General features: G+C 40.7%; 3 protein-coding genes and 1 long non-coding RNA gene across 5 annotated transcripts; 3 read left to right on the top strand and 1 right to left on the bottom strand.

Annotated features, from left to right (window-relative positions):
• Positions 1–17,753: 17,753 nt before the first annotated feature.
• LOC125279415 (taste receptor type 1 member 1-like) lies at positions 17,754–20,870 on the top strand. The gene is made up of 3 exons (XM_048209079.1): positions 17,754–18,518; positions 18,625–19,371; positions 19,614–20,870. The coding sequence occupies exons 1-3, from the start codon at positions 18,189–18,191 to the stop codon at positions 19,869–19,871; spliced, it is 1,335 nt and encodes a 444-aa protein (XP_048065036.1). The 5' UTR covers positions 17,754–18,188; the 3' UTR covers positions 19,872–20,870.
• Positions 20,865–23,261, top strand: LOC125280130 (taste receptor type 1 member 1-like; the record flags this gene model as incomplete). Its single annotated transcript, XM_048210455.1, has 2 exons — positions 20,865–21,075; positions 21,277–23,261. Coding segments are annotated over 2 exons (1,146 nt in total), but the record flags the coding sequence as incomplete, so codon positions are not given.
• An 8,059-nt stretch (positions 23,262–31,320) lies between these two features.
• Positions 31,321–33,175, bottom strand: LOC125279419. The gene is made up of 3 exons (XR_007187382.1): positions 33,118–33,175; positions 31,652–31,727; positions 31,321–31,509 (listed from the first exon to the last, which is right to left on the bottom strand). It is a non-coding gene; the product is annotated as an uncharacterized LOC125279419 (long non-coding RNA).
• Positions 33,176–43,826: 10,651 nt separating this feature from the next.
• LOC125279416 (cytosolic sulfotransferase 3) lies at positions 43,827–61,848 on the top strand. Of its 2 annotated transcripts, XM_048209081.1 has the most exons (8): positions 43,843–44,034; positions 44,313–44,451; positions 48,014–48,142; positions 60,155–60,255; positions 60,663–60,789; positions 60,986–61,083; positions 61,171–61,345; positions 61,426–61,848. In XM_048209081.1, exons 1-8 carry the CDS (start codon positions 44,011–44,013, stop codon positions 61,536–61,538), a joined length of 906 nt encoding a protein of 301 aa, XP_048065038.1. In that variant the 5' UTR covers positions 43,843–44,010; the 3' UTR covers positions 61,539–61,848. The 2 variants fall into 2 exon arrangements, with proteins under 2 accessions (XP_048065039.1, XP_048065038.1); XM_048209082.1 differs by lacking the exon at positions 48,014–48,142 and having other exon boundaries at positions 43,827–44,034.
• Positions 61,849–72,089: the final 10,241 nt, after the last annotated feature.

Here is a 72,089-nt window from a genome sequence, read left to right as displayed (position 1 = left end):
TCTAAACTTGTTAAATCATCTAAATCAACAACATGTATGTTAGACCTTATACCGACTAAGCTACTGAAAGAGATGCTTCCAGAGGTCATAGATCCTCTTCTTAACATCATTAATTCATCATTGTCATTAGAATACATACCTTTAACATTTAAGCTGGCTATTACTAAACCTCTTGTTAAAAAAACGCAACTTGATCCTACAGAATTAGTCAATTACAGGCCAATCTCGAATCTACCTTTTCTGTCAAAGATACTAGAAAAGGCAGTATCCTCACAACTATGCTTCTTTTTAGAAAGAAATGGTATCTGTGAGGATTTCCAGTCAGGATTTAGACCGTACTATAGTACTGAGGCGGCTCTCATTAGAGTTACAAATGATTTGCTCTTATCATTGGATCGTGGCTGTATTTCTCTATTAGTGTTACTTGATCTTAGTGCTGCATTTGACACTATCGACCACAACATTCTTTTGAATAGACTTAAAAAATTATGTTGGCTTTTGTGGAATTGCATTGGTATGGTTCAATTCATACTTATCTGATTATCTGACCGTTATCAGTTTGTAGTAGTAAACAAAGAGATGTCATATCGATCAGTATAGACTTCAGTATGGAGTACTGCAAATATTCAGTACTAGGACCGTTGTTGTTCACTTTGTACATGCTACCCTTGGGAGCTATCATTAGGAAGCATGACATTAGTTTTCACTGTTATAGGCTGATGATACTCAGCTCCATATTTCTTCGTACTCTGATGAATCTTATCAATTCACAAAATTAATGGAATGCGAAGCTGATTTTATTGATGACTACCAATTTTATAGATGACTAGCCATTTCGGTAGCACTTTATTTTACAGTACGTGTACTTTCCTGGTACATATATAGTAATTATGTTGTACATACAGGTAAAAGAGTGGTAACACAAGGTACTTACCTGACATGTATGTACATGGGAACTAATAAGAAACACTGCTGTACTTTCCAATGGTACATACATGGTAACTACTTTGTACCTATAGACAAGTGTTGGGTAATAACAGGTGCTTACTTATAGTGTCCGTATATGGTAACTAACAGACACATTACTGTACTTACTAATACATACATGGTAAATATTTTGTACTTACAGACAAGTGTGGGTAATAACAGGCACTTATTTATGGTAACTTGTAAGACACATTACTGTACTTACTAATTGTTTAAAATGCTTAAGCTTATTATTGCAAAGGTTAAAGAGCTGGTAATTCCTATGTAATGTTTATGTACAAGGATGCACTTTATTTTACAGTCCTATTTCCATGTACTTATTATGAACATACTAGTGAATATACCAGTTAATTCATGTGTAAGTTACACCTGGTAAGAGCTGGTAATTCCTTTGTAATGTTAATGTACAAGGGTTCACTTTATTTTACAGTCCTATTTCCATGTACTTGTTATGAACGTACTAGTGAATATACCAGTTAGTTAATGTGTAAGTTACACCTGGTAAGAGCTGGTAATTCCTATGTAATGCTTATGTACAAGGGTTCACTTTATTTTACAGTCCTATTTCCATGTACTTACTCTGAACGTACTAGTGACTATACCAGTTAATTACCAGTATACCAGTTAATGTTTAAGTTACACCTGGTAAGAGCATACGTAGCTTTCAAAGACACAAAACGTACATTTTTGTAAATGAAAATGATATAAAAATATAACATCAAAACGATATTTTGAGCTGCTAATCCTACACCTACCTTTAAAGTAACCCATAAACATTTATTAAAACTCCGTACTGTTTTAAATAAAAGGATGACAGACAAACCAGCGTAATCACAACAATTTATTTATTGCGAAAATGTTGTACCAAAAGTAGTTCAAATGATGATGAATTGCAGTCGCAGTCCTCTCTGGCGGTAAATAATAGTTTTTTACACAGCAGAATATGATGAATCCGGCTTCTCTACGTGAAGGCGCGCACTCATTCAAATGTCAATCCACTGAAACACGGCATGTCGCAATCTGTGACGAAGCAGGTGAGAGCCAATGAGCGTTTGATATCAGTGCCGTAAACTATGTCGTAACGCTTCTCGAGGGTGGCGCTACTTTCAAATTTAAATTATAACGAGCGCGAGCTTTGACTGTGACGTCGCTGCTGAGAATGAAGATGAAGATTGATGGATAAAGGGCTGAATTTGGATCTGTTCCTCACAAATATATGGATTCCAAAAATATGGAGTACAGCAAACAAATAAAATGGGTGTGATTTGTGAATATATGTTGTGTTTTTCGATCTTATGGTTGTATTGTCAGTCGCTGCATAGGAGAAAACGCCTTCTGTCTCACAGCAAACAAACTAAATTACGAACAGAAATGCTATTTCATATTAAGTAGATGAGTAAACTGTATTCAAAAAATGTGACTGAAAACATGTATTGATATGACAATTGAATACATACAACAGATTTAAAACATTAATCCCATGATTTTATTACAGGGGAATTCATTTACATTCAAACTTTACGTTACATGATTTATTATTGCTGTTAATACGTAATGTATGTTTTTGTGTGTATGAAAACGTACGTGTGGTTAAACCACATTTTATGTAAAAATACACATGTATTCTCATGAGATCACGGTAATTCCTATGTAAGGTTTATGTACAAGGGCTCACTTTATTTTACAGTCCTATTTCCATGTACTTATTATGAACGTACTAGTGAATATCCCAGTTAGTTAATGCGAAAGTTACACCTGGTAAGAGCTGGTAATTCCTTTGTAATGTTTATGTACAAGGGTTCACTTTATTTTACAGTCCCATTTCCATGTACTTATTATGAACGTACTAGTGAATATACCAGTTAGTTAATGCGTAAATTACACATTACTTAGGGTGAGGTATAAGCATGGTACAAGATACTTCTTGAGTACTGGATGATATACTTTTGCGGTTCAACTTGCCCAATCTTTACAGAACAATAATTCACTTAATAGAGGTATTTTGATGACATACATACAGATCAGTAACACTACTGTACTTGGTATACTCAGTTGTCATGTGTCAAAAGCCTTGCTTAAAAGGACTACTTGATAAGTATTAACACTATGAAGTGCTGTATAGTTACTGCAGTGTATCATTTTGGTAAGCACATTTGTTTCACAGTAGTTAAGTAAGTGTCTGTTATTTGTGTCCACACTTGTCCGTGAGTACAACATAGTTACCATGTATATACCACTAGTAAGTGCCTGTTATTACTGACAATTGTCCATAAGTACAACATAGTTACCATGTATATACCACTAGTAAGTACAGTAATGTGTCTTACTAGTTACCAAACATAAGTGCCTGTTATTACCCACACTTGTCTGTAAGTACAAAATATTCACCATGTACATACCATTAGTAAGTACAGTAATGTGTCTGTTAGTTACCATATACGGACACTATAAGTAAGCACCTGTTATTACCCGACACTTGTCTATAGGTACAAAGTAGTTACCATGTATGTACCATTGGAAAGTACAGCAGTGTTTCTTATTAGTTCCCATGTACATACATGTCAGGTAAGTACCTTGTGTTACCACTCTTTTACCTGTATGTACAACATAATTACTATATATGTACCAGGAAAGTACATGTACTGTAAAATAAAGTGCTACCGCAATTTCCTACTACTTAATTTTGAAAAGAACCAGAGATTCTAATTATTGGACCAAAAACCTCAGCACGTAATAACCTATAATACGGTCTAACTTTTGATGGATGTTCTGCCAAGTCTTCGTTTTTTTGGTTAGGAACCTGGGTGTGCTCTTTGATACCAATCTTTAATTTGAATGCCATGTTTCTAGCATTTGTAAAACCACATTCTTCCATCTTAAAAATATATCTAAATTATGACATATGCTCTCAATGACAAATGCGGAACAGTTAGTTCATGCGCTCATGATTTCAAGGCTAGATTATTGTAATTCTTTGCTGGGTGGTTGCCCTGCATGCCTAATAAACAAACTCCAGCTGGTCTAAAATGCAGAGCTAAACTTCTTACTAGAACCAGGAAGTATGACCATATTAACACTGCATTGGCTCCCTATTAAACATTGTGTACATTTTAAAATTTTGCTAATTACTTACAAAGCACTAAATGGTTTAGCTCCCCAGTTCTTGAGTGAGCTCTTAACACATTATAATCTTTCACGTCTATTGCAATCTCAAAATTCTGGCCGGTTGATAATACCAAGAATATCAACATTAACTGCCGGCAGTAGATCATTGTCCTTTTTTAGAACCTAAACTTTGGAACAGTCTTCCTAGCATTGTTTGGGAAGCAGACACACTTGTTAGTTTAAATCTAGACTAAAAACACATCTCTTTAACCTGGCATACACATAACAGCTGCATAAATTAGGTCAGCCAGAACCAGGAACACTCCCCATAACACCTGATGTACTCACTACATAAGAAGAATGGTGTCTACGCTAATATTAGTCTCTCTCTGTTTATCCCAAGGTTTACTGTAGTCTGCCAGGCCGTATCCATATGAGATGAAGGACCTGTGCCTAGACACGACGACAATGCAGCCCCGAAGTGTCAACTAAACTATCCCCTGTGAAGGCCTCATTCCCTTTCCTTTCCCTATGTATAGATAAAATGTTATCAAATTGATCAATTGATCAAATAATTCCAGTTTGTATTGTAGTGATTTTTACTTTGTCCATCCAAGGACGTGAAATAAAATAGGGATTGGTACTCAAGTCACTGCTGACGTTGTGATTTTTGGATCACATGTCTCTTAAGGCAGTGGTTCTCAAACTTTTTAGCGTGGAGTACCCCCTGAAGGGATTCTCATCCCACTTCGACTGCAGTCACACCTTTACCATTAAGCGACAATATTTGCCCCCTAAATTGATTTTCCAGTGCATTTTTTTACCTTTATGAATAACTTTATAAAATAAAGAATGTTTTAAATTAAAAAAAATGTTCGATAGAGAAATATGCAATGATGGTAAAATGAAGTGATACTTTTAACCCTCTGGAGTCTGAGGCTGATTTGGGGCCTGGAGAAATTTTGACATACCCTGACATTTGTGCTTTTTTCAGTTGTTCATAAACATATTAATGACAAAGGTGTCATTACACTGTATTCAGCACAAACTAGGCTACCATAATATGTGAGGAACATGTATGCACATGTTTGTGTTTTTGAAGGAATAACGTTTATGCGTGGTTATTGAAAAAACAAAAAAATTAAGTCACTGAAATAAGGCCAAAAATATATATTAAATCTGTGTTTACAAGACTTCTGGGTATTGGGGGTTGTAGACTAGAGTTTTTGCTTCAAAATTATGTAAAAATTATAATGCCTACTTGTTCATATAACACAATATATTGATTTAGTTTTTGTAAGACACTTTTTGTCAAGAAACACAGTATGCGTGGAGGCATGAATCATCATGAATAATGGCTCATTTACACCTGAGAAGACAAAAGAATTGCTTAAAGAACCTCTAATGGTGCTGCATATTAATGAGGCCTTTCAGTCAGGTAGGCTGTGAAAAAAACCTCTGTAATCATGTCTCAGCTCAATTTAAAATAATGGTATTCTATTATATTCTTTAATATATAATGTATTTCTGTGATGCAAAGAGTCTGAATATAGGTTTTTAGTTTAAAAGCATTCACATTTGGAGAAATATTGATGGATTCTCATATGTTTATGTCAATTTTTTATACAGAAGAGTTATATTTATTCTATATTCATTGTCATCACTATGAGCACTGGTGTTTTCAATTCATACTTGTAGCCGGAGGGCGCTCTGTACACCTTTAGTCCACAATTTATTCTAAAGAATAAGAGGACATTTCAGGAATGGTGTTTTCAATTAATTCTTGCAGCCGGAGGGCGCTCTCTGTGCACATTTAGTCCACAAATTATTCTAAAGAAGAAGAAGAACCAGGAACTAACGGCATGTCTTCCAGAGGTCACTAACATACAGGCTTTTACATACAGATAAACACTTTTCAAGACAATAAATACACGATTGAGATGATGTATGCCTGTATTGACTCATAATTTGCCTCTGAATAGCGCTGGCTCCGTGGGCGTGGCCGCATTAGCGAATAATGAGCTGAATCACGGATTTTTGATGTGTCTCTTTTCATACAGATTAAATAAACACAGAATTTTTGTTTTCGATATGACTGATATGATTTAAAACCTGACATTTCAACGTGTCTTTAGACCTAAGTCTATTTTTTTGTGATTAGTAGTCACTAAGTTATAGTTCATTTTCTGAGAACTATCAGATTAAACTTTGTTCAGAGGGAGAGTACAGATCATACATCATTTTAGTTTTCTTTATTTTGCAAAAAGCACAACATTTTGTTTTTACTCTGAGTGTATACAAATAAAAGGAGATATTCTATAGTTTCAATTGATGTATTACTTATGTCTCTATGACAAAAAATGACGGAGTATTTTAAGTCTGTTTTGCTGCAATGTGAAAAAAAACCTCAGGCCTCAGGGAGTTAAATATTAAACTAAAACTGCCAGTAGGTGGCAGCAAGTCACTGTTTTTATGAGTGAGTCATCGAGTCATTCATTCATTAACGAAGCAAGTGGCTGTGAATGAATCATTGAATCATTGACTCTCACGATTCTGCTGTGGTTTTCATTAGAAATATTTTTTCGTTGCAAAATAGAGTAAATACTGACAGTACTGTGTTTAAAATGTGAGTTTTGTTTTTTGACCTGTTGTATAATAATGCACGTTTGCAGTCATGTGGATATTTGGGTACAATTGCATTCTTCCTCGTTATCAACATTAAATACAAGAACTCACACAAGGTATGTTTTTGTATCGAAGAAAGTTAGAGTCTTAAATTGATAGAAATCCACTATCTGTGTCTATATTTGTTCTTCATGCAAGTGCTAAATCCCCACTTTTACAAAGGTGCATTGTCGAGAGTGGCAGTAATTTAGCGCGATTTAAGGCAGCAGACTGCAATCTATCATATGCATGCTGCTTGTGTGGATGCAGTCATTTTAGACTGCAAAACATGAGGTAATTTGATTAAATGTAATGGATTTACGGCATTTTGCCAGTTAGAAATACATGCTCGGTTTTAATATTATTTTAAGGTATGGTAGAGTTAAATTAACTACTCCGCATTTTGTTCACGTACCCCCTTTTGTCACCTCACGTACCCCCAGGGGTACGCGTACCCCAGTTTGAGAAACACTGTCTTAAGGTGTGGTTATGAGTACATCAGATGACCACTTCCCCCCCTAGTTCAGGCCACCAGTCAAGGTCTTTTACCTTGGTGGTACGAGAACACTCTCAACAGGCGCTTTACATTCATTTAGAGTTAACGTAAAGTGGTCAGCTGATTTATTTGAAAGATTGGTGATATTGCTAACTTGTAGAACCTCTTCTGTATTATCAGCACAAGGAAGACACAAGTGTAATAAAATTAATTTTATTAACAAAAAGATAAACAAGAATAACTAACACAACTACTAAATGAATACCATGAATGATAAAGGAATAAAGTGCATAAGATACATAGAAAACAAGTGATTAAGTTGGGTGTGGCTATGGAAGAGTTATGTTATCTAATGGAAAGATAAACTGTTTCTCTGAAAATAACAAAGGTGGAGAACCTTATTATGCACCAAACAAATAAATGAGAGATTATTTGTTATTAACTAACATCAGCTATATTACATCTAATGGGAATTAGGAAATTATATGCTGATAATATACAACAATGCCAAGGTCTCTGGAAAGAGGTTTGGTTAAGTGATATTTACGTTCCATGTGGTTGAGTCCGATGACAGTGACGTCTTCCACTGGTTGTGCGGGGTGACAATGCAGTGGGGAGAGGAGCCAGAATCTGTTTCAACAGTCTTGAATGCGAAGCTCTGTGGGATGCTGATCTCCTGGAGCACCAAAGGGTCCTAAAATCTGGAACACACAGATGAGGCCCTGGCGTAGGTGCAGAAGGTCCTTAACAGTCCGGAACACGCAGACAAAGGTACCTTGGAGTGAAGGTTTGCTCTCCTGAGCTTAACCTTGTTGCAGATGTTGTTACTGTCTTGCTGGACGGAAACTCTGAACGTAGTGTTTGTTGATGTCTCTTTCCTCACAAGCTGGAGGCTTAGAACATGGTCATCTCTGTTGCTGCCTCACAAGCTGTAGACTCAGATCATGGGATCTGTTGTTGTCTCTCTGGATGGACCAGAGGCTCAGAACGGTGTTGTGTCTGTTAATGTCTGTCCCCGTGCAGGACAGACTCAGAACCGTGTATCTGTTGTGTCTTTCCCCTTTGACGGGCAGACTCAGAACAAGGAGTGCCTGTTGAAAGGGTACCTTTATCCCTTTCCGATGAGGAGGAGATTAAAATTTGGCGCTTCTCCATTCGAGTGCGGTTATTGGCTGCTGGCATCAGAGGGGACACACAAAGTGTGGCCCACCCTTCTCTCCCCCATGGAACTCATTTGCATAAAGCACAAAGTTGGAAGTCTTTACAGTGTCTTTAAAGTTTACCAATGCACTTCTTACTTTCCAAACCACCACCAGAATACCTTTGGCAATATTCTAAACAAATAGAGACTAAACATGATGGAAAAAGATTGAACTGTCATTCAATTGTACACTGTAAAACCGAACAGTGAAATTAATTAAATTAAATGAGTTTGTTTCACTCAAATAATAATGAAAGTTCATTGTACTTAATAGAAAAAAGTTGCATGAACTCAAAATTTCATTGTAGTAAGCTGAACTTATTATGATTGAGTTGAGCTGCAGCAGATTTCTAATTCCCAGCATGCTTTGCGTCAGACCATATAAATAACTGTTGAAATTACGTGTTATTTTGTGTGTTTTTGCACAAGATTAACATATGGAGATATAAGTTAATGTTTAATGTTGTGTTATGTTGGGATTCAGGGGGGTTCTGTTATGTTAGTTTTGTAGGGTTACCACTGTGGTGAAGAGTAGAGCCTGTGGTTAGGTTGAGGATGAGCTGCAAAACATTTAAGACCACATATGTTGTTTGAGTACATATATCCAAGTAAGTAATGATAGTCTCTCTGATAGTTATAATAGCATGTGTTATTTGCTATGTAACGTTTAACCAAGATCTGAATGTGATGTTTATGTAAATTAACATTATGATGAGTTGGGCAAGGGATGCTGGTGACGGGATTGTTAGTGAGAGACACCTGTGCACCACACTGGCCTTGATCCGCTTCCATGGCTCTCAGCCCCGCCCTACTTGTCACAAAAATTTTAAGTTCTACCAACTTTAAAAAAAAATGAGTTAGTTTACTTAAATGTTTTGAGGTAATAAGTTTCCTCAAATGTTTTGAGTATTCTGAACTTATTGGGTTTTACAGTGTACATTAACAGCTGAATTTGTATCAGATGTTGCACTACAAATAGCTGTCACTGAGAATACTTATTTCTGTGAATAAGTATGAAAATGGATGTGTAGTTTGCATCAGTTCTAAGGTTTTCAAACATAGTTTTGCATGAATTTGGATGGATCTTTGTGATCTCTCTTTGTTTCACCCATTTCTGCTAAGGTCCCAAGGAATGTCTATGGCAGTCTCTGGCCAAACTTAGTGTCACGATCACCTGTGAGAGTGCCCTTCAGCCACTAGAGGGCACTCCTTCCCGGACTCTCTGTTTCACCCATTTCATGGACTACATTTCCCATACACACTCCCCGGACTAATCACTATTCATCATTGCACCCAGCTGTCTTGTGTTTGTTCATTAGTGGTTGTCTATTTAATCTCAGTTGTGTCTGTCCTTGGTGGTGGTTCGTTGTATTTTGTTACGTGCACTTTTGTTTCTCTGGCTTTTGTTTCATGGACTGGATATTCTGGATTTTGACCCCTGCCTGTCTTTGGATATATGTTTCTGGATTCCCCAATAAATACTTATGCTGCAACTGGATCACAACATCTTGTTCTTGTGTGCCCGTGACAGAACGAACCACCACTTTTGATCCAGCAGCATGGAATTCCGGATCCCTTTCCAGACCCGCACTAAGGAACGGATGGCTCAAATTCGGACATTGAGAGCCCTACGGCAAGAAGGATGGGAGGTAGGGTGCTTTGCTAAAGTCTTTTGGGTGATGGCGGTGGGGCTGGATTACAATGACGCGGCTTTGAAAGACTTATTTAATAGTTGCCTTGACGAGCCGTTGTCTCATTGTGAGATGGAAGGGCTACGGAGCTTAGACTTTTGGAAGTTTGCCGCTTATCTCCGCCATCGGATAGAGTGGGCCTCACCTAGACACTCAGCCAGTGAATCCGCTTCAGAGCCCGTTCCAGTCAGTAAGTCCGTTCCAGCTCGTGAGTCCGTTCTTGAGATCACTGAGGAGATGGGCGCTGAATCTTCGCTTCCCACACGGAAGAAAAGGAGGCGGAGGAGGAATGCTCCAGCTAGTGAGTCCACTACAGAGCCCGCTCCAGCCAGTGAGCCCACTACAGAGCCCGCTCCAGCCAGTGAGTCCACTACAGAGCCCGCTCCAGTCGGTGAGTCCACTTCAGAGCCCGCTCCAGTCGGTGAATCCACTCCAGAGACCGCTCCAGTCGGTGAATCCACTCCAGAGCCCGCTCCAGTCGGTGAATCCACTCCAGAGCCCGCTCCAGTCGGTGAATCCACTCCAGAGCCCGCTCCAGTCGGTGAATCCACTCCAGAGCCCGCTCCAGTCGGTGAATCCACTCCAGAGCCCGCTCCAGTCGGTGAATCCACTCCAGAGCCCGCTCCAGTCGGTGAATCCACTCCAGAGCCCGCTCCAGTCAGTGAGTCCGCTCCAGTCAGTGAGTCCGCTCCAGTCAGTGAGTCCGCTCCAGTCAGTGAGTCCACTACAGAGCCCGCTCCAGTCAGTGAGTCCACTCCAGAGCCCGCTCCAGCCAGTGAGTCCACTCCAGAGCCCGCTCCAGCCAGTGAGTCCACTCCAGAGCCCGCTCCAGCCAGTGAGTCCACTCCAGAGCTTGCTCCAGCCAGTGAGTCCGCTCCAGCCAGTGAGTCCGCTCCAGAGCCCGCTCCAGCCAGTGAGTCCGTCTCCAGCCAGTGAGTCCGCTCCAGCCAGTGAGTCCGCTCCAGCCAGTGAGTCCGCTCCAGCCAGTGAGTCCCTTTTGGGTGAGCCACCGCCTCACCCTCATAAGCGGAGGAGAAGGAGGAAAAGGGCTTCCTCCGTCCTACAAGGCCTGGCGACCACTCTAGTGGTTGTTCGTGGGTTCTCCAAGCGCCTTGCCCTGCCGGCGCCACCGAAGCGCCTTGCCCTGCCGGCGCCACCGAAGCGCCTTGCCCTGCCGGCGCCACCGAAGCGCCTTGCCCTGCCGGCGCCACCGAAGCGCCTTGCCCTGCCGGCGCCACCGAAGCGCCTTGCCCTGCCGGCGCCACCGAAGCAGCCCGAGCCTGCTGCCGTCCCAGAGCAGCCCGAGCCCGCTGCCGTCCCAGAGCAGCCCGAGCCCGCTGCCGTCCCAGAGCAGCCCGAGCCCGCTGCCGTCCCAGAGCAGGCCATTCTTCCTGAGATGGTCACGGAGCACCCTTGGTCTGCCCTGTCGCCGCCGCCACCCAGACCTTCTGTCTTGCCGCCACCGCCCAGACCTTCTGTCCTGCCGCCGTCATCCAAGTCTTCTGCCCTGCCGCCACTGCCCAGGCCGTCTGAACCGTTGGAACCGGCCTGGTCAGTTCCTCCGGCACCACCCTGGCAATCAGCCAGGACTCCAGACCCGCTGGAACCGGCCTGGTCAGTTCCTCCGGCACCACCCTGGCAATCAGCCAGGACTCCAGACCCGCTGGAACCGGCCTGGTCAGTTCCTCCGGCACCACCCTGGCAATCAGCCAGGACTCCAGACCCGCTGGAACCAGCCTGGTCAGTTCCTCCGGCGCCACCCTGGCAATCAGCCAGGATTCCAGACCCACTGGTACCAGCCTGGTCGGTTCCTCCAGCGCCGCCCTGGCAATCAGCCAGGACTCCAGTCCTGCCAGTATCCGCCTGGTCAGTTCCTCCAGCACCACCCTGGCGTTCAGTGGAGCACCCGGGATCTGGCCCACCATCCCTCCCCCTGATCCTCCTCCAGTCCACCTCCCTCCTGAGTTGTTTGTGTTTTTGTTTTTTCGGATGGAGCGTCTGGTAGCCGCTCCTTTAAGGGGGGGTAATGTCACGATCACCTGTGAGAGTGCCCTTCAGCCACTAGAGGGCACTCCTTCCCGGACTCTCTGTTTCACCCATTTCATGGACTACATTTCCCATACACACTCCCCGGACTAATCACTATTCATCATTGCACCCAGCTGTTGTTTATTTTGTCATTAGTGTCTGTGTATTTAGTCTGAGTTGTTTCTGTCTGTTCTTGTGGTTCATTGTTGAATGTCACCCTCGAGTCTGATCCCTGGTTTTCATGTTTCCCCGTTTTGGTTTGTAGTTTCTTGTTTCTTGTTTTATGTTTGGACTGTTGTTTTGGATTCTGACCCCTGCCTGTACTCTGGATTACGCCTTATGGATTTGCCCTCAATAAACACCATTGCTGCATTTGGATCTATCTCGTCTTCATGAGTTACGTGACACTTAGGAAGTAGTCTCTAGATGGGTGAAGGGCAGAAACTGCCCTTGGACCAATGAGAAGTCCTGTCCTTCCCAGGCTTGGTACAAGAGGTCCTCTTCTTGCCCTCAAATAGAGGTCTGGATGTTGTCCTTACAACTTTATCTGATGGCGTTGGACAGATTGTTTGTGTTAGTCCACCAAGATCCAATCAAAATGTAGCAAACCTTTGTCCGCTGTTACGGACAGAGAGGGGCCCGGCCATAAACTGGGCCCTGGAATGTGCTGTTCACTACAGTATGGATCCGCGTTGGTGGTAAAACCTGGGTAAAACCTGTTGGCTTCTGCTAGAAATCCTATACTGGGTCTTGTTTAGATCATCAATGAGGACAAAACAACATGGTAAAAAATGGTCACTGAGCACAAAATTAAGGTTCTGCCATGGCCATCCCAATCTCCTGACTTGAACCCTACAGAAAACTGAAAAGGAGAGTTTATCAACATGAACTTGGGAAACTGAAGGATCTGGAAAAATTCTGTAGGAATGGTCCCTGATCTCGTCAGGTGTTTTCCAAACTCATCAGGCATTGACTCAGAGCTGTTATCTTGGCAAAAAAAAAAAGGGTAAGGTAAAAGGTAAGGTTTTTGTGAATTTTTTGAAATTCACAAAAGGATTAACAATGCAGATTTATTTATTTATTATTATTATTATTTTTTTTTAGAGGATATACACATTACAGATAATTTAACAGAAATCAAATCAGAAGTTCCTCCGAATTTTCCATATGCAAAAAACAAACAAAGAAAAACAAAAAAAACAAACAAACAACCAAGTTATAATTTCTTCTGCAGTGAACTATACATATTTGTACATACATATACACACACGTGTACACCAATAATCGCTCCTATACATGCACATATCATCTAAGTAAGTCCATATAACATATGCACATATTCCACCATACAGAAAACTCCTAAAACAAAACTACCCACCCACCCGCCCAACCATTCTACTGCCCACCCACCGCCTCTCCGTCTGCCTGATACACACCACATAGGAAGGAGTACTTATAAAAAAAAATTAAAAAATACAAATAAATAAACAAATAAACCCACGAGTGGAATGGATCTTAGATCCAATTCAAGTTTAATCAGCATCCCTTTCCTCCAGGTCTCCTCCTCTGTCTTCTCCCCTTAAATATCTTATAAAGGGATCCCAAGTTTTAGCAAATTGTTGTCTCTTATTCCTTAGACAGATCCGTATATGCTACAAATGTAATGTATTTGTGAGTTTGTCAAGCCAAAGCTGGAAAGAAGGTGGCAGTTTATTTTTCCAGAATGTTAAAATAAGCTTTTTGGCCGTTAAAAGTCCATAGGAAATAAATCGTTGTTGAGACTTGGACAGACAGAGTTCATGTCTTGAAACACCAAAGACGATTAAAAACTCATCTGGTTCAATATGTTGCCCAGTGATTTCAGAGATGACACCAAAAATCTTGTACCAGAAGCTTCGAAGACTGGGACATAATGCATAACTGTGAAGCAGTCCTGACCTGACGTCCTGCATTTGTCACATTTTGAAGAGACGCCGGGAAATATTCTACATAATTTGGTCTTAGAGTAGTGTAGTCTATGCAAGATTTTGAACTGGACGAGGCAGTGTCTGGAGTTTCATTGGAAATTTCTGACCCTAATTCTTCCTCCCATAATCTTTTGATTGAAGATGTGGCAGGTAATTGGGAGGCCTGGAGAGTATTATAGATGCATGAAATCATTTTCCCTTTACCAAAATAGTCCTTAAGGCAGGTGTCAAGACATGAAGGGCTAATTGTTATGGACCTGTTTAAATAGGATTGTACATAGTTCCTAACTTGCAGGAACCTGAAAAAATTACTTTATGAAGTTTGTATTTTTCCTGAATTTTTTCAAAGGAAATAAAAATACCTTCTTGATACAAATCGCTTACTGTGTGGATTCCTGCATCTCTCCATTGCTGAAAACCTTTATCTAGTGTGGAAGGTATAAAAAAAGGGGTTATCAGCTATGGGAATTAATAAGGGTAATGTCTCCACCCTGAAGTGAGTTCTAATTTGTTTCCAAATACGAATGACACTACTAACGACAGGGCTATTTCTATAGATTTCTTTTTTACAGCTTGTTGGTGAAATAATCACAGCACCAAGATAGTATAGGGTACATTCATCATATTCTAATCTGACCCAGTCTAGTTGACCGCTTTTATTATTTAATATTATTAATATAATTCTGAGGTTAGCTGCCCAGTAATAGCTGCGGAAGTCAGGAAAGGCAAGACCCCCTGCATTTCTAGGTTTGGAGAGATGAAGTTGTTTGATTGTATGATTTTTATAATTCCAAATAAAGGGTAAGATAATTTAATCTAGTTGCTTAAAAAAGGACTTGGGAAGAAATAGAGGGGTGTTTTGAAACCGATATAGTAATTGTGGGAGAAAAAACATCTTGATGGCATTTATTCTACCTATTCTACCTATATCTACCTAGAATTGAATATTTCTTTTCAATTTTTCTAAAAGGGGGGCGTAGTTGGCTTCTCGTAGTGAGCTAAACTTCCTAGTTGCCACAATTCCTAGATAGGTAAACCTATCTTTAGCTATTTTAAACCGAACTGGGAAAATTTGTGAAAGATCTTTAAGCCCAACTGGCATGAGTTCACTTTTATTTAAATTAATGCTATTGCCTGAAAAAGAGCCATATTGTTCTATCACTTTTAAGATTACAGGGATACTGGACGCAGGTTTAGTCACATATAATAAGACGTCGTCCGCATATAAAGACATTTTATTAATAGTTGTTTTAGTACGGAGCCCATGAATGGCTTCTGCTAGAGGCTCAATGGCTAGGGCAAAAAGAAGGGCAGAAAGTGGGCAACCCTGACGTGTGCCCCTAAATAAAGCAAAAGATGGTGATAAAATTCTATTTGTGAGTATAAGTGCCTTAGGATTATTATATAGAATTCTGAGCCAAGTGATGAATTTCTCTCCTACATGGAATTTCTGTAGTAGAGCAAAGAGGTATGGCCACTCTACCTGATCAAATGCCTTTTCGGCATCTAAAGACAAAATCACCAGATTGGACTGATTAGTCTGGGAAGAGTATAAAATATTAACAAACGACTCAGATTATTAAAAGAACTTCGACCTGAAACAAATCCCGTCTGATCAGGATTTACTAGTTTTCCTAAAAGTGTATTAAGTCTGGTGGCCAATGTCTTTGCTAAAAACTTTTGATCCACATTGATGAGAGAAATTGGCCTATACCCCTCAACCTCCTCTGGATCTTTGCCCTTCTTAAGGCCTGTACACACCGGAACGAATATCGCGCACGATTATCGCCGATGTTTAACGCCTCATTACTAAACAATGGGTGCCAATGTGAGTGTGCACACCAACACGAAAAACACGAGGCGTAAAAGCGCCATTTTTTAAAAACCGCATTGGGTTCGTTTTTTTGGTTTGACGTGCCGCGTTAAAAACTGGCAGACCAATGAGAGTGGCGCTTTTGTTCACACAATTAAAACTGGCCCTATAATTAAATTAGTAAGTGATATATCAGGAATCCGGGAAAACACGTTTTGAAAAAAAGTGTGGATCATCAAAATTTGGACCGTAAATATTAACAAGTGTTATGGGCGTTGAAAATATTTCCCCCGCAACTATGATAAATCATCCCTCCTTATCTGCAATTGTAGCCCTATGCTTAAATGGAACTCCTTTTCTTATTAAAACAGCGGCACCCCTAGCCTTGGATGAAAATGAAGAGTGACAGGACTGTCCTATCCACCTGGCTCTCAGCTTGAAATGAGAGTAATTTTTAAAGTGTATTTCTTGTAAAAATATAATATCTGTGTTTATAGATTTTAGATGAGACAACACTTTACTTCGTTTATCAAGATGGTTTAGGCCTTTAACGTTCCAAGAAGAAAATGTCAGTGCTCCCATCCCTCTATCAGGTGTCTTACTCTGAGCAGCCGCCATCACAGTTTTTGCATTGATTACCTCCCCTTACCGCAAAACGCACCCACAGACGGAACCCTATTAAACATCCCCTCCCACAATCCCTTAGCACAACAAAATTAAAATGCGAAAACAGAACATAAACGTACCTGGGAACACAAGCTTACTTGAACATCAAATTAGAATTTATCAAGAAATAGTAAACTTGACTGTAAAAAAAAAAAAAAAAAGTCGCGTTGTCGGAACTGTAAAATACAGTATATTATAATACATTATTGAAAATCCAGTTCTAATATTATGCAGTTCTATTATACTTTCTTAGAAGTCTGTGTCAGTAAGTGACACTGATGGTGTAATGTGACACTTGTTGGATGACAAATCTGGATTATTGTTATATGCAAAAGTATTAAAATTTTTTCTGCAGGAACTGGGTTAAGCAAATTTAATGTAAATGTAAAATATATGCGAATAACCTTTTTGATTTAAGGTCACTGTTTCCCTAATTCAGTAGCAGTGGATTTCCTGAAACAACAGATATTGGTGCTATTTTTACTGTAGCTCATTGGAAATCCATGAATTGAGGCATCAAGCAGGAAAGGCTTTAACTTTCTTTTTTGGTTGCACTTTATTTTACAGTATAGTACTGTACTTGCATGTACTTACAGTGTACTTACCTAAGAAAATAGTGGGCAATATAAAGAAACTACAGGGGTTAAGGTTAGGTTTAGGGGTAGGTTCAGGGTTAGTAGTTATTACCCAGTTATTTTAATTACTGTAATAAGTACATTGTATGTACATGGGGAACAGAACTGTAAAATAAAGTGCTAACCCATTTTTGGTTACACTTTATTTTAAGGTGTCTTTGTTACACTGTAATAATACATTTAAGTATTGAGTAATATTAAGTAACTATATGTACTTACTATATGGTTAGGATTAAGGTTTAGTTTTGTTTAGGGTTAGTAGCATGTAACTATGCATAATTTATAATTTTATAATTACCCCATATATATATATATATATATATATATATATATATATATATATATATATATATATATTTATATATATGTTTTCTCAAAATGTGATGTAACAACACAGTAATCACCTCAACATAATTTAATTTGTAAATTTATGTATGAGGAGACATTTGTGGTGTAATGCTCTACTTAATAACTGATTGACATATGCTTTGTGAGTTTAGATATGGAAATGGGCATTTGTATCAGTGAATATAGTGGTTTAAGCAAATAGAAATGTGTTTTAAGCAAATGAAGTGTAGTATATCAGCCGGATTTCTCTTAAACGGCCAGCCAATACACAGCCCTGTTTCAAGATTAACGGTCCATCTTAAACCATGCTTCACAGTAGCATTTACCTTTTCCTTTTGGGTTTCAGTAATTGTTTCTTTTTCAAAGTTTCTTGGGCAACATCTGAGTTCAGCTTGGAAGGAGATTACTTATTAGGTGGCCTTTTCGCTTTACATGAAATTGACCAGGTAGAACACGTTTTCACCCCCGAGACCACTGAATGTTTCAGGTAAGCAAGGACCTTTTATCCATCTAGAATTATCACTACGCAATAATGTAAGTAATAATGTAAGCATCATTTTACATTTCTAAACTGAATTTTCAATGACATGCTATTAACTTCCTCACTGATGTTTTCAAGGCACAGTTCCTCAAAATCTGGCTATCAGATGTTGCAAGTAATGAGGTTTGCCGTTGAGGAGATTAACAACTCCACCACTCTTCTGCCCAATGTTTCTCTGGGCTATGAGATTTTTGACCATTGTTCTAATACAAAGAATTTCCGTTCAATCTTAAGTTTTATCTCAAATAATGGATCAATAAAACCTAAAGAAAAACTCTACAACTATCAGCCTAAAGTGATTGCTTTAACAGGGCCATATGGAAGCACAAGAACTATTACTATTGCACCACTGATCACAATGGACCTTATACCATTGGTAAATCTTAAACAGTTTACATAAAAAAAACTACTACTTCAGAACTACCAAGTTACAATAATGCTAAATTATTGTTTATAATATAGTGTTTTCTTCACTTTCAAAGGTGAATTATGGAGCTTCTAGCTATGCGTTAAGCAATAAACTTAAGTATCCCTCTTTTGTAAGAACAGTTCCCAGCAACAAAGACCTGATAGAGATGATTATTCACATCATACGGTGGTTTGGATGGAACTGGGTTGCCTTTCTTGGTAGCCAAGACAATTACAGTTCAGACGGACTAAAGCTGTTTAACAAGTACATCAACAATACTGGCATTTGTTTGGCTTATCAAGAGGGTCTAAGCCTAAACGCAAACTACAGTCTAACACTTAAAAAGATTGATATGCTCAAGATCAATGTTATTGTGGTTTTTGCTGTACCACAATATGCAATCAACGTAATCAAAACAGCCATAGTAGAGAACATACGAGACAAAGTATGGATTGCAAGTGAAACTTGGGCTATGAATCAACAACTTCCAAGAGAGCCAGGAATTGGGAAAATTGGTACAGTCATTGGCATTACGGAGAGATTGTTGTCATTACCTGGATTTGATAAATTCATCTATAAAGAGAGGGGAACAACTGATGTTAATTATAAAGCTGAGAGTGAAGTCCAGGGTAAGAGTAAGACATGTAATCAAGTTTGTGATTACTGCACATTGTTGACCGCAGAGGAGATTATAAATGAGAATCCCTCATTCTCCTTTGCTATCTATGCTGCCATATATACTGTAGCTCATGCATTACATAAGATTCTGCAGTGCGACATGAATGAATGCCACAAAAACAGAATGGCTAAGCCATACATGGTAAATGAATTTATTTGAATCCATGAACTACTGTATATTCATTATTCATTTTTTAATAGTAATATTTTAATTAATTAAATAATTAACAATGTTTATATTTTCAGGAAATTGCATATTATATAAATTATATTGTATTATTGTTTTATTGTTTGTTTTATTTAATCATTATACAATAACTTTAATGTTATACTAATATTATTACAAATTATTTTTCTTGTTTATTTGACCACACTTCACAACAGCTTCTGGGAGAAATGAAAAAGTTGGATTTTCCACTCAATGGCCGTCAGGTGAAATACGATGATAATTATGATCCAACCATCAGTTACGCAGTTGTGCTTTGGCACACTGATGTGAATTCTCCACAGTTTGAGATGGTGGGCACATATGATACATATCCAGAAATTACTTTTACCATGGACAACTCTCTTGTGCCCTGGAGTAATAATAATTCTGTAAGCCTTATTTATTGGTTGATGAACCTTATTCTAAACATTTAGCTTTGTAGAAAACATTTTCTCAAGCAGTTATACATATTTCTCCAAACAAAGGTCAATATGCTCAAATCAAATAATACAACCATCTAGCAAATTCACACTATTTTTTTGCAGCTAACATAAAAAGCAAATATTGAAGTCAAAACTACTGAACTGTTCTCTATTTATTACATGTTTATATACAACTATACTATTGAAAATGTGCATTTATTATACAGTTGACACAATGGAGATCTTTTTTCCATGTGTTTATCTTGAGCTATGGATCTAAAGAAAGGATGGTGTGAATTCACTTAAATTCATGCCTGGCATGCATATGCCTCAATATCTCTGCAGGCCTTTTCCTTTGCTTGGAGAAGATTTACTTTGACATAGAGGTTGTGGTTGAACATCCTCTATCTCCAGGAGAAATCCCACAAATGGATTCAGAAATGGAGAATATAGTGGAAGCAGCAGCGTCACAAAATGTAGGTGATTTTCTAACCCACAATGAATGGTGGAAGTGGACATTGCCTAACCCCAAGACAAACACTGACCAATGGCATTCCTTTTTTTTTTTTTACTATAGAATAGAACCATCTATTAGAATGGCTCTCATCTCATCTTGGCCACTCTTGAAAGAGTTTTGGAAATCTCCTTTCCTCTTCAACCATTCTACATTTAGCCTACTCTTCCTCAGCCCACTCTACCTATTAATATGCATTATTATCTACCTATTTTATATGCACTATTATATGCACTTCTTTTCTCTTATTTCCCCCCTCTCATTTATTATTTATTTGCTGTGTTTTCACAGATTGTGAACAATTGCTTACTCATGCAGAAGATATCAAGCCATGCCATTTGAATAAAGAAGATGGCTTTATTTAATTGTCTGTTAACTGTTCAGATCTGATAAATTTGTGCATAGTGTTTAAGGGAATTAATTATGTAATTTGTTTTCTGTAATTTGCAGTCCATTTATGCATAAACATAGTGTTCAGGCTATGTTAATTGTTTGAGAACACTGATCTTAGTTTGGAGAAATGTGTAAAATCGATAGAGAAAAGTTTGCTCTTTAATGACACATTTTCCCATTCTTTAAAGGTTCCTTTCTCAAACTGCTCTGTTGAGTGTAAGGAGGGATTTTCAAGGCAACCTGAAGGTTTTCATAGTTGCTGTTTTACATGTAAAAAATGTCCACGTAACAGCTATGTGGATTATTCTCGTAAGTACTTTATGTGCCGGCCAATAAAACCTTGGTATTTAAGCTTCTTCAGTCCATTCTATCATCACAATAGTTTTGAAATTTGGAAACTTTTTGAAATGTGATTTGAAGAAAAAATATTTTCCTACATCGAGTTACTATTATTATGGCTTTTGGCAAAATGGTATTACTAAACATTCATATTATTTTACTGTTTCTTAGGGGATCCCTATACCTGTTTTCCATGTGCAGAGAGTGAATGGTCTGATGAGGGCAGCACAACATGTAAGACACGTTCTGTTGTCTATCTTCAGGTCACAGAAATCTCCTCCATTGCTGTGATGGTTTCTGCCACATGCCTTATTATTCTCCTTTTTGCCATATTTTTCCTTTTCACCTATAATTACAACACACCAGTGGTTAGGTCTGCTGGTGGTAGCATGTGTCTTCTTATGTTGATATGTTTGATAATGTCTAGCATAAGTGTGTTCTTTTTTTTTGGACAACCTACATCTGTACATTGCCTCCTGAGAAATGCCATATTCGCATTTTTCTTCACTGTCTGTCTTTCTTGTTTGACTGTCCGTTCCTTTCAAATTATTTGTGTTTTTAAAATGGCTGCTCAGTTCCCTAAGGTGCACAGCCTTTGGGTAAAGCACAATGGACAGTGGCTCTTCATTGCATTTTCTTCAGCCATTCATTTAATTTCTTGTGTGATATGGATGACTGCTTCTCCTGACAAACCCATCGCTGACTCATGGACTTTTAAAGATCAAATTTTGCTCATCTGTGAAATGGGGAACACTATAACCTTCACCATAGTTGTGTGTATAAGTTGGTTTCTAGGTTTCCTCTGTCTTCTGTTTTCTTACATGGGAAGAGATCTGCCGAAAAATTACAATGAGGCCAAATCAATAACTTTCAGTCTCATTTTGTACTACCTGAGTTGGATTGTTTACTTCACAGCATACCTCTCTGTCAAAAGCAAGTACATCATGCTTTTGAATGCAATGGCCCAGATATCTAGTATATATGGAATTCTCTTCAGCTATTTTATACCAAAATCTTACATTATGATATTTCAACCTCAAAAGAACACTCCTGCATACTTTCAAACATCTATTCAGAATTACACCCAGACCATTAGTAGGACTTAGACCACAACGATTCAGACATGCAGATAAAGTCATCCACAAGGGAACTGCAGTTGCCCTTAGTTGGAGGATGATTTTGTTTTTAAAACACAGTTGTGGATATTTGACAGATAAATACATTTGGCATTTTAGTAAGCATTCTCTCTCTACATACCTTGTAAACTTTGGCAATAACTTTAGTGTATGTAGGAACATTGCACGTATATGGTTAAATTCATTGCTCAAGGTCACAGACCTCAGAAACTCTCTAATATACAAAACCCTCTACTTGGTTGTGAACCCTCTTAAACTGTAAGCCTTAGATCCTTCAATATTATGTTACCACAATCTTAAATAAACACATAAGAAAAGTAGAGAAGGAAAATACATTCTGGGGTTCATTCTGCACTATATCACATGTGACTTATGGGAAAAAAGAGCAATTTAAATATTTATAAAGATGTTCTTTACATGCTACAATTTACACTTAAGTGTTAATGTAAACACAAATGCTTGCTTTTTACATGTAATAAAGAACATTTTCAAAACTTCCATAACTCATTGTCTAAGTAATCAATATAGATTTGTGAGGTTTGGATTGTCAATCTTGTATCTGTCATGATTGAACACAGGAAGCAATTGCAAGTAACGCCGTTTATTGAACAACAAGCAGATATAAAGTCTCAGTCAATGAAGTGTGCAGGCTTCGTTTAGCGCAGGGACTGGGATGATCGGTTGGTACAGCATGGTGGTGACGTGAAGAATGGCGGTGAGATGATTCCAGGATCCAGACATTAGACGAGACACGAAGACAGTAATCCAGGGACTGACGACGAACAACAGGAACTCCGGTCAGGAACAGACAACCACGAACAGGACACCAAACAACGATCTGACAATGGAGATGAGAATGAGGTGAGTATTTAAAGGGGTGAGGGAATGAGCAGCAGGTGGGGACGGTGATGAGTGGCAGCTGGATCCACTAATGATCCACGTGGCCTGGATACAAACACACTCGCACGCATACATACACAAACACACCCACTGCTGTCACAACACAGAGCACGCGACAAGAAGGAAACAATGCATCTGCGAACCGTGACAGTACCCCTCCTCCTAGGAACGCCTCCTGGCATTCCCCGACTCCCTTACCTGTCGATTGTAATCATCGATAAGGGTGTGATCCAGAATGTCTCTGGCAGGAACCCAACTCCTCTCCTCCGGACCGTAACCTTCCCAGTCCACCAAGTACTGAAATCCGCGTCCCCTCCGCCTAGAGTCCAGAATACGATTTACCGAATAAGATGGTTCCCCATCTACGAGACGCGGCGGTGGGGGAACCGGGGCTGCCGGATTAATCTCAGAACGAAAAACAGGTTTAATTTTGGAAACATGGAAGACGGAATGAACCCTCCTGTACACTGGAGGGAGTTTGAGGTGGACTGCCACCGGACTAATGATCTTGGTGACAGTGAATGGACCAATAAATTTAGGAGCTAGCTTCTTAGAAACGGATCGGAGAGGAATGTCCTTAGTAGAAAGCCACACTTTTTGACCAACAACATAAACCGGAGGCCTTGACCGGTGGCGATCGGCCTTGGCCTTGGTGCATTCCCTCATTTGGAGGAGAGTCTCCCAGGCTCTCGTCCAAGTTCGGTGGCACCTCTGGACAAAGGCGTGGGCAGAGGGGACCGCGACCTCGGATTCCAAACTGGGAAAAATAGGTGGCTGGTAACCTACACTACATTCAAACGGAGATAGGCCCGTGGATGACACTGGTAAAGTATTGTGTGCGTACTCCACCATTGAGAGTTGCTGACTCCAAGAGGAAGGATTCTTAGAGACCATACATCGCAACGTTCGCTCCAAATCCTGGTTGGCCAGTCTGGCCATTACTCTGGGGGTGAAACCCTGAGGACAGACTAACCGTCGCCCCCAGCAATCTACAAAATTCCTGCCAAAATTCGGAAACAATTTGGGGACCCCTGTCAGAGACCACGTCTACCGGGAGGCCATGAATCCGAAAGACATGATCAATGACCGTAACCGCTGTCTCCTTGGCTGAAGGTAATTTGGGCAAGGGGATGAAATGAGCCGCCTTCGAGAATCGGTCCACTACGGTCAAAACAACCGTGTTCCCTTGGGAGGGTGGGAGGGCGGTAACAAAATCTAGCGAGATATGGGACCAGGGTCCCGTTACTTTACCGTAATGTTGTTCAACCCCCGGTAATCAATACAAGGTCGCAGGGAACCATCCTTCTTCCCCACAAAAAAGAACCCCGCCCCCGCTGGAGAAGAGGAATGGCGAATGAACCCGGCTGCTAGTGAATCAGAAATATATTTCTCCATAGCCTCTCTTTCGGGAACCGAAAGTAAATATAACTTGCCTTTAGGCGGAGACTTCCCTGGTAATAAGTCTATGGCACAGCCGTAGGGACGATGCGGAGGAAGAGAAGCAGCCCTAGACTTACTGAACACCTCCTTCAGGTCCTGGTACTCGACAGGCACGTTAGACAGATCCACTGCTTCCTCCTGTAAGACAAGACGAACGACGAACAGGCAGAGACAAGACAAGACTTATGACACTCCTCACTCCAGGCCACAATGGAGTTCTGGACCCAGTCTACCCGGGGGTTGTGTCTGGTGAGCCAAGGATGACCAAGGACAACGGGGGTGTGAGGGGAATCAAAAATAAAAAATGTTGTCAGTTCAGAGTGGTTTCCAGCGGTGATCAGGGTGATATCTTCTGTGATGTGGGATATGGTAGGAAGGCTCTGTCCGTTGAGTGCGTGCACAGCGATTCTGTTGGTGAGTGGTTTGAAAGGAATGTGAAGCTGAGTGGCGAAAGATTGATCCATAAAGTTACCTTCTGCCCCGGAATCCAGAAGTGCACTGCAGTTGTGGAGGTGATGCGACCATCCCAGTCTCACCGGGAGGAGGGTGGATGTGGTTGAGGACTTTCCAGCGGAGATCCCACCCGACAGTAGCCTCAAACTTACTGTCGGGCTTGCCCTTTTAACGGGCAACTGTAAGCGAAATGTCCAGCCTTACCACAATACAGGCAAAATCCTTGGGACCTCCGCCTCTCCCGCTCCTCCCGAGAAAGCCGAGCTCGACCCACCTGCATGGGCTCATGATCTTGAATGGGACTGACCGTGTCCGCGCTGCTGGACCTCATAGTCTCTCCACTCCTATAGACTGGACTCCTCCGCTCGGCCCTGGTCAGCCGAGCATCCACCCGGAGCGCCAGGTCGACGAGACCATTGAACGTAGTAGGGAGGTCCAGCGCGTTGATCACCCTTTGAACACGGTCAGCCAGCCCATGCAGGAACATGTCCCACTGCGCCTCCTCGTTCCAGTGACACTCTGCCGCCAATGTACGAAATTCGTTGGAATAATCAGACACCGAATTCTCTCCTTGGTGTAGTTCCGCCAACTGCCTGGCAGCTTCTCTCCCCGCGACCGACCGGTCGAACACCCTCTTCATCTCTGCGGAGAGTGACTGGAACGAGGCGCAGCATGGGTCTTGGTTCTCCCACACCACCGTCCCCCAGAGCGACGCCTTCCCCGTCAAGAGCGTCAGTATGAAAGCCACTCGGCTTTGTTCAGTGCTGAAAGTGCGGGGCTGTAGAGCAAAATGCATAGTACAACACGTCAGGAAAGCTCTACAAAAACCTGGTTCACCTGAATAGGCTTCGGGCACCGGAAGTCCGGTGGCGCAGTGACTGGGATGATCGGTTGGTGCAGCGTGGTGGTGACGTGAAGAATGGCGGTGAGATGATTCCAGTGCAATGCATCTGTGAACCGTGACAGTATCTTTGATGTCATACTGACCATCTATTCATATTCGTGAATCAGTGTATCGAATCTGCTGTTCGGAGCGCCAAAGTGATGTGATTTCAGCCGTTGGCAGTTTGACACGCGATCTGATGATTCGATACACTGATTCATAACGCTCCGGATCTTCCTGAAGCAGTGTTTTGAAATCGGCCATCACTAAATAAGTCGTTATTTTGTTTTTTGGGGGCACCAAAAATATTCTCGTCGCTTTATAATATTAATATTAAACCACTGTACTCACATGAACTGATTTAAATATGTTTTTAGTACCTTTATGGATCTTGAGAGAGGAAATGTCATTGCTCCCTATGGAGGCCTCACGGAGCCATCGGATTTCAACAAAAATATCTTGATTTGTGTTTCGAAGATAAACAAAGGTCTTACGGGTGTGGAACGGCATGAGGGTAAGTAATAAATGACAGAATTTTCATTTTTGGGTGAACTAACCCTTTAATGCACAACACATTTGATGCTATTGAGGTATGATGTGGGTAAGGTTAGGGACAGGTTTGGTGGTATGGTTTAGGGTTGGTTAAGGATTCAGAAGTGTACAGGGGTCCGTTCAATTACTATAAGGCAACACTGTTTAATCTGTTTATATTACATTGTTTTGATAAAGTATTTTCATGAAAATTTAATTTGTTTTCTCTTGTTAATATATGATTCAAGGAATATCCTGTTTTATGATATACAATAGTATACTAATATAATAAAAACTTGTTTTGCACACAAAATGCAATGTGTGTTATGTCTTTAGCAAGCATTTAGATAGTATTTAGCTAAACTTAACTAACCACTCTTTACAAAAAACGTTGTTACAGCAGCTAAAAGTCTAATGGCCATAAAGATACTAAATAATTAGTAAATGTTTATGAATATTAACAAGTTTCAACTTTAGGTTGGGTATTGCAAAAACATGAACTAATGATCAATAAATGATTTGTAAAGATGTGTGAATAGGGTAAATTCAGGGCATTTGGGACATTTTTTGTCATCGATATGGCTGTTTATAAAGGTACTAATGATTAGTAATTTTATTTTATAAACATTTACAAATGATGACTATAGTTTCCACTTTAGATTGGGTCCTGCAAAAACATGAACAAATAATTAATAAATGATTTGTTAATATGTGTAAATAGTAGTCTACAAAACAAAGACCAAATATGTCACCTTTACAGTCTGTGGTTATGAGTTAATGAATGTTAACATTAATAGATTGTGAAGTGCTTAAAATGACTTAATCTATTTATTTATTTATTCTTGTTTGGTAACACTTCATAATAACTGCACACTATGAAGCATTAGTTAAGTATTAGTTAATAGTTATTTCATCACTTATAAAGCATTAATAGACATTAGTAAGTAGTTTATAAATACAGCTATAATTGCTTTATTCTTGTTTTATAAGCATATCTATAATGTGTTTAATAATTGTATTTTCATACTTTATTAATAATCAATTTATCATTTCTAAATTAAGTATTACATTATTTACAAACCAGTTATTTAGGAGTTGTCAGTAGTTCATTTAGTAAGTGTAAGTAAATGATTAATAAACTATTTAAACATTAATTTATACATCTTATTATTTAGACACATAGTAATAGTTACTTAGTGTGTTAGTAAATGTTTTATTAACACATATTCCTACTGCAATTCATGATTAATTCAGGTAGTTATAAAACATTTAGAAGTAGTCAGTTAACTATTTTTGTGAGCTCATCTAAAGTGAGGACTATTTATGCTTTGTAAAGCTTTTATAAATGAGATTTAAAGGTTCAGTGATCTTCTGCACTGCTGTTCTCTAATTTTTTAAAGTTAGTACCGAGGTAGTTTTGACACTAGGAATATGTTAATAAAGCATTTATTAGCACACTGAGTAACTAATACTATATGTCTAAATAATAAGATGCATAAATGTACATTTAAATATTTTATTAATCATTTACTTACACTTCCTAAATGATCTTATGAACCACTGACAACTCCTAAATTACTGGTTTGTGAATAATGTAATACATAATTTAGAAATGATAAATTGATCATTAATAAAGTATGAAAATACAATTATTAAACTCATTATAGATATACTTATAAATCAAGAACAAAGCATTTATAGCTGTATTTATAAATGGCTTACTAATGTCTATTAATGTTTTATAAATTATGAATTAACTATTTACTAATGCTTAACTAATGCTTCATAGTGTGAGTTATTCTAAAGTGTTACCTTTTTTTTCACAATTGTAAATGTAAAACATTGCATTTGGTAATATATGAACTGAAGTTCATTGACATTTGTTAGCATTCAAAAGTACATTAACAAATAAGCTTTTAATCATTGCATAATTTCTGTTAAAATCATTTGTAGATTAAAAAAAAAAATGCATGATCATATGAATTGAAACTTTACTGACATTTATAAGCATTTTAATGTACATTAAATAATGGGGATGGTGCTGCTCTTCTCTCTAGTAATATGGCATGTAGTCTTAGAACTGAAACATGACAAACTGGGGCCCAAGTCAGGAAGCAGACTGACTGGCTAAACCGACCGTCTGCTAGCTGCCTCACATTACAGAAGTCAGATAATTCCCAACACATAGAAACTCTTACACCTAGATATTATCACATAGAGAGTGTGTCTGTACCCCGAATTAGTAAAAACAAAAAGCTTCCAAACCCATTTAATGTTAAAAATTTAATTGATGTTCAACAAATAAAAAATAGAGATAATAATAATAAACAAATGATATTACTTGGGTTGTTAAATATTAGATCCCTTTCTTCAAAATCACTTATTGTAAATGATATTATCACAGGCAATAATCTAGATGTGCTGTGTTTGACAGAAACTTGGCTAAAACCGGACGATTACATTACTTTAAATGAGTCTAGCCCTCAAGGTTATGATTATCAACACAATCCTCATCAGAGAGGCAAAGCCCCCTGTGTTGCCCCCTCAGGTGTTGCTGTACTTTATAGTAACCCAGGTGAAAAAGAATTCTATTAAAAATATACTTTAATAAAGTGTACTAAGTATATTTTCTACATTTTGTACTATTTTCGTCAAATCCAAGTATAGTTAAGTGTATTCAATTATGTATTAACTTCAACTTAACATATATTTAACTACACTTCTAGTGTAAATTGTATACTAAAATGGAACAACTTTTTTTAAACTTCAAGTGCACTAAAATACACTAATGAAAATCAAGATTCATGAGCAATTAAGCACACTTAGAGTACAATTGCATTGTATTTCCATTCTAATGGAAATACACTTAAAAAGGCATTGCAGTGCAAATTCTAGTTGTGTTTAAGTACATTTTGTGCATACTGCTATCATACTTATAATTACTATAAACAGTTAATTTAGTATGCCTCTGTAACATTTCAAGTGATCTACAAATGCACTTCCTAACTATATTTAGTGCTTTTAAAGTGTCCCACTATGACAATAATAATGTTTTTGAAGTGAAGTTCAATTACAACCTAAACATCATAGACACATACTTTCAGTGCAATGTTATTATAGTGTAAGGTAGAAACAAATTGAAAGTACATTTCATTTGTAATTTTATCCCCATTTTGTTATACTTAGGCATGAATGTTGGTATTACACTACAAGTGTATTACATTAATTCAGTTCAAGTACATTAAATCAACAGATTACAAATTGCATTTCAGAAAAGGATCTTTATTATTAACACAAAAGTAACACACAAAAGCAGATATTGGCAAAAGGAAGAACTTTGAACAGTCGACTTTCTCTGAAATGCCGGGAACAGAACAATGGCAAACAACTTACTACACATGCATATCTACAGGTGCTGGTCATATAATTAGAATATCGTGAAAAAGTTCATTTTTTCATTGTAAATTATTTTAAAAAATGAAACTTTCATTTATACTAGATTCCCTACATGTAAAGTAAAACATTTCAAAAGTTTTTTTTTTTTAATTTGTTGATTAGAGCGTACAGCTCATGAAAGTCCAAAATCCAGTATCTCAAAATATTAGAATATTTACATTTGAGTTTCATTAAATGACCATCCCTACAGTATAAATTCTGGGTATCTCTTGTTCTTTGTAACCACACTAATGGGGAAGACTGCTGACTTGGCAATGGTCCAGGAGACAATCATTGACACCCTCCACAGAGAGAGTAAGTCACAGATGGTCATTACTGAATGTGGTGGCTGTTTACAGAGTGATGTATCAAAGCATATTAAATGCAAAGTTGACTAGAAGGAAGAAATTGGGTAAGCAAAGGTGCACAAGCAACAGGGATGACCGCAAGCTTGAGAAGACTGTCAAGTAAAGCCGATTCAGACACTTGGGAGAGCTTCACAATGAGTCGAATGAAGCCGGAGTCAGCGCATCAAGAGTCACCACACTCAGACATCTTCAGGAAAAGGACTACCAAGCCACTTCTGAAACAGAAACAACGTCAGAAGCATCTTACCTGGGCTAAGGAGAAAAAGAACTGGACAGTGAACAGTGGTCGAAAGTCCTCTTTTCAGATAAAATTAAATTTTGCATTTCATGTTGAAATCATGGTCCCAGAGTCTGAAGGAAGACTGGAGAGGCACAGAATCCAAGCTGCTTGAAGTCTAGTGGGAATTTTCTGAAGTTAGTAATGATTTGGGGGGGCCGTGACGTCTGCTGGTGTTGGTCCATTGTGTTTTATCAAGTGCAAAGTCAATGCAGCCATCTTCCAGGAGATTTTGGAGCACTTTATGCTTCCATCTGCTGATAAGCTTTATGGAGATGCTGATTTCCTTTTCCAGCAGGACTTTAGCACCTGCTAACAGTGCAACAACCACTTCCAAGTGGTTTGCTGACCATGATATTACTGTGTTTTATTGGCCAGCCAACATGCCTGACCTGAATCTATGGGATATTTTTAAGAGAAAGATGAGAAACAGTCGATCCAACAATATACAGATGATATGAAGGCTCAATAGTGCCTCAGCAGTGCCACAGGCTGATCACTTCCATGCCACACTTCACTGATGCTGTAATTTGTGCTAGGAGCAAGTCATTTGCTGAAATATGTGCTGCCGACCAAGTATTGAGTGTACAAATGAACATACTTTAAAGAACTTGAACTTTTCTGTTTTGAAAATCCATTTTTTGATTGATCTTAGGAAATATTCTAATATTTTGAGATACTGGATTTTGGACTTTCATGAGCTGTACGCTCTAATCATCAAAATTAAAAAAAAAAAAAAAAAAACTTTTGAAATGTTTTACTTTACATGTAGGGAATCTAGAATATATGAAAGTTTCATTTTTAAAAATAATTTACAATAAAAAAAAATGAACTTTTTCACGATATTCTAATTATATGACCAGCACCTGTAGCTCTGACTTGAGTTACTAGAGGCCTTGTAGCTCTCATTGTTGCACTTCCTCCGTAGAAGGGCCCGGATCTCTGCCACCTCGGTGTTGGGGAATCGCTCCCTCACTGCATCTGTGAAAACAGGAAAGAGACATGGGGATGAATTAAAACAGGATAGACAATGTATAACATTGAAATACAATCATTGATTATAATGGATTTGTCAATCAATCATGACAATGGATTTGGATTCATAACTATGACATTACTGTACCTAAAATTGCGTTGGTTTTTTCTGGCTCAAGCTGCTCCTTCAGCTTGCCTTTTTTTCCTTTCCCTGTGAGGGTTGCCTATAAACGCAACATGTCACTTGTAGTCACAGTATTGGTACCTGCGCCAATTTGCCAGAGGCCTTGTAGTTATATCCGTACCAGGGCTGGGATGAACAAAGTTTCACGTGGAGCATTCTGAGATATTTTTTTTGCTGAATTACCGCGGAGTGCGAGTTGTGCTAAAAAATAAACTGCCGGGATAATCACACAGCGCTTGCCGTAGGCTACACGTCCAATAATGACATGTCCGATTCGCGAACTAATGACTCATTTGAACTGATTCACTTAAATGAATAGTTAAAACAACTGATCTGTCCAACACTGAACTCATGAGACGTCTGAATCGGTGTATAACAAATCGGTACACTTTACAATAATGTTCCATTTATTAAATTCTAGTTACCTACATTAGTATTTTTTTTTAAGAAAAAGGTGAGTGGCAGAGTGTACTACTATACGTTGTTGTTATTTTTATGTGAATGAAGAATTAAAAGATGCACTTTTTTTCAGTAAGCTTAAAGCTATGCGTGTGTCTCAATCAGCTCCCTAGTTCAGTAGTCAGGGCACTGATCAGGGTATCAGCCACATTCACTTTCATTACTGATTCACGACCTAGGGAGCTAGAGAGCTGATTGAGACACAGGGTATGTGTTTTCAACAAATGTTAAATTCTGTTGGTTCAGGAAGGACACCATGACAGGCTGCTGGCTCCCACTGTCGCTGTTAATTTTTATTTATTTTTTGTTTGTTGGAAAAGCACTTAAATAGCTTAAAGCCCTCAAGTTTACATTGGTTACTGTATTCTTTCAATTGCTCTAAACAAGTATTTTGGGTGACCTTTTTTTTATTGAATGACATCAATTTGTTATTTTCATCTGAAAGAAGAATTACAAGATGCACTTTTTTATTAGTAAGCTAGGCCTATGTGTTTAAGGCTTCAAGGTTTTATCAAACGCTACCTCTGACTAAGAATGCATTACTTTGCACTTGTATAGTCTTTTATTTTGGACTTTTTACAAATTGGTAATAGTCAATTAATGGAGAGATTATCGATAATCGAATCAAACCGAAATAGAATCGGACTGAAAAAAACAAAAACAAAAAAGAGTCGTTAGATTAATCGATGCACCGAAAAATAATCGCTAAATTAATCGTAAAAAAAAATTATCGTTTATCCCAGCCCTAATCCAACCCACTGTCACTTTTACCATATTGCTTAATCAGTGAAATTCAAACAAGAAGTATTAACAGTAGTCAATGACGGCAAAAATGGCAGAGTTAAGTGGATTTTCAAATTTGTAATCTGGGAAGTCAGGTCTGTATTCCAAGACATAACGTGAACATGCATGTTCTTCAAATTAAAGGGTTAGTTCACCCAAATAGCAAAATTATGTCATTAATAACTTACCCTCATGTTGTTCCAAACCCGTAAGACCTCCGTTTATCTTTGGAACAAAGTTTATTTTAGATTTAGTCCGAGAGCTCTCTGTGTGTCCAGAAAGGTAAGAAAAACATCATTAAAGTAGTCCATGTGACATCAGAGGGTCAGTTAGAATTTTTTGAAGCATCAAAAATACATTTTGGTCCAAAAATAGCAAAAACTACGACTTTATTCAGCATTGTCTTCTTTTCCGTGTCTGTTGTGAGAGAGAGTTCAAAACAAAGCAGTTTGTGATATCCGGTTCGCGAATGAATCATTCGATGTAACCGGATCTTTTTGAACCAGTTCACCAAATCGAACTGAATCGTTTTAAACGGTTCGCGTCTCCAATACGCATTAATCCACAAATGACTGTTAACTTTTTTTAATGTGGCTGACACTCCCTCTGAGTTCAAACAAACCAATATCCCCGAGTAATTCATGTACTCAAACAGTACACTGACTGAACTGCTGTGAAGAGAGAACTGAAGATGAACACCGAGCCGAGCCAGATAACGAACAACAGACTGACTGATTACACTACAGATGAAGTGAAATCAGTGTACACTTTAATAAATTATACTTTGTATTAAAAATAAGCGTACTTACTAAAAGTACACTAAATTACCACTATACATTTTTGTATTTTAACATATTTTATGAGAGCACTCTGATATGCCACTAAAAATACACTTATTTTAGAGTGTACTGTATAAAGTGTACAGAAGTCACACTTTTAATGAAGTGAGAACATAGTACACTTTAAAAAAAGTATACTAACAATTAATTTCCAAAAAAATATACTTCCCATAAGTACACTGAATTGCCACTCTAAGTATGTCAAATTTAATACACTTAAAAAAAATAAACTTCAATACAATTTAAAATACATTTACAACAAAGTACACTTTCAAAAAGTACATTTAAAAAATAATTTGATTACTGATAAATTAGTATACTTACTGTTTGGACTATTAAGTTGAACTTAATTACATCTTTTTCGAAGTATACTTTTAAAAAGTACAAACCAAATACTCTTTAAATAAAGTACAACAAGTAGAAGTATACGTGTTTTATAATTCATGTACTTCATTCATATTTCAAATACACTAAAGTATACTACTTTTTTACCTGGGAATATTTACAGTACTAGTCAAAAGTCTCTCAAATATAATTCCTTCGAAGTGATGGTACTTTACGTAACATTATGTAAGTTGACATTTGTGCTGGCTACTGTATACAGGCCACCAGGACACCATACAGACTTTATCAAAGAATTTGCTGATTTTCTATCGGAGTTAGTACTAGCTGCAGATAAAGTCCTTGTTGTTGGTGATTTTAATATCCATGTAGATAATAAAAAAGACTCATTGGGATTGACATTTGCAGACATTCTAAACTCTATTGGTGTTAGACAACACGTGTCAGGTCCCACTCATTATCATAATCATACTTTAGATCTAATATTGTCACATGGAATTGATATTGATGCTGTTGAAATTCTGCAGCAGAGTGACAACATCTTAGATCATTATCTAGTCTTGTGTATACTACATTTAGTCAAGGCAGCTAAACTGCCTCCCTGCCATAAATATGGTAGAATCATCACTTCTACCATTAAAGATCGCTTTATAAATAATCTTCCCGATCAGTTTCATCAGCTTAGCATACCAGACAGCGTAGAAGACCTCAATGTTGCAACAGAAACTATTGCCTCTGTCTTTTCCAGCACATTAGACTCAGTTGCTCCTTTGCGTTTAAAAAGATTAAGGAAATTAATCCAACGCCATGGTACAATGAGCACACTCGGGCCCTAAAGGTAGCAGCCAGAAAAATGGAGCCCAGCTGGAAGAAAACAAAACTAGAAGTATGGAGAAGTGGAGAGAGAGAATGATTGAGTACAGAAAGGCCTTAAAATCTGCTAGATCTGCCTATTTTTCAAAACTTTTAGAAGAAAATAAACACAACCCTAGGTATTTATTTGATACAGTGGCTAAATTAACAAGAAATAAAGCTTCAACTTCTGATGTTTCCAAAGAGCACAGCAGTAATGACTTTGTGAACTTCTTTACTTGCAAGATTAATAATATTAGAGAAAAAATTATAACCAGGCAACCGTCTACTACAGTATCGCGTCAGACAGTGCATTGTAGTGTCCCTGAGGAAAAATTCAATTCATTTACTGCTTTAGGAGAGGAAGAATTGTCTAAACTTGTTAAATCATCAAAATCAACAACATATGTTAGAGCCTATACCGACTAAGCTATTGAAAGAGATGCTTCCAGAGGTCATAGATCCTCTTCTTAATATCGTCAATTCATCTTTATCACTAGGACACGTACCAGAAACTTTTAAGCTGGCTATTATTAAACCTCTTATTAAAAAAACACAACTTGATCCTAGAGAATTAGTTAATTACAGGCCGATCTCAAATCTCACTTTTCTGTCAAAAATACTAGAAGGGCAGTATCATCACAACTATGTTCCTTTTTAGAAAGAAATAGTATCTGTGAGGATTTCCAGTCAGGATTTAGACCGTACCATAGTACTGAGACTGCTCTCATTAGAGTTACTAATGATTTGCTCTTATCATCAGATCGTGGTTGTATCTCTCGATTAGTGTTACTGGATCTTAGTGCTGCATTTGACACTACTGATCACAATATTCTTTTAAATACACTCGAAAATTATGTTGGCATTAGTTGAACTGCATTGTCATGGTTCAAATCATACTTATCTGACCGTTATCAGTTTGGAGTAGTAAACGAAGAGAGGTCATATCGATCACAAGTTCAATATGGAGTACTGCAAAGCTCAGTACTAGGACCGCTGCTTTTCTCTCTGTACATGCTACCCTTGGGAGATATCATTAGGAAGCATAGCATTAGTTTTCACTGTTACGCTGACGATATTCAGCTCTATATTTCTTTGTGCCCTGACGAAACTTATCAATTCACTAAATTAACGGAATGCATAGCTGATATAAAAAATTGGATGACCAGTAATTTCCTACTACTAAATTCAGAAAAAACAGAGATTCTAATTTTTGGACCAAAAACTTCTTCACATAATAACCTAGAAAACTGTCTAACACTTGATGGCTGCTCTGTTAAGTCTTCGTGGTCAGTTAGGAACCTGGGTGTGCTCTTTGATACCAATCTTTCATTTGAAGGCCATGTTACTAGCATCTGTAAAACCGCATTCTTCCATCTTAAAAATATATCTAAACTACGACATATGCTCTCAATGAAAAATGCAGAACAGTTAGTTCATGCATTCATGACCTCAAGGCTAGATTACTGTAACGCTCTACTGGGTGGTTGTTCTGCTCGCCTGATAAATAAACTACAGCTCGTACAAAATGCAGCAGCTAGAATTCTTATTAGAACTAGGAAGTATGACCATATTATCCCAGTTCTGTCAACACTGAATTTGTTACGGTATACAGGAGACAGACACAGATGTAACAGGTAATGGATGTTTATTTGACCACAGTAGAGCAGGTGAACACACACAGGTGAGTGAACTGGTTGAATAGCAGTTTGAGCAGGTAGTATGAGGAATAGTTACTGTCCTTTCTCTTTGCAGGTAGATGTATGTTGGAGCTTGGGGATCGCTGGAGAACTGAGGAGTTGACTGGCACACACCCACACAGCAGACGAGGCACACAGAGGGAAGGAGACACGCTGGAGACAGGTGAGTATGCGAAGAGGAGTCCTTGAGGTAAGCATAACATATGGTATATGCGAACGAGACCGGACGTGGAGTGCTGTGTGTGTGTGGGTTTTATAGTGCTGTTGATGAGTGAAGTGATGAGGTGCAGGTGGCGGTGATCAGTACTCTGGTGATGGCGTGCGTTGTGATTGGAGGTTGGAACCTGACGTGTCTGTGACAGTACTACCCCCTTCACCGGCCCGCTCCAGAGGGCCGAGGACCCCGACGCCGTGGTGGTCGTCCTCTTCCCCGCGGTGCCGGTCTCTCAGGGTGACTGTCGTGGAATGTTTGGAGTAAGTTGGGGTCTAAGATGTCGTTCCTTGGGACCCAGGAGCGCTCCTCGGGGCCGTATCCTTCCCAATCCACAAGATATTCCAACTGACCACCACAACGTCGGGAGTCCAAGATCTCCCGAACCTCATATGCAGCTCCGTCCTCCAGGATGAGTGGAAGGGGGGGTTCGGCGGGAGCCACGTCAGGTCCTGTGGGAAGAACAGAAGGGTGGTGAGTTTTCAGAAGTGACACGTGGAAAGTGGGGTGTATACGATACCCTTGTGGAAGACGGAGTTGATAGGTGACTGGGTTGACCTGCTTGACGATTGGGAATGGGCCAATGAACCTGGGACTCAGCTTTCTGCAGGGCAGACGCAGTCTGATGTCTCGGGTGGATAGCCAAACCATCTGACCAGGCTGGAAGACAGGGGTGTTGGAACGTCGGAGGTCGGCTACCATCCTGCGTCTGCGCAGGGCTCGTTGCAGTTGATGGTGTGCTGAGTCCCAGACCCTCTCGCTCTCTCGGAACCAGTAATCCACTGCCGGAACGTTGGAGGGTTCCCCATCCCAGGGGAACAGTGGGGGTTGGTAGCCGAGTACGCACTGGAACGGTGTGAGTCCTGTAGTTGACTGTCGGAGGGAGTTTTGGGAGTACTCGGCCCAACCCAGGAACTGGTTCCAAGAGTCCTGGTGGTCATGACAGAAGGTACGGAGGAAGCAGCCGATCTCCTGCACCTTCCTTTCCGTCTGCCCGTTCGATTGCGGGTGGTATCCGGATGTCAGGCTAATGGCCACACCTAGGAGGGAGTAGAACGACTTCCATACCCTGGATATGAATTGGGGTCCTCGGTCGGAGACAATGTCCTCTGGTATTCCAAAGTATCTGAAGACTTGGTTGAAGAGAATTTCGGCGGTCTCCATGGCAGTGGGTAATCCTGGAAGTGGGATTAGACGGCACGATTTGGAGAGAAGCGGTCCACAACAACTAGGATGGTGGTATTTCCGTCTGAGACAGGGAGATCAGTAATGAAATCCACTCCTAGGTGTGACCATGGGCGATCTGGAACGGGCAGCGGAAGGAGTTTCCCAGCTGGCAGATGACGAGGAGATTTGGAGATGGCACACTCCCTACAGCCCTGCACGTACCTTCTGACATCCGAAGCCATCCCTGGCCACCAGAAGCGTTCTTTAAGCAACGAGAGGGTTTCATTGACCCCCGGGTGACCAGTGCCAAGTGACGTGTGAGCCGAGTGAATGGTGGGAGTGCGTCGTGTCCATGGAATGTAGAGCAAGCCGGGTGGACAGCCCGGCGGAGGGTTCGTGGAGGCATTGGAGGAGGGAATGGTCTCTTCTGACCAGGTAATAGGACTTACGATGAGAGAGCTCGGGATGATGGGTTCTGGTTCCTCGGTCTGTTCGTCAGGAGCATGGAGACGGGAGAGAGCATCGGCCTTTACATTTTTGGTGCCTGGGCGGTAGGAGATGGTGTAATTGAAGCGGGAGAAAAACATCGCCCAACGGGCTTGCCTTGGGTTCAGTCTCTTTGCTGATCGAAGATATTCAAGGTTTTTGTGGTCGGTTAGCACCAGGAACGCGTGTTTGGCTCCCTCCAGCCAATGCCTCCACTCTTCCAAGGCAAGCTTAACAGCAAGAAGTTCCCTGTCACCGATGGAGTAGTTGACTTCCGCCGGGCTGAGCTTGCGGGAGAAGGCGGCGCATGGATGGAGTCTACTTGGCGTCCCCTGCTGCTGCGACAACACCGCTCCCACTCCAGTTGTCGAGGCGTCCACTTCTACGACGAACTGTTTCTCTGGGTCTGGATGTACGAGTAAGGGAGCAGTGGTGAAGGCTTCTTTGAGCTGGTTAAAGGCGTCGGTGGCTGCCGGGGTCCAGGACAGAGACTTGGGCTGATGACGGAGCAGGCTGGTGAGTGGATGGGCGATGGAACTGTAACCTTTGATGAAACGTCTGTAGAAATTGGAGAATCCGAGGAAGCGCTAGAGTTCTTTTATGGTGGTGGGTTCTGGCCAGTTGGTAATGGATTCCACCTTCCTCTCGGATGCCACTGTGGTCGATACTGTAGCCCAGGAAAGAAACAGAAGGTTGGTGAAATGAGCATTTCTCTGCCTTGAGGAACAGGTTGTATTGGCGAAGTCGGGTGAGGACCTCCGCAACGTGTCGGCGATGTTCGGCCTGGCTCCGGGAGTATATGAGAATGTCGTCGATGTAGACTAGGACAAAGCGGTGGAGAAACTCCCGGAGCACCTCATGAATGAAGTCCTGGAATACGGAGGGGGCGTTGACCAGTCCATACGGCATAACCAAGTACTCGTAGTGGCCAGTAGGGGTGATGAAGGCGGTCTTCCACTCGTCCCCCTCACGTATCCGGATGAGGTTGTACGCGCTGCGGAGGTCCAGCTTCGTAAACACAGTGGCACCACGGAGATGTTCCAGGACCGCTGGGACGAGAGGAAGGGGATACCGGAACTTGACGGTTATTTTGTTGAGGGAGCGATAATCAATGCATGGCCGCAAGCCTCCGGCCTTTTTAGCCACAAAGAAGAAACTGGAAGCAGCAGGGGAAGTAGACGGCCTGATGTAACCTTGGGCGAGGGCTTCCTTGATGTAATCAAGGCCTTCTCCTCCGGGATGGAAAGTGGGTATATCTTACCCTTTGGCACTGGTTCACCCGGAAGCAGGTCGATGGCACAGTCCCATGGCCGGTGTGGAGGCAGCTTGGAAGCCCGTTGCGGGCAGAAGACATCGCTGAAGGGGGCGTAACACTTGGGGATGTCGACGGAGCATTGTTCGACTGGAATTTCGATGGACGTGGCGCAGAGAGAGAGGTCAGGCGAAGAAGATGGTGGAACAGGAAGTTCAGCCAGACAGCGAGAGAAGCATGTGTCGCCCCACTTCAGGATTTCGCCCGTTTTCCAGGAGATGATCGGGTTATGCTGCTCCAACCAGGGGCGCCCCAGAACCACGTCAGCGGTTGAGTCCTCCAGAACCAGCATATGAGCCTCTTCCCGGTGTAGTAAACCAACTTGAATCGTTACTGGTCCAGCCACGGTGCGGACGCGCTTACGGCTCAGGGGTCTGCCGGTTAGTGAGTTGAACGTGTAGATGGTAGGAGACGGAGTGGTCTTGAGACGAAGGTGGCGACAGATGGCTCCAGAGATGAAGTTGCCGGCTGACCCCGAGTCGATGAGTGCGACCACTGAAAGGGAGACATTAGCGGCAGTAAGATTGACGACAGTAATGAGTGGTTTCATCTTATGAGTAGCAGGAATAATAGCACTCACCAGGGGTCGCAGCGGTCGTGTGGGGCATGCAGCAATAGCATGCCCAGGTTCACCACAGTAGAGACAGAGACGGAGGGTCAGCCGGCGGCGGCGTTCTTCAGACGATAGACGAGAGTGTTCCACATCCATGGGTACTTGGGCTGGTTCTGGGGTGCTGACGGGTTCGGATCGGCAGAGGAGCACGTTGGAGAGGGACTGGTCCTGGTGCTCTTGGATGCACGCTTGCATGCGAGTGGCGCAGCGAATGGAGAGCTGGATGAACTTTTCGAGGCCGATGGAGCATGCAGCGAGATGCAGCCGCACCCGAGGTTCCAATCCTTGGCGATAAGTCGTTATTAGAGCTTGTTCATTCCATCCGCTGAGTGCAGCAAGCATTCTGAATTGCAAAGCATAGTCGTAAACAGACAGAGATCCTTGTTTCAAATTATAAAGTTTCTCACCAGCTGAAGAGTCCGTGATCAGTTTCCCGAACACTTCCCGGAAGTGGGAAATAAACGCCGAGTAAGATTGGGTTACAGCACCCCGCTGGGACCAGATGGAGTCGGCCCATTTTAATGCTTTGCCGCTGAGCTGAGATATAATGAACGCTATTTTGGAGGTGTCACTCGGGTACAGGTGCGGCTGCATCTCCAGGACCAGTGTGCATTGCAGCAGGAATCCGCTGCAATCCTCCGCCGATCCTGAGAAGGGCGCCGGTTTGGCCATGGGACTGGCGTACGGCGGCAGTGAAGGAGGACTGTTGACATCGTTGGTGGTGTTCGCTGGTGCAGGTGAAGGGACAGTAACTGGAGATGGCGGTGGAGGATGAGTGGATAATGTGCGCCGAAGTGCATCCACGAGTTCCTGGAATGGATCTGGCTGGCTCATACTGGGTCTGCGGTGTTGGTCCGGTCTTCTGTTACGGTATACAGGAGACAGACACAGATGTAACAGGTAATGGATGTTTATTTGACCACAGTAGAGCAGGTGAACACACACAGGTGAGTGAACTGGTTGAATAGCAGTTTGAGCAGGTAGTATGAGGAATAGTTACTGTCCTTTCTCTTTGCAGGTAGATGTATGTTGGAGCTTGGGGATCGCTGGAGCACAGAAGAGATCGCTGGAGAACTGAGGAGCTGAATGGCACACACCCACACAGCAGACGAGGCACACAGAGGGAAGGAGACACGCTGGAGACAGGTAAGTATACGAAGAGGAGTCCTTGAGGTAAGCATAACATATGGTATATGCGACCGGACGTGGAGTGCTGTGTGCGTGTGGGTTTTATAGTGCTGTTGATGAGTGAAGTGATGAGGTGCAGGTGGCGGTGATCAGTACTCTGGTGATGGCGTGCGTTGTGATTGGAGGTTGGAACCTGACTTGTCTGTGACAGAATTGGCTTCCTGTAAAACATTGTATAGATTTTAAAGTCTTGCTAATTACTTACAAAGCACTAAATGGTTTAGCTCCCTAGTACCTGAGCGAGCTCTTAATGCATTATAGTCCTTCACGTCTATTGCAATCTCAGAATTCAGGCCAGCTGATAATACCTAGAATATCAAAATCAACCGCAGGCGGTAGATCCTTCTCCTATTTGGCACCTAAACTCTGGAATAATCTTCCTAGCATTGTTCGGGAAGCAGACACACTCTGTCAGTTTAAATCTAGACTAAAAATGCATCTCTTTAACCTGGCATACACATAACACATTATCGATTTATATTTTCAAATCCGTTAAAGGATTATTAGGTTGCATAAATTAGGTCAGCCAGAACCGGAACACTTCCTATAACACCAGATGTACTTGTTACATCAGAAGAAAAATGGCATCTATGCTAATATTAGTCTTTCTGTTTATCCCGAGGTTTACCGTAGTCAATCGGATCCGGGCCGTATCCAGGTGAGACCAAGGACCTGCACCTTGACATGACCTGACATGATAAGTATCAGCAGAAATTGAGTCAACTAGATCATCCACTGTGAAGGCCTCATCAACATGATAACCAGTGGCGCAGCTCCGCAACAACCGTCCATACCGGTGTGATGAATACGATCCTCAACTGGATGGAACTGAAATAAATACTTTGAATGTTGCGATCCTATCGGACTTATGATGGCAACCTGAGTCGTAACAAAGCACTGTTCGCCAGAGGAGAACTGGCCCCCCAACTAAGCCTGGTTTCTCTCAAGGTTTTTTTCTCCATTTTAACACCTATTTGCCACTTGTTTGCCACCTGATGTCACCTGTTGGAGTTTGAGTTCCTTGCTGCTGTCGCCTTTGGTTTGCTTAGTTGGGGAAACTTGACATTTGACTTGACATTTGATATTCAACAGTGTTTTGATCTGCCTGCATTGACACTATTCTTTAAGAGCTGCTGTGCAGCCAAAATAATGTACCAGTTATCAATGTAAAGCTGCTTTGACACAATCTACATTGTAAAAAGCGCTATATAAATAAAGGTGACTTGACTTGACCTGTTAATCATTAGGTAATGTTTAATAAGTTCATTAGTAAATATTAACAAGCATATCTCATATTTTAGGTATGTGAATATAATGATCTGTTAAGCATTATATAATGTTTGTTAATGATTTATTAATGAAAGTTATTGTTACCTGAATAGTTTTTAAGAGAAAACTCTTAGCTAAGATTTTTTACTGTTATTTAGGGGAACTCTTAGTAATAAGATAAAATCTTTTGTGAATGTATCTGTCATGGGTGGTTGCAGGCAGGTAGACGAAGAAGACATAGATCCAACAAGGTTTAATGATGAATATACACAATGCACAAACTTGCAGGGCAGCATACACTAACTGTAACATAGATCGGACAAGGAATGCAGGAAAGAAACAACTTAAGTAGTGAATACAAACAAGGATGATTAATAGGACACAGCTGACACATATGAACTAATAATGATGGAAACCCAGAACACATGATGAATAAAAACGAACTGAAGGTCCATGACGACAGAAACTAACAGAACATAATGGTGACACTATCAAATAATATTGTAATATTTTGATTGGTTTACTGACATTGAAAATGTACAAATAAAAAAGTAATGTACAAATCATTTCTATCAGGAACAACAGAGAACTCTGAACACCTACTGCTGGGTACAAAGTGATAGTGAAATGCATTCCTCAAGTTTAGGGTGTTTCAGCATTACAGAATAAAAAAAAACACTGGGGGAAGGGCCTTTTTACTTCCTCCAGTGCACAAAGAAAAACACACTGCTCCTCTGAGATCAACACTAAATTCCTGTTACAACCCAAAGCCAGTACCTGAGGGGCCCCACTAGCACTGGGAAGTGAACAAAGAGGGAAGAGAGAGAGAGAGAATAGAGAGTATACGAGAAACTACATCTGTGATTATCATTATGGAAAGTGTATTGAGTGTAGAATTTCTGAACTTGAATAACCGGTTGGTTCATGTTGAGTGCAAAGTACGGGGCGGGGGAGGGGGACGAGGGTGGAAGGACAAGATAAGCTGTGATTTGTAGATAGAAGCATTGCATGACAGCACAGAATGTAGTTTAACGCAGAATATCTTCAAGAAACATTTGAGCAGAGCAGAAGAGAAGAACAAAAGGAGCACCTTTTCACCATAATGGAAACCCCTGATTCGTCCTCAGTGAGTAAATACATATTTTAAATATTTTGAAGAAAATCACATTAATAAATCAAAAGCCATATACCATCAGAGCTCATAAAGGGTCTGTAAGGGTCTGTAAATGCTGTATTTAAAAATACATTTATTTATGTATGTTTTGAATTTTAAATTTTTTTCCGGGACTGTATTGTTGCACCTATTGCTTAACTAAATAACCTGAAATAAAATGGTTATTCCAATGCAGGAATTAATGCAGTGAAACCACAGCAATAGTAACCTGAGACTTTTTAACACTTTAGATGAAACTACCCAGTCGGCCTGAACTGTTTGATTTTGAGGGTATTTCTATGGTCCACTACTTCACTGACAACTGGGAAAAGGTGAAAAACTTTCAAGCAAGACCTGATGACGTTCTGATCGCCACTTACCCCAAAGCAGGTGAGGATAATTTAGCCAGCATGTGATGTGACCACTGATCTTATATAAACTACCATATAAGATAAATATAAGCAAATCAGCATGTTAGCATATTAGAATGATTTCTGAAGGATCATGTTATACTGAAGACTGGAGTAATGATGCTGAAAATTCAGCATTGCCATCACAGGAATAAATTATATTTTTAAATATATTAAAATAGAAAACAGCTTTTTAAAATTGTAACAATATTTCTGTCATGTGTATGTTCTGTTTACCTCTGTTCTGTCTTGTCTGCATTAGTCCTCATTAGTCATTATGGTTTCTAATTAAGTCTCGTCAGCTGTTCCCGTTTAGTAGTCATTATCTGTGTATTTAAGTTCCTGCCTGTTCTGTGTTCTTTGACAGTCATTGTATAATGTAAGATGTTACTGGTGTAACCCATTAATGCAAGCGGGTCAGTCCATCGCAGAGCCAGAAGCAGATCTAGACCTGATTGATCTGTGGTCTGCGGATCCAATTCCCACCCAAGTCCCCACCCCCGAATCCTCCTCGTCTTTGCCGGTCCCGTCCGGTTATCTGGATGCTCCGGTCCCGTCCGGAGATCTTCTGTCCGTTTCCCTGCCTGACTTCCTGATCCCGTCTCCATCACTGGTCACGGCCAGTCCCCAGGATCTGTTGGTACCACGGGTGTCGTCAAGCTCCTCGGCTCTGTCCCCGCTGCTCACACTATGCGGTCATCCTCTTCACCTCGGGCATCACCTCCATCAGCTTGGCTTGAGACCGAGTCCCCGCCTCCAGGGGAGCCTCCAGGCCCACATCTCCATCTCGACCCGTCAGCCCGTCACCATCGCTTAGGCTCACCGCTCCCTCAACATTGCCGTGGCCCGTCTGTCTGGATGCTCCGCTGGGCTCACTCGTCACTCCAGGTCGGCCTCCGGCGGTCGACGCCCAGCTTCCGCTACGGACTTCCAGGATTCCAGCTGCGCCGGAACCCTGCACCCCTACAGCGTCATCGGGCTCCTCCCTTCCTCCGACCTCCCCATCATGCTCGCTCGCCCCATCGTCACCCCAGTCATCCGAGTCCCCGTCATCGCCTCGGTCCCGCGAGCCAGCAGCTCAGCGCCAGGCTTCCAGGCCTGCGATGTTGCCTAGGTCCATCAGCCGCTATGTTCCGCCGGCGTCTTCACTCACCATGGTTCCGTCACCGCTGATTGGTTCCAGGGTTTCGTCCGCCTCTGCAGTCAGGATCTCACCCTGGCTCCTCCCACCGTCAACTTCACCATGGTGCCCGTGGTCTACTCCTCCAGGTTGCTGTCTGTCAACAGCTCCACGCCCTCCACCGAAGCCTCTGCCCTATCTCTTCTTTATAGACTTTGTTACGGTGCGAGGACACGCCTTTCCGAGGGGGGGGGGGGGGGCGTAATGTCACGTGTATGTTCTGTTTACCTCTGTTCTGTCTTGTCTGCATTAGTCCTCATTAGTCATTATGGTTTCTAATTAAGTCTCGTCAGCTGTTCCCGTTTAGTAGTCATTATCTGTGTATTTAAGTTCCTGCCTGTTCTGTGTTCTTTGTCAGTCATTGTATAATGTAAGATGTTACTGGTGTAACCCGTTATGCTCTCCTGTTGGGTTAAAGACTGTGTTTTCTGCTATTACCTTCGTCGTGAGTTTTCTAAGATACCAGAACCGTAACAATTTCAATGTAGAACTGTTTTTACTGTATTTTGATTAAATAAATGCAGCCATGAAGAGAATAAGGGACTTCTTTCAAAAGCATAAAAAAAACTTGCCGACCCCAAACATTTAAACATTATAGTGTATATCTCATATAGTTCAGTGGATTTTTCAGGTTGACAAGTCAGTAAGAGCTGTGGTGATGTCATCAATATCATACACTCCCATCACCTTTTTGAGCTCACAGAAGTGGCATGTGACTGTGAGCAGCACTGTAGATTTTATGACAAATAAATAAAAATCACGATTATTTTTGCCAAACAATCACTGTATTGCAGATGCAGTTATTTGATTTAAATAATCTAAAGTAGCTGTTTCTCTAGTTTAATGTGATGCTTTGCATTCATGCTAACTTCAAACCCACATGCTAAAACAGTTAGCTTTGTTTGGCTGCTTTGGGTGGGGATAGTTGTAACAGTTCATTAAAAATGTTACAATCAACTCCTTATGATGATTTCAATAAGTCCAGTTATCAATCACATCCCCTGTTAAGACAAAGTCATGTGAATTTTTTGTTGCACATCAAAGGATTTGTGGTAAATGTGTTTACATCATAGTTTATGTGCATGTCTTATCAGGTAAAAACATTATCTGCCTCAATTGAGCACATAAGTTTGTGTTTGTGAGCATGTGCATGTTTTTACAATTTATATGCGTCTTTGCATTTCCATCAAGCGTTTTGTTTTATGTGATATCCCAAAATTCATATAAAAATAGGTGGATGGCAATTTGCTAGTAACTGAACCCTGTTGTAACAGGAATACAGTACACACACGAACAATCACACAAACATACACAGCAGTTGCTTTTGTGCTAAAAAGTCCTTAAAGAAACACAATATAATGTTTTTTGTCACTTTAAATTGTTCACTTTATTCAAAATTGATTCTTTGTTCTTTAATAAAGTTCATGCATAAATTAGATGCTGTGCAAATTACCTCTCATTGGTACATCTATCCTCAGCTAGAGATCTAGCTCAAACAACCACTGAGTTAGTGATGCTCAAACAAAAAGTGTTACTTCCATCCCCAGTCTCCCTTAAAATGGGCTATTGTTGCTGTACTTGAAGTATTCATACACAAGCTACACATTTTGCAAAACTTCACTAAATTTTACACCACTTCTGGTCAGTTCATTCATTCTCCAATTTGCGTATCTAATTTAGGTTTTGCAGGGATACTGGAGCCTATCCCAGCATTTCAGTCCAAAGGCAGGGGAACACCCGGAATGGATTACTAGAGCTCTTCTGGTGTTTAGTAATAATAGTATTTCTACTGCTCTCTTTATGGTAACTTGACTGACAAGTTTATGAATACTGAATAAATGCTGCTGATGTAAATGTCTTCATCTGACATCACAAAATTGTGGAAGTTTGGTTTCAGGGTAATCAGGGTATGCAGGCCACCCTGCCCACTGTGAGAGGAAGGGAGGGTTGATTTAGTGAAATCATAGTCACTTTAATATATGATGTTTTATTAGACAGGTGAGCAACTGTTTGGATACTTTTGTTGACAGAAAACTATAATTTGTTATATAGCTGAACACGGTTAGTCTTATTGTTTTCTTGATTTACCGTGAGTAACATTTTATACCCAAAAAGTAAATCAGACTATACTAAGTGTCTAACATAGCATAATCAGAAAGAGCTTTATTGGTAGTAACAGTAATATAGCATTTTCTCCACCATACAATGTTTTAAAATGATTTGCATGCCATTTAGCACCTCAAATCATCCAGCTTTTATTAATATATTTTAATTTGTTAATAAAAACATTAGATGTAGTACATATTACCTAAGATTTCAAACACAAAATAAAGCAGGATTCTACTCTCCATTCTTCTTCTAGGTACCACCTGGGTTTCTTATATTCTAGACCTCCTGTATTTTGGTAAGGGAGATCCAGAGCGCCAGACTTCCCAGCCTATCCATATGAGAGTGCCATTCCTGGAGTCATGTTTTCATATTATACCATCAGGTCAGAGATCACACTATAACGAGGGTTCACTGAATTTCAGTTCCCTTTCGATACTTCACTCGTACTGCGTATGGGGAAAGGTCTCCCTTTTTCCCCGCTGCTGAAGCCTTTTTCAATAACGCAGTGTAACTGCATCGTCATTGGTTCACTCATAGACAAGTTGTTGAACCAATGACGGCGCGGCATAGCTGCGCGACCTATGGCGACAAAGCGCGCGAATATTCCCGCCGAAATGGGCGGGGTTAGGGGCTATATAAGCAGGCGTTTCGCCATAGGATTTCAGTGTTTTCTCCTTCAGCGACGACCTCTACTTCTCTTCGCTGATCTCCGCCCGGTTGAGGACAGCGCCGGCGCCCTCACTGACTGCAGCTTCTGCGCCGTCGTCGAGCCGCCGCCTCCCGCTTCCCGCTCCCGGCCGCTTCCTGTGCGTCCCCTGCCGCCATCCGGCGCGCCACCTGAGAGCTTCACCCGCGGCTTAACGCTGCTCTAAAAGAGCGATTTCAGTGGTTTTCACCGCTTCTAAGAGCTTCCGCGGCCCTCGCCACTCTACAAAGAGCCACCCAACTGCCATTTTCACGGCACTGGCGTCTCACGATGCCCCGTCACTCATGTGCTACGTGCAGGGCCCCCCTGCACGATAGCGACGGTCACAGCGAGTGTGTCGCCTGCCTGGGCAAGCCCCATGCGGACGGCGCGCTTGCTGGAGACTCATGCCCGCACTGCGAGTGCATGAGTCTCAGTTCCCTGCGCTCGCGGGTCGCCTTCTTCACGGAGGGCGATCTCGCCGCTCGCGCCCTCCCGTCTCCTTCCTCCCGCGGACCGGCCAGGAAGAGACAGCGGGGTAGAGCGACTCAGCGCCCGGAGTTAGGCGAGCTCACGCCGGCCCAGCCCCCGCGTGCCTCGCCTTCTCCTCCGAGGGAACTCTCTCCCGTCCTGTTCTCTCGCCCTGAGCAGCGTCCCTCTGCCGAAGCAAGTGACCTCGTCTCATTCGGAGGAACAGACGACGAGCAGGATGACTCCATGTCACTTGCGGCTTCCGAAGCGGAAGGATGGGCTGGCGAGCCGGATGACCCCGCTCCCCCGCCTCCCTTGGAGCCCATTGAGCACGGCCAGGGCATGGATGCCGAGCTTTTCCGCATCCTGTCCAGAGCCGTGGAAGAGCTGGACCTCAAGTGGGCCCCTCCAGAGGAGCCATCTCGCGGCCGCCTGGACGAGTGGTTCCTGCCAGGCCGCCGCCAAGCACCTCGCCAGCGCTCAGCGCCCTTTTTTCCTGAGGTCCACGAGGAGCTCACGAAGTCGTGGCGCGCTCCGTATTCCGCCCGCCTTCACACAACGCACTGCTCCGCCCTCACCGCCGTCGACGGCGCCGAAGAGAAGGGATACGAGCACCTGCCACCCCTAGACGAAGCGGTGGCTGCTCACCTCTGCCCTCCCGCGGCTGTGGGATGGAAGACCAAGAGGGCCCTTCCTTCCAAGCCCTGTCGGACCACCTCTACTTTGGCTGGACGGGCTTACACCTCGGCGGGCCAGGCTGCCTCCGCGCTCCATACAATGGCCATATTTCAGGTCTTCCAGGCCAAACTCCTCCGCTCGCTGGACGAGTCTGGAATTGACGCGCCGGCTTTCAAGGACCTTCGCAGCGCCACCGACCTTGCCCTGCGAGCCACGAAGGCTACGGCCCAGGCCATCGGGCGTTCCATGGCACCTGTTGCGCCCACTCCAAACGCCGTTTTCACGGCGAACAATATTTCACGCCGAACAATATTTCACCTCATCTAAAAAAGAGCAAATTTCCTCTTCCACCCCTCTCGGTGTACGACCCCCTCAACGGCGGTCTGTCACCCGATATCATTCAACCCCTTGCCACTCGGGCCGAGGCCTGGCAGGCCATCCCCGATGTGTCAGAATGGGTTATGGGGATCGTAACCCAGGGCTACTCGCTCCAGTTTGCACGACGGCCCCCTCGCTTCGGCAGGGTGCTTCAAACCTCGGTCAATCCGGACGACGCTCATGTCCTCCGAGCCGAAGTTATGACGTTGCTAAGAAAGGGAGCTGTGGAAATAGTTTCCCCGACAGAGAGCGAGTCAGGCTTTTACAGCTGCTACTTTCTGGTCCCCAAGAAGGATGGTGGTCTCAGACCCATTCTAGACCTCAGACTTTTGAATCACTCCCTCATGAGACGGAAGTTCTAAATGCTGACGCTGAAACAGATCCTCGCGCACATTTGCCCCGAGGACTGGTTCTGCTCGCTGGACCTGAAGGATGCGTATTTTCACATCCAGATAGCCCCCCGTCACAGACGATTCTTGAGATTCGCATACGAGAGAGTGGCGTACCAATATACGGTCCTGCCCTTCGGGCTGTCTCTGGCTCCTCGCACTTTCACCAAGTGCATGGACGCGGCGCTTTCCCCTCTGAGGCAAATGGGAATCCGGGTCCTGAATTATCTCGACGACTGGCTCATTCTAGCCCGTTCGCGAGCCGAGCTGGAACACCACAGATCCGTGCTCCTCAGCCATTTACAATGTCTGGGTCTCAGGGTCAACTTAGCCAAGAGCTCGCTGTGCCCCACCCAGCGAATCTCGTTTCTAGGGGCAGTTTTCGACTCAGTCCGCATGACGGCAGTAGTCTCGCCGGAGCGCGCTCTAACGATTCAGCAGCTCACGGCCTCAATCAAGAACAAAGCCTGTCTCCCTCTGAAGTTTTTCCAGAGGCTACTAGGGCTGATGGCTTCCGCCTCCCCGGTGCTGCAGCTCGGCCTTCTTCGGATGCGGCCTCTTCAGTACTGGTTGAAGTTCCGGGTTCCTCCCAGCGCCTGGCGGCACGGCCGCTTATGTCTCAAAGTCAATCAGGCCTGTCTTCTAGCCCTGAAACCTTGGATGGACCCTATGTGGTTCAAGCGCGGAGTACCCTTACAGGCGGTCTCACGAAGGACGGTGCTCTCAACGGACGCTTCCAACTCGGGTTGGGGCGCTGTGTGCGAGGGCAGACCGGCCTTCGGCTCGTGGAGTCACGAGGAAAGCCGTCTACACATCAACTGTCTAGAGATGCTAGCAGTGATGAAGGCCCTTCAGTCTTTTCAGGCTCACTTGACAGGACGTCATGTTCTAGTCCGATCGGACAGTATGACAGTGGTGTCATATTTAAACCACCAGGGCGGTCTCTCGTCCAGCCGCTTATGCGCTCTGGCGAAACGTCTTCTGGAATGGGCTCTTCCGAGGCTTCAGTCGCTCAGAGCGACTCATGTTCCTGGCAGGAACAATCTGGGCGCAGACATGTTGTCACGGAGCAACATCCCCTCCGACGAGTGGATGCTCCACCCCCAAGTGGTCCTCAAGATTTGGGAGTTCTTCGGGAGGGCAGAGATAGACCTCTTCGCCTCAGAAGACAACTCTCATTGCCCAACATTTTTCTCGAAGGAAGTCGATGCTCTGGCCCATACATGGCCCAGAACGCTCCTTTACGCCTTCCCTCTGATCGCACTGATCCCTCAGGTCATCAGGCGCATCAGAGAAGACCAACACAGAGTCCTTCTGGTGGCCCCGCTCTGGAGGAACCAAGTTTGGTCCTCGGAGCTGTTCAAGCTCTCCCTGAGAGCCCCGTGGCCGATTCCCCTGAGACGGGACCTCCTCTCTCAGGCAAACAGAACGATCTGGCACCCACAGCCGGAGCTTTGGGCTCTGCACCTCTGGTCCCTCGATGGGAGCCGACCAGCCTCCCTGGGGACGTCCTAAATACCATTTCTCAGGCTAGAGCCCCGTCCACGAGACGCCTCTATGACCAGAAATGGTCTGTCTTTGTTGATTGGTGTTCCTCACGCAACATAGACCCTGTGGAGAGTGACGTATCCTTCATACTGTCTTTCCTCCAAGAACGCTTGGAAATGGGGCGCACCCCTTCTACTCTTAAGGTCTACGTAGCAGCCATTGCGGCGTTCCATGCTCCCATTGCTGGTCAATCAGTGGGACGTAACGGCCTTATAATCCGTTTCCTGAGGGGTGCTAGGCGATTGAATCCTCCTCGCCCCCTCACCGTTCCCACTTGGGACCTCTCGTTGGTCCTCAGGGCCTTAAAGGGAGCCCCCTTTGAGCCAATGGGTTCAGCCGATCTCAGGCCCCTAACGCTAAAAACCGCTCTGCTGTTAGCACTGGCATCGGTTAAGCGCGTTGGCGATTTGCAGGCCCTCTCTGTGAGCCCTGCATGCCTTGAATTTGGGCCTGGAGACTCGAAGGTCGTTCTGAAACCTAGGCATGGCTACGTTCCTAAGGTGCTCTCAACCCCGTTTAGAGCTCAGGTCATCTCGCTTTCTGCTCTTCCTCCCTCGGCGGATGAACGAGAGCTAGAGCTACTCTGCCCAGTCAGGGCATTGAGGACCTATGTGGAGCGATCGCAGCCTTTCAGGCAGTCGGATCAGCTCTTTGTTTGTTTTGGTGGCCGCACCAAAGGGTCTCCGGTCTCAAAACAGCGCCTTTCCCGTTGGATAGTGGACGCTATTAACCTGTGCTACTCCTCACTGGGTGCAGACTGCCCCATAGGAGTCAGGGCCCACTCCACTAGAGGAATGGCTTCCTCGTGGGCTTGGTCCAACGGAGTTTCCATTCAAGACATCTGTGAGGCGGCCGGCTGGTCTTCGCCGTCCACTTTTGTCAGATTCTATCATCTCGATGTCCCGACCTTGCAAGCTCGGGTTCTTTCAGTGTGATTAAGCGGCCTCTGGCGAGTTCCGCTTCACACAACCCCAGGAATTATTTCCTTAAGTGTAACTAGGGTTCGATTAAGGCTTTGCCTTCTCGCTTGTCTTTTGGACCCACTCCCATGTGTCCAATATCAGGCTGTATCGTTCCCAGCCGTGGCACGGCGTGGTTGAATTCGTTCCCCATACGCAGTACAAGTGAAGTATCGAAAGGGAACGTACTCGGTTACTAACGTAACCTCGGTTCCCTGAGATACGGAACGAGTACTGCGTCACTTGCCATGCCACGAGGCTGCGGCTTCAGGGTCGTCGCTTCAGTCGATTACACTGAAATCCTATGGCGAAACGCCTGCTTATATAGCCCCTAACCCCGCCCATTTCGGCGGGAATATTCGCGCGCTTGGTCGCCATAGGTCGCGCAGCTATGCCGCGCCGTCATTGGTTCAACAACTTGTCTATGAGTGAACCAATGACGATGCAGTTACACTGCGTTATTGAAAAAGGCTTCAGCAGCGGGGAAAAAGGGAGACCTTTCCCCATACGCAGTACTCGTTCCGTATCTCAGGGAACCGAGGTTACGTTAGTAACCGAGTACGTTTCATTTCGTTCTTTTTTTTTTTTCAGCTCAATTTCCCAGTGAGTACAATTTTAAAAATTAACTTTTTTTAGTAGAACTTTTTTTTGACTTGACCACTGCATTCTTAGAATGCCATTTCACGCTGCAAAAGACATGAGGCATGAGTTGCGTCAACCAAACGTCCGCCAAACATAAGAACAGTAGGAAAAATAGCGCAATGGAATGCAAAAACCTATAAAGAACTACTACTGTATGTTTGATATTTCATGTTTGCATGATGGTGACAGGCTGAAAGATGCTGTTATTTTCTGTTTTTACAAAGCATTTGCTGTTAATAATAACCTGTTACTGGTGTTATTTATTGATATTGCTTTTTGGCTCAGAAATATGTAGCATTTTTCTTATTTTATATGATTTCTGAGTATATAGGATATGTTTAAGATAACATTTGCCTTCATATTTCATGCGTATTTTCTACAAAGAATTAATAAATAAGTCATTTGTTTTACATTTACACCATGTTGATCACTTCAGGTGTGGTGCACTTGGAATAGAATTTTTTTTAACCAGATGACTAATAAAGAGAATGTTACTTGTATCATATTGTAGATACATTTTAAGTTGAATAGTTAAAATAAATAAATAAATCGTGAAAAAAAAAAAGTCAATCGTTCTGAAAAAATAAAAATAAAAAAAATCAATATTTTATTTTTTTGCCATATCGCCCAACCTTACTTGGTTTTTCCATGTCAACTCAACTAGAGGCTTGAGTTGCTGGCTCAAATTTTTAATTTTGTTAATTTTTTTTTTTTTTATACACAGACAAACATAAATAGTTATGAAAGCCAAAATGTTAATTGTCACAGATGTATTTTTACAGAGTAATCCACTATTTTGTATTTGCCAAATTACAGGGGTGTAAAAATGACTTTATAAAGATGACAGCACCATTATTTTAATTTTACACAGAGATTGTTAGGTCTATTAGTAAAATCTGTTAACTTTACCATCTTTGTTTCATTATATGCCAACAATGACAGTTCAAAAATGGCAAAAAGCACTAATTGTGTTTTTTGCCTCAAGTTTGCATGCCTGTAACTAAAGAAGTAGTAAAGATATCTTAATATCCTTTTAGATTCTGGTTCTTAACAAACTTTCTTTTGGTATCTTAATTTTTAAGGCCCTCGATGGTTCAATCCAAGAGATATGGAGATCTTAATGCAGCTCCATGAGTAAATTGGTCAATTGTGCACATTTTGAGTGGTCAAAAACAAAATGTGGGTCACTTTGTATACAGCTGATACTGTTTTCATTTAAAGAGGAATATCTGATGATTTAAAGAGGAATATCTAATGTTGAAACTAGAATGTTCTTGTGTTTTTCTATCAACAAAATTGCATAGAACATACCTGTCTGAGTGCCATAAATATTCCTTTTCCAAAGTTTGCATGCCTGTAACTCTAAAGGTATTCAAGATATCTTAAAGGGGGGTATCACACATAGTTTCTGCCAATCTCATATTAATCTTGAGTACCTATAGAGTAGTAGTGCATCATTCATATCTCCGAAAAGTCTTTAGTTTTATCATATTTATAAAAGATACATACACTCTACCGAGTCTTTCCAAAAACAGTCGAGCCCCTGGAGGCATGTCGTGTGAGTGGATCTAAATAAGCTTTCAATGGTCAGCTAAAAAATGTATTTAAACACACACAATACCCCATCACATTATCCCTGGATAACTTTTGGATCACTATAATGAATATAGCGTATAGTGAATGATGAATAATGAATTTATGAATTCACTACGTTCGTGTTGTTGACATTATATGCACTTAGGCACACATTGCCAACAATACAGACATTTGAAGCAGTTTTACTCACCACCTGCGGTTCTGACTCGTAATCATTCCGGGATCATTATCGCTGTGACCGCTCCATCTTTCAGTTTCAAACGAAGTTTATGAGGATTTGGAAGAGTATTTTTGGCACAGAAATATTCCAACTCATGTTTTGAAACTTTGGCCATGTTTAGCATGAGAATCCAACTTTTTAACAGTGTAAATAAGTCAGAATACATGAAATAGCATTACCCCCCCCCCCCCCTTTTTTTTTATATCCTTCTAGATTCTCATTTTTAAGCTTTTCTTTTGGAATCTTCCTTTTTAAGGCCCTATATAGTTCAGTCCCATAGATATTGGTACCCCAATGTGACTCCATATACAAATTGTTGAATTTTACCCATTTTTCAAACTTTTTAAACAGCTGATAGTTATTGTGTTTAAAAAATGTCTGAAGAACAAATAACACTGAAACTAGAAATGTATCTTGTTTCCCTCTATCAAAACAATTGAACACAACACACCTCTCTGAGTTCGGAACATATTTCCAAAGTTTACATGTCTTTAATTCAAGAAGTTTTAAAGATATCTTAATGTCATTTTAGATTCTTGTTCTTATGGAACTTTTCTTTTGGAATCATCATTTTTAAGGCCTATATGGTTCGATCTCATTGACTGAACAATGCAGTATGCAGGGAACAATGCAGGGATGTCAATGCAGTAACGTGTAGTTGTGATATTGCATATTTGAATTCTCAGTAGCTTCAGAAGCTGTTAAAATGAACAAAATCCCATCTTCCAAATATTCCTAAAACTGATTCAAATATTCTTACAAATACACTTTTGAGAGCAAGTTAATGTGCCTCAATTTAACACTTTTCAGTGGATTTTTGGTACTCAGAGTTATGTTCTATGCAATTCTTTTGATAGAGGGAAACAAACTACATTTCTAGTTTAAACATTATTTATTCTTCAGACATTCATCTTAAAGCACAATAACTGTCGGCTGTGTGCAAAGTGAACCACATTTGGTTTTCAAACACTGAAAATTGTTAAGATTCAACAATTTGAACATGGAGGTGCTTTGAGATCCCCATATCTATGGGACTGAACTATATAGGGCCTTGAAAATTAAGATTTTTATGGAAAGTTTATTAATAATGAGAATCTTGAAGGCTTTTAGAGTTACAGGCATGCAAACTTTGGAAAAGGAATATTTACGACACTCAGATATGTTCTATGCAATTGTGTTGATAGAAAAACAGATACATTTCTAGTTTCAAAATTATTTGTTCTTCAGATATTCCTCCTTAAAAGAAAAAAGTATGAGCTGTATGCAAAGTGACCCACATTTTGTTTTTGACCATTAAAAATGTGTTCAATTTACCAATTTACTCATGGAGTCACATTAAGATCTCCATATCTCTTGGATTGAACCATCGAGGGCCTTTAAAATAAATGTATCTAAAGGAAAGTTCATTAAGAACCAGAATCTAAAAGGATATTAAGATGCATGCAAACTTGAGGCAAAAAACACAAGTGCCTTTTGTAGGGGTGTAACGATACGCTCAGGTCACGATACGGTACGTATCTCGATACGGAGTTCACGATACGATACGTATCACGATATTTTGAACAAAATGAAACTGAAATTCAAATAAGATTTATTAAAAAAACATGAACAAATTTCAATAATTTTCCTTGTTGTACATACAAGATCACATTTCAATAAAATAAATAAATATAAAATTTTAATAAAAACCTTCTGTATTCAAATTAACAGTTGAATAGGGCTGTCTGTCACTGAAAAAAATTTAAATTTAACATGAACTTAGAATTATGAATAGGGGCCGTTCACATATCGCATCTAAAAACGCGTGGAAGGCGCGGCCGCACCGCTTCTTCTTCTTTCCAAAGCGCTTGCGCTCCCCTGGCGTCGGTCGTTGCTATGCAACCATGAACTGAGCTCTCCAAGAGGATCAGGATGTTACTGCAAAGGATAAATGATTTCTAGCCCTTGCATTAGTTTTACTACGAGATATATTGATGGAGATAAGATATAAAAACCACCATGTACAGCTATGATCAGCTGTTCGGCTGAGCTTTTGATGTTTTGTTATGGAAAGGCCATAGCTGATCGGTTGATTCTTGTCACACGACCTGCGGTGCGCTTGCGGCATTCTGAGAAGTTCAGAATTGCATGCGCGTCGCGACCGCGTTGATCCCATTATGAGCGCGCCTGCCGCGCGGCTACATTTGAAAATAATAACTGACTTGCACGCGGAAAAGACGCAATATGTGAACAGCCCCACAGAACTTCTTAAAGCAAAGCATCGCAAGCGTCTTTTGCTTTTCTGTGAGCACAGCTGTTCCTGTGCACTGCGGTGAAAGAAAGCCACGACTTTTCTCACGCGACCATGCAAGAGACTGACATGAGAAACGTTTAAACCTGCTTGCAAGATTCAATGTGTGCCCGAAACACTTACTGAGCTGATTGAGACACACCATCTACGATAAATCGTTACACCCCTAATACTTATAGTAATTTAAAAATGTGGTAGCATTGGATCTGGACAGGAAGGATAACTCTGGGAGTTGGAAGGGGTGTGTCGCGATTCTGCCTTCTCACATCGCGATACAGGTTCGTGGACCTGCGTATCGCGATTTCGGTTTCATATCGCATATCGTTACAGCCCTAGCCTTTTGCCATTTTTGAACTGCCACCGTTGGCATATAATGCAACAAAGACTGCTAAACTCAACAGATTTTACTAATAGACCTACCAATCTCTGTGTAAAAATAAAATAATGATCCTGCAATCTTTCTAAAGGCATTTTTGCACCCCTGTAAATTGGCTCCAAATCTCAGGTGAAAACTGTCATTTTGACCCCCTCTTCAAAATTGTGGATTACTCAGTAAATATACTGTACATCTGTGACATTTAATATTTTAAATCGGCAGCCCTAGTAGGTACTAAAAACTGCATACCAAGAACACCCCACAAGATTTGCCATTTTAAAGAGGCTGTGACCTTCTAGCCATCACTATTTGGCCCACTCACTCAGTTAATTTCACTTGCATATTTTTCATGTTTTCAACACATGAAATTCAAGAACTGATTGTTCACTCCCTTTGTAATATATCCCTCTCCTTGAACAGGTTGCATTGTAATGATATAATCAATGTTATCCACTTCACCTCTCAGTGGTTTTAATTGTTGTGGCTCATCAGTGTATGACTTAACCAAAACTGTTGAGTTGCGTCTGTAATAAATGTAAAAAAGGGTATAATTAGCTGAGTGGTGCAGGAGCTAATGAAAAATATAAGTTGATCAGACCAATCAGACAAAACTTGAAGGCAATCAGCAAGAGGGGGCATATACATTCATGATAGAGGACGAGAGAGAGTGAGCAAGCGACACGTGTAGAAAGACTGTAGAAAGAGATATTACTAAAGAGGAAAAGTTCAGAGGAATATAATTGGAAAAAGAAGGGTTACAATCAGGCAAGGAGCTAGGAAAAGCTTTATAGCACTGGAGAGATGTTAGAAAGTGGGAAGGCCTGGAAATGGACACAGAGGTTGCTTTGTTTCTGCTCGATACATGAGTGACATTGGTTTTTGCTGTGTTTCACAGACCCAAGATACTTTTGTATGCTGTTGTTGTATCACAACTGATTTATCCACTTGCGCTAGCTGTCTGATGCGCCAGTTGTTAGTCATTACCTGTGTTGCATAGCGTGTTTGTTATTTTGTAGTTTGGAACAATGAAGGGAGGGGTGTGTTTCTTTTGCATAGGGGTGTGTTTGTTTGGGTGTCAATTTCAAATATCGGTTTCTCAGAAGTCGCTTACTACACCTTTAACACTTAGAGTGGGACATTGTCCTACTAACTGATGGTAACAGAGGAATCCACACTAGAGCAGCTTTCCCTGCCAGCGTGTGGCTGTGGATTTCTAGTTTTGCAACTGCCTTGTTGGTTCTCTAATAGATACACTAGAGGTAGTTGAGGTGTCAAGGGTAGTTTGTAAATACCAAGCTATATGTCAAAGAAAGCAGCTTCTAATGCAAATTGGCTGGCCATCAGACTTGGCCATCAAGTCTATTAATTTACTGAGGCCTACTGGTAATCTACGAAGCATATGATCACAAACAACCTCAGTATATGCTATAGCACCTGGTTTACACTGCTTCAACTTCTCCATTAAAGACATTTGCTTATGATCAATTTTTGCACTTCTATCCACTCCTCAACCATCATTTTCATGAATATAAGTCACACCACAAATAAACAATCAATAAAAATATGATAAACTTGCATTAAAGAGCCCCAGCAAAACAGATACATGATGACCCTAAGCTTGTCCAATTAAGCAAATGTAACTGGTCCGTTGTCTGCATTGCATTTTGTCTGCGTTGTTAAAAATGTACCTGTTACACAAACACACTCAAAGCACAAAATACCATACACCTGCATTACGATAAATCTGGAATCAGTGTGACACACTTCCTTGCAATCCCCCACCCCCTTTTGATTGTAATAACTGTTTTCTTCTTTTTCATTTCATTGTTATGGACAGATCTTGGGCTTTTTACATAGTTACAATTTTAAAAATATAATTAAAAATATAATTAAAAAATCCCTCCTCCAAGATTAGTAATCTGACCGCTTGGTATAAGAGAAAAAATACTGACCGTCGTCATCATCAGAGTTGCCGATTCCTGCACTATCCTACGTTAAGAACTAAGGGAATGTTTGTTTGTTTTTAAAATACAAATTTCAAATTTTTCTGTATGTATTCACATACAGTAGCCCCTATTTTGTAGTGACATGAGATCATGTCTTGGCTGAGTGACACTAGGACACATTAAATTTAGAACCACATTTTTCACTAACTTTTTCAGGGACAGAACTGGCTGATAATCTGCCCACGTCTCCTCGTCTCATCAAAACTCATTTACCTGTTCAGCTTGTGCCAAGGTCCTTCTGGGAGCAGAACTCAAAGGTAGAATATATGGGGTTTTATTGAAATAAAATGTTTAGCAGTTGTGGTACATTGCTATTAAAACTGTTTGTTAAAAAAAACCTACAACTTGAACTATTTAAAGAACAAAAATGTTGGGGGTGATATAAAGACATTTTTGTGTCTAAATTGTTGCTTTACTTAGAGAAATTTGGTACTGATTATTTCTAGTAATCCAAATATTTAAAGTGCACCTCATGTTTTGTTAACATTATTTTTTACATTTTGAATGTGGTTTTACTTATCTTTGATATAACCATTTTTCTTCATCATTTGTTTTCTTCATGCAAAAGTATACCTGTTACAACATACTAATCTTTAAGTTACTTGTGTAGTAAACTCTCATTTTAATGTCCTGTTTCATGTTATATTTTCTTCACTCATTCTAGATTGTGTATGTAGCTCGGAATGCAAAAGACAATGCAGTTTCATATTTTCATTTTGATCGAATGAACATGGCACAGCCTGAACCAGGAGACTGGAACACCTTCTTACAGAAATTTATGGAAGGAAAGAGTAAGAAAAATACTTCTTTATGTCTATTTTAAGTCAGTTACAATGTCAAACTTAAAAAAAAAAAAACATTTTAAAATCTGGGGAAAATAAATTAAATTTTTAAAAAAGCTTCAGTTTCGCTATTATGTGCAACCCCTACATAAATCAATAAATTTGTCACTTGAAATTTGATTTAACATCAGACATTTCTTCCTAGATGTGTTTGGTCCTTGGTACGACCATGTCATTGGATGGTGGGAGAAAAAACAGACTTATTCTAACCTGCTATACTTGTTCTATGAGGATTTGGTTGAAGTAAGTTCATAAAGTTACATTTTTATCAAGCATAAAATCAGTATGATAAATGTGTGTAAAGTGTATATTTTTCCATGTCTTTTTCAGGACACAGGACATGAGGTGGAACGTTTGTGTTCTTTCTTGGGTTTGTCCACCTCAGTAGAAGAGAGAGAGAAAATAACAAAGGGGGTTCAGTTTGATGCCATGAAACAGAACAAGATGACCAACTATTCCACACTCCCAGTCATGGATTTCAAGATCTCACCCTTTATGCGAAAAGGTTTATAAACTACTGAATCATCTCATTTAGTCCCTCTGAATTCTGTTCTTTAACTTGCTTTAATCTTTTCTTTCCAAAAGGTAAAGTTGGAGACTGGAAAAATCACTTCACTGTGGCACAAAATGAACAGTTTGATGAGGTCTACAAAGAGAAGATGAAGAATACCACTGTCAAGTTTCGCACTTTGATTTAACTTGAGTTTTTCCTCCAGGGTAACTAAATTAATAATTAAGTTATTAATAATTAATCTGACAGAATTATAGTCAATTTATAGAAATTTGTCCATTTATTAAATAAATTATAAGCAAGCCATTCATAGGTCAATTTCTGTGAAATTTAATTTCTATCTTTTTACCAGTCTGTTTAAAGGAACAATGTCAGAAACGTGTCATTATGGTACCAGTAGTGGCCCAGAAATTACACAATGCAACTTTAATTATAATCAACAAGGTTACATTTCTATTTACTAACAAATAAATTAATAAAACATAATGTAAATAAAACAAAACGTGTCTGTGTTATTTATTTAAAATTTCATAGGAATATGACTAGCATAGCTTTCATGTCAGACACAGGTAACTATGACATTTTGCACATATTTGTATTTTACCTGGCAAACCATCTGGTGCGCTCACAATCCGGATTTATTTTTATCTCTGTATAAGATTTTTGATGGTCATTGTTATGTCCAGAGCCGTAAGGGGTTTTGTTGTCGTGCCCAAGTATGTTTTGCATGTGTTTTTCTCTTTCTCTCTCTCTCTCTGTCTCTGTCTCCCCACAGACCAAGTGTTACCACCTTACTTCAATAATCCATTTGTGATTGGATGATGGGAAGGGAAAGAGAGTATTTAAGCTGCAGCTACCATCAGAGCAGTGTTAGTGGTGGCTTTACGTGTTCAACAGCTTTGAGGTCTCATCTGCAACCCCAGACTTGATGTGTGGGCAGTGCCCATTCTGAATCTGATACACCTATTTTTCTTTTGTATAACTTTGTAAATAAAAACTGCTTTCATTTGTGAAATATGTGGTTATTTGAGTTGTTGTGAAACAATTCTGGGTCTGGAGATTGAGGTGGTTTCATGCTGTTGCACATTCATTCACCACCATCCATTTTGCTGTTGCACTTCTCCCCTAGACCAATCAAGAAATCGTAACAATCATAACTCCATGGACCCTTTTCACAAACCATGATGACACATTTCCACAGTTATCAACATAGTTTTCATTTTTAACAAATTTAATACACATTTATTACTTTGTGTTATATGACCTTGGCAATAAGTGAAATGAATTAACACTGCTGCGAGGGTCTTTCTAATACAACAGCTGAGGCAGTAATGGCAAATTTGACATCTTTCTCCTTTTTCACCAACGTAATCAATGTCTGTATATTTTTTCCTCTTTTGGGAAATGCTATATATTTTTTTTCTTTTGCTATTGGAGCAATTTAAGAAAGAAAAATATTGCTGTCATCTCCCAGTCACCACTATAGAAGTTTACCCAACTCTGACTTCCGCTTCTGAGAAACCTGGAATTTTTTTTTATTTTTTATTATTATTATTATTATTATTATTATGCAAGACAATTACAAAATTTACAGATGAGAAATTAAACGCAAAATACAAAAACAAAGACCAACAAAACATACATATTACATACATAACAGCCAGTACCATTTGAGTATGTGTGTGTATTTGTTTTTGTAACTGTAAGTGTAACTGTGTGTGGGAGTGGAAATAGATGAATAAAGGAGCATGTAGGGAAGTACAACAGACATAACCAGAGTTGGAAAATGGGGGATGAGGAAGGTGATAGTAATAGCAATATTAATAATAATAATAATAATAATAATAATAACAATAACAATAATGATACATTCAATTAATAAGAAATGACAAATAGTAAAAATAGTATTAGCAGTAGTAGCAATGATAAACACATTAACAAATATACTCATTTCATCTGGAATGAGGGGGAGGTTAAAGGACCAGGAAGAGGACAAATAAAGATAATAGTAGCAGTAATAGCAATAATAATAATAATAATAATAATAATAGTAATAATAAATATAGCTGCGAGCAGCGATGACGGGCCAAAGCCCGGTGGCACCACCACCCCGGTGGCTTCAGGTCAACTGTGCATGGCGGGGAATGAGCATTGAATGAGGAATTCACACCACATTTACTGTAGCAGCTGATGCTCCTATGATCACAAACCACAACAGCTACATCCATGAAATAATTTAAAATTAGATGAATTTCATGTCATAAAGTGTCATAGGTCGTTTTGAAGGTTTTGAATTATATTTTTCTAAACCATTGTCACTGACACCACCTCCCCTCTCCCCCATTACACACACACACACATACACAGACACACAGAGGCATTTAAGAACCAGTTCAAGACTAACCAGTTAGTTGAGTTAGATTATTCAAAAACATCTAAACAATAAGAATAAAATCTATATTGTGACAGAAATTAGTACTTGACAATCTCTTAATATATACATTTAAATGTAGTACTAAGTAAAACTATTTATAGTAAAATTATGATTCACTGTTAAAAATATTATATTTTCAGATGAATTTATTAAAGGTGTTTCATTAACAAAATTATTAAACTAATTATATAAAACTATATAGTCAGTGAACTACAATATTGCAGCAATATTGTATATTGCTATATTGAGGCTCAAAATCTTTTGTCTAAATGTAGTGTAAATCTAAGTCCAGTATTATATATATATATATATATATATATATACATACACACACACACATTCTGTAATTTCTCAAACTGTGTAATGATTGATAAAAACATTCATTACACTAGTATTCAAATATTATATGCACTACAAAATATTGATAAAAAATAATTTCTTCACCTTTTCAAATGTATTTTTTTATAATGATGAATGTGTAAAAGAAAATAATATTGTCTTGTACGAGCTAGGGCTGCAACTTGCAAAATTAGTAATAGCTAATAATAATCACAGGAAACTGTGCACACTTTTACTTTCTAACAAAAACTCATTCTGTATGATTTATAAGCCTTTTGAAAAATGGGGACAAGGGCACATGATTTCCTCATAAGTCACCTCTTTTTGTAATACTTATGTCATACCCATGTCATCATACACATTTGTGTCCTGATATGTCACAACAACGCGGGCGCACACACGCACACACATGGTGAAACTGATGGAGTAAGGAGGTGGGGAAGGAGATAGAGAGACAGACTTCATTCTGTTTGGCTCAAAGTCATATGAAGACTGTGCCCCTCAATTTGGTCATCTCTCTTCCTACCTTACACTTTGTTCCAAAAATCTTGCTGTCCTTTTTGCAGCCTGGGTTTTGAGAAACTAATTAGTGCAGTGGTCAAATCATGTTTTTTCCACTTTATCAAAAATCAAATCTTTACTCTCTGCTAAACAGTTTGAACAGATTATTCACTTGTTTGTCTTTCTCGTCTAGATTACTGTAACTCACTTTACTATGGTATAAGTCAGTCTTCTATAGTGCGCTTACAGATGGTCCAAAATGCTGCTGCAAGATTGATTTCAGGCAGACGAAAGTTCGACCACATCTCGCCCATTCTTATTTCACTAAACTGGTTACCAGATAAATTTAGAATTAGTTTTAAAATTCTCTATTTCTCTATTTCTATTTCTCTAATTCTCTATTTCTCTATTTAAATTTCTCTAGCCATTTTCAAAAAAATGCTAAAGACGTATCTTTTTCATCAGCACTTCACCCAGTGATAGTAGCACTTGCCTTGACTAATATTCTTCTATCTATTTGTGTATTTATTAAAAAAAAAAAAAATAAAAAAAAATTCTTGCAATGAGCACTTTACTGACATAACTGTGACTTCACACAGCACTTGCAAATTGTTGTTCTCATGTTGATTTGATTGATTCTACTACTCTCATTTGTAAGTCGCTTTGGATAAAAGCGTCTGCTAAATGACTAAATGTAAATGTAAATGTTAAAATTTTAACTTTTGCTTACAATTCCTTGCACAATCAAGCCCCACCTTATCTCTCAGAGGCAATCTCTATTTATAAACCAAATAGGTCTCTAAGATCCAGTAACCTTGGTCTCCTAACTATTCCTAGATCTAGGTTCCATTGCAGAGGTGATCGAGCCTTCATTGTTGCTGGTCCTAAACAATGGAACAACTTACCAGCTTCTATTAAAGCTGCACCTTCTCTGTCTGTATTTAAACTCCAGCTTAACAAATCATTTTATGTCAATAGCTTTTATCTAGCCATGTTAATCGTATTATGTTGTATTGTTATGTGGTGTTTCAATGTTTTTGTTGGTTCTTATTCATTTTATTCTATCTGTATTGTACAGCACTTTGGATCAACTAGCAGTTTTGTGAAAGTGCTTTATAAATAAAGAAAGAAAGAGACAAAGAAAGACTTGAGATTGAAAAGATTTAACATGTTAAACAAAAATAACTTCTAATTTGTGACAGAAAGTTGTCTTTGATCATGCTTAAATATACATGCACATACAGTGTGAAATAAAAATATAAAGTATTGCTCTTTAAAATACTGTTTTAACAGTAACAACAACAACAACAAAAGATTTAAAAATAGGCCTGTTTAAAAATAGGCCTTTGGTGCCATCTTTTGGTTATACAACATGTTACAGCACCAATCAACTGATTTTTAAATTACACATAATACATTGATTGAAAAAGAAATTGTTTTTTGTCTAAGGTTAGTATTATTGGATACAGAATTAAATGGTGTATAATTCAGAGAACAATATTGTTTAATGTCATAAATTAATCTTAAAATGCACAATTTTAAAGAAAAACAAAACATCTGAAAACTAATATATCCATTTTAAATTCATTTAGGCTCAATTACCAAACATAAAATCTTAATTGAATTTAAATCAAACAATGATTTTACAAGATATGAGCCACAGCCGGTTTCCTTTTTTTGTTCATAATATATATCCTTGCCATGGCAACATCATTCGAGATATCTCATAATCCTTAGCAATTTAGCATCTTCAGTATCTCCTCATTATGTTCAGAAAGTTTGGTGGCGTTTGCATGAATCCCCTGTCTGGTTTAATGAGACTAATAACTGTACCGAGTTTGGTAACTGTAGGTTAAAATAACTGTAGGTTAAAATAACCCTAGCCTTGCCACGGCCAAACCGTTTGAGATATCCAAAATCCATTTGCAATTAAACAACTTCAATGTATTAGCACCAAGTTAAAAAAGTTTGATGTAAATTGTATAAACCCTGTTGGAGTAGTAGTATTAAATTCAAAGCCTGTTTTTTCAAAAAATTAACATTCAAACCAAAATAGCTGACTTCCTGTTTGTCGGAGCTAATGAATGTAAATTAGAAAATTGTCCGGCTTGATGAGAACAATATGTGTACCGAGTTTGGTGACTGTAGGAAAAACTAACCCCCCCACTTTTGTCAAAAGGTGGCGCTACTGAGCCCCTCCACCACGCCCATTTCTATGGCTTTGTCCATGTCTACTGGTTGACAATATTGATGTGTGTGTCGATTTTCATGCAATTTGAAGCATGTTAAGAGCCTCAAAAACACTCAAGAATATTATTACAGTTTGACCTGTTGCCATGGCAACAATATTTCAAACATCAAAAATCCTGTCATAGGTCTACATCTGCTGTGTATTGACATTACACTGATGAAGTTTGAAGCAAATCAGGTAAAAATAAGAGGGTGATCTCAAAGCATTTCAAAAAGTGATACACTTCCTGCTGCCAGTTGGTGGCGCTATAACTTTGACTCACAATAGTCACATCCATGTGATCAGACTACTACAACCAACACACTCGTGAAGTTTCATAAAGATCAATATATGTATGCAGACGTTATAACACATTTCCTGCTTCCTTTTTCTCGCCATAAATTCGTTGCCTCGCCACGGCCAAACCGTTCGAGATATCAAAAATCCCCTGGCAATTTTTAATCATCAGTGTCTTGACTTCATGCTGACCGAGTTTGGTGGAGATCGGATTAATCGTCTAGGAGGAGTATATCAAATTCCAGAGCATGCGTTTTTCAAACAACCCTTAATAGCTGACTTCCTGTTGGCGTGGCGTTTAACTTAGAGCACGAAAGTTGTTCGGCCCGATGAGGTCTATATGTGTAACGAGTTTCATACTAATACGTGCAAGCATGTTTAATATATGGACCAAATTTTCAGACTTTTTTCAAGGGGGCGCTGTCGAGCCCCCCTGCCACGCCCGGGTACCAGCCTCTGCGGCGTCCTAATGGCCGCGGATTCCAATGTGTGTGCCAATTTTCAAGAGTTTTTGAGCATGTTAAGGCCCCCAAAAAGCCCCGGAAGATGGAAAAAAAAAATAATAATAATAATAAATATAGCTGCGAGCAGCGATGGCGGGCCCAAGCCCGGTGGCACCGCCACCCCGGTGGCTTCAGGGCAACTGTGCACAGCGGGCAATAGGCACTTAAAACGGTTAAACATCAAAGGACTATGTCAAATTCACTCCACATTTACTGCACTACAAGGTGCCGCTATAGAGCCCCTCCTCCCTGCCCATTTTCAAAGGATTACATGTGCCAAGTTTTAACATTATTCTGATGAATTTTGAAGCAAATCAGGTAAAAATAAGAGGGTGATCTCAATGTATGCTGAAAGTGACACATTTTCTGCTTCCAGTTGGTGGCGCTATGACTTTGAATCACAATAGTCACATCCATGTGATCAGCCTTGTACAACGAAGACTAAGCCGAAGTTTCATCAAAATCAATTAATGTATGCAGAAGTTATAACACTTTGTTTCCCTTTTCTTGCCATAAATTCGTTGCCTCGCCACGGCCAAACCGTTTGAGATATCCAAAATCCGTTTGCAATTAAACAACTTCAATGTGTTAGCAACAAGTTAAAAAAAGCTTGGTGTAAATTGGATAAACCCTGTAGGAGTAGTAGTATAAAATTCATAGCCTGTTTTTTCAAAAAATTAACATTCAAACCAAAATAGCTGACTTCCTGTTGGTCGGAGCTAATGAATGTAAATTAGAAAATTGTCCGGCTTGATGAGAACAATATGTGTACCAAGTTTGGTGACTGTAGGAAAAACAAACCCCCCCACTTTTGTCAAAAGGTGGCGCTACTGAGCCCCTCCACCACGCCCATTTCTATGGCTTTGTCCATGTCTACTGGTTGACAATATTGATGTGTGTGTCGAGTTTCATGCAATTTGAAGCATGTTAAGAGCCTCAAAAACACTCAAGAATATTATTACAGTTTGACCTGTTGCCATGGCAACAATATTTCAAATATCAAAAATCCTGTCATAGGTCTACATCTGCTGTGTATTGACATTACACTGATGAAGTTTGAAGCAAATCAGGTAAAAATAAGAGGGTGATCTCAAAACATTTCAAAAAGTGATACACTTCCTGCTGCCAGTTGGTGGCGCTATAACTTTGACTCACAATAGTCACATACATGTGATCAGACTCCTATAACGAACACACTTGTGAAGTTTCATAAAGATCAATATATGTATGCAGACGTTATAACACATTTCCTGTTTCCTTTTTCTCGCCATAAATTCGTTGCCTCGCCACGGACAAACCGTTCGAGATATCAAAAATCCCCTGGCAATTTTTAATCATCAGTGTCTTGACTTCATGCTGACCGAGTTTGGTGGCGATCGGATTAATCGTCTAGGAGGAGTATATCAAATTCCAGAGCATGCGTTTTTCAAACAACCCTTAATAGCTGACTTCCTGTTGGCGTGACGTTTAACTTAGAGCACGAAAGTTGTTCGGCCCGATGAGGTCTATATGTGTATTGAGTTTCAGACTAATACGTGCAAGCGTGTTTAATATATGGACCAAATTTTCAGACCTTTTTCAAGGGGGCGCTGTTGAGCCCCCCTGCCACGCCCGGGTACCAGCTTCTGCCCGGCCCTGTTGGCCGCGGATTCCAATGTGTGTGCCAATTTTCAAGAGTTTTTGAGCATGTTAAGGCCCCCAAAAAGCCCCGGAAGACGGAAAAAAAAAAAAAAAAAAAAAAAAAAATAAAAAATAATAATAATCCTTAGAAAAACAAGAGGGCCCTGCGCGAATTTTCGCTTGGGCCCTAAATATAGCTGCGAGCAGCGATGGCGGGCCCAAGCCCGGTGGCACCGCCACCCCGGTGGCTTCAGGGCAACTGTGCACAGCGGGCAATAGGCACTTAAAACGGTTAAACATCAAAGGACTATGTCAAATTCACTCCACATTTACTGCACTACAAGGTGCCACTATAGAGCCCCTCCTCCCTGCCCATTTTCAAAGGATTACATGTGCCAAGTTTTAACATTATTCTGATGAATTTTGAAGCAAATCAGGTAAAAATAAGAGGGTGATCTCAATGTATGCTGAAAGTGACACATTTTCTGCTTCCAGTTGGTGGCGCTATGACTTTGAATCACAATAGTCACATCCATGTGATCAGCCTTGTACAACGAAGACTAAGCCGAAGTTTCATCAAAATCAATTAATGTATGCAGAAGTTATAACACTTTGTTTCCCTTTTCTTGCCATAAATTCGTTGCCTCGCCACGGCCAAACCGTTTGAGATATCCAAAATCCGTTTGCAATTAAACAACTTCAATGTGTTAGCAACAAGTTAAAAAAAGCTTGGTGTAAATTGGATAAACCCTGTAGGAGTAGTAGTATAAAATTCATAGCCTGTTTTTTCAAAAAATTAACATTCAAACCAAAATAGCTGACTTCCTGTTGGTCGGAGCTAATGAATGTAAATTAGAAAATTGTCCGGCTTGATGAGAACAATATGTGTACCGAGTTTGGTGACTATAGGAAAAACTAACCCCCCCACTTTTGTCAAAAGGTGGCGCTACTGAGCCCCTCCACCACGCCCATTTCTATGGCTTTGTCCATGTCTACTGGTTGACAATATTGATGTGTGTGTCGATTTTCATGCAATTTGAAGCATGTTAAGAGCCTCAAAAACACTCAAGAATATTATTACAGTTTGACCTGTTGCCATGGCAACAATATTTCAAATATCAAAAATCCTGTCATAGGTCTACATCTGCTGTGTATTGACATTACACTGATGAATTTTGAAGCAAATCAGGTAAAAATAAGAGGGTGATTTCAAAGCATTTCAAAAAGTGATACACTTCCTGCTGCCAGTTGGTGGCGCTATAACTTTGACTCACAATAGTCACATCCATGTGATCAGACTACTACAACCAACACACTCGTGAAGTTTCATAAAGATCAATATATGTATGCAGACGTTATAACACATTTCCTGTTTTCTTTTTCTCGCCATAAATTCGTTGCCTCGCCACAGCCAAACCGTTCGAGATATCAAAAATCCCCTGGCAATTTTTAATCATCAGTGTCTTGACTTCATGCTGACCGAGTTTGGTGGCGATCGGATTAATCATCTAGGAGGAGTATATCAAATTCCAGAGCATGCGTTTTTCAAACAACCCTTAATAGCTGACTTCCTGTTGGCGTGGCGTTTAACTTAGAGCACGAAAGTTGTTCGGCCCGATGAGGTCTATATGTGTACCTAGTTTCATACTAATACGTGCAAGCATGTTTAATATATGGACCAAATTTTCAGACTTTTTTCAAGGGGGCGCTGTCGAGCCCCCCTGCCACGCCCGGGTACCAGCCTCTGCGGCGTCCTAATGGCCGCGGATTCCAATGTGTGTGCCAATTTTCAAGAGTTTTTGAGCATGTTAAGGCCCCCAAAAAGCCCCGGAAGACGGAAAAAAAATAAATAAAAAAAAAATAATAATAATCCTTAGAAGAACAAGAGGGCCCTGCGCGCTAATTCGCTTGGGCCCTAATTAAAGCTGCAAGCAGCGTTGAGAGGGCCCTCGCACCCAGGCTCACCGCCACCCGTTGGCATCAGGAAAACAGTGAACAGTGGGCGTCATGCATTTAAGTGAGTGAATACAGGAGAATTATGCCAAAGTCATTTCGAAATGCCACACTTCCTGTGGCCAACAGGTGGCGTTTTTACCGTAACTGAATTTTGCCATGTTGATGTCTTCAGGCAAGGACTATCATTGAACACGTGAAGTTTGAAGCAGATCGGACATTGTATGCCTGAGTTACAACAACTTCCTGTTTCTTTCGTGGCGTTAATCGCATACATTAGCACTCAGCCAAGTGTTGCATGATTTACCGTGTTTCTAGCATGTCTGGTACTTCGTGGCATGATGAAATGTGAATCTGGTAGTGAATTACAGTATAAAGCATGCCACTTCCTGTTGCCAGCAGGTGGCGCTATGACTAACTGAATATTATCATATAGACGTCTTTAGGCTAGGACTATTATCACACATGTGAAGTTTGGAGCAGATCGGACATAGTATGCCTGAGTTACAACAGTTTCCTCTTTCATGGCGAAACATCAGACTTTGTCAGGCCGCCACGGATACACCCTTCACCGAAAACTCAAGATCTTTGATATTTATCATCGCTAAGGTCTTAAGATTAGACTGACAACATATGATGTTGATCTGGTTAAATCTCCATGAGGAGTTAATCACAGTGTAAAACATGTCATTTCCTGTTGCCTGCAGGTGGCGCTATGACTGTAACTGAATATTGTTATGAAGATGTCTTCAGGTCAGGACTCTAATAAAGCATGTGAAGTTTGGGGGAGATCCGAAATTGTTTGTCTGAGTTACAACAACTTCCTTTTTCATGGCGAAAACATCAAACTTTGTCAGGGCG

Source organism: Megalobrama amblycephala, linkage group LG12 (assembly GCF_018812025.1).
Source record: "Megalobrama amblycephala isolate DHTTF-2021 linkage group LG12, ASM1881202v1, whole genome shotgun sequence".
Lineage (NCBI taxonomy): Eukaryota > Metazoa > Chordata > Actinopteri > Cypriniformes > Xenocyprididae > Megalobrama > Megalobrama amblycephala.
Note: the sequence above shows the minus strand (reverse complement) of the source record. Positions and strands in the feature narration are given on the sequence as shown.

What these genes read in the sequence shown, in the direction of transcription:
- LOC125279415 (XM_048209079.1), top strand. Translation starts at nt 18,189, where the DNA reads ATGCTATTAACTTCCTCACTGATGTTTTCAAGGCACAGTTCCTCAAAA. An exon ending in CAATGGACCTTATACCATTG is followed by an intron (nt 18,519 to 18,624) that starts GTAAATCTTAAA and finishes TCACTTTCAAAG; the next exon opens with GTGAATTATGGAGCTTCTAG. An exon ending in GAATGGCTAAGCCATACATG is followed by an intron (nt 19,372 to 19,613) that starts GTAAATGAATTT and finishes ACTTCACAACAG; the next exon opens with CTTCTGGGAGAAATGAAAAA.
- LOC125279416 (XM_048209081.1), top strand. Translation starts at nt 44,011, where the DNA reads ATGGAAACCCCTGATTCGTCCTCA. An exon ending in TTTTCATATTATACCATCAG is followed by an intron (nt 48,143 to 60,154) that starts GTCAGAGATCAC and finishes TAACTTTTTCAG; the next exon opens with GGACAGAACTGGCTGATAAT. An exon ending in CTCACCCTTTATGCGAAAAG is followed by an intron (nt 61,346 to 61,425) that starts GTTTATAAACTA and finishes TCTTTCCAAAAG; the next exon opens with GTAAAGTTGGAGACTGGAAA.